Below are 72089 nucleotides of genomic sequence, written 5' to 3'. Positions count from 1 at the left end.
AGTTTGTGGCAAAGGGAAACAATTGTGCACAAGCGAACTAAAGCAAAGTATGAAAATTAGGACACCATTTGAGTCTTTTGCAATATCATAGATCAATGTACAGGCCCATTAACTCATTATGCAAACTATCAGTATAAATCTATGTACAGGCCCATTATGCAAACTATCGGTATAAATCTAACAATCAATTGATATATCTGATAGGTATTTCAAGTCATCGCCCCCGGGAGGTAATAACAATTAGGGATCGACGTGTTCCTCATCGAGTAATGCATTCGACATAGGAATATTATCGATAAGAAAATCAGCCATTAGCGAAACCAAAGTTTGTCTCTTGTTAACTGTATGAGTGTCAGAGACAATATTGTAAGTGCTACGATAACTTTTCCATTCTGCGACTCGATATCAATGTACATGATATCAATGTACAGGCCCATTAACTCATCGATAATTGCAAAGGAAAGCTAATTTGAGCCCTTGCTTGCGCTCATATGTGAATTTCAGTCATCCGCATATAAGCATATTTGAGTTTGACAGGTTTTTGAAGATAACTATAAATAATTGAATATAGGATATTACCTTCTTCGATGATACATCAATGCTGGAAGTATATCTATAGATTTTATACCCGTTCTAAGCTACAAATGGTCACGCCACAAAAAGGATATGCACGCCAAAGAGAGAGCCACAAAGGATGCACAAGTTTGTTTGGCATGCATCATAACAACTTCATTGAAGCAACAGAATCATGAACTGAGAACCGTCTTGGTTTCAAGTATAATTACTAAATTGGAGATTAGGGTAATCAAAATTATAAAATTGTTCACGATTTATGCATTGTGCAAAATCATTACAGGAGAAAACCAAAACATTGCAAATCTATCTAGTGCGAGTGCGCACAATAATCAACCAATGCACACAACGCGCATTTAGTCAGTGTTCAAAGGGGGGTTTAATGTTTAAGATTAAGAAATCTAATCTAAAAAATGTTGGACTGTGTAAGAACATAAAAAAGATGCACGGGCTGGAAAGACCCATGGGATAAGTTTTCTATTGCTAACCATTATTGAGACATATATATAAGTTATTGCACTGAGTCATCACTCGGTGGTTCGGTCCAAAGGACAGGGAAGAGGATGTTGCCATTTCTTTCATTATTATGAGTCGTGCGTGCAGTGTTTACCTGATCATTAAACGGTTGTGTTAAGTTGTTTTTGCTTGCAAGAATGTAGATTCTTTTTGGTCCTAGTCTTGACTCTTTAAAACAGTTACGTTGGAGTAGGAAAGCCGTAATAAGAGAAGGGTGATCTTGGACATACCCACCAAAACACTCTCGTACCCCAATTTTAAAATAAATTAATAAAATGATTTTAGACACATTTAGCTTTCTAAATTACCATTCTTTTTTATTAGGCGCACCCAAGATATTTATTGACTAAAACAAGTCATTTACTTTACGTGATTCAATTGTAGAAGAAAAAGACCGCGTTTTTTTTTTTTCTCCAATAACCTTTATTATTTTATCTCATCAATAAACATGCAAACACCTACTTTTGATTTGAATCAATCATACCAAAATAATGAAGATGAATACCAACCGAATGAGGATGAATACCAACCGAATGAGGATGAAGAAAAAAATTCAAAATCAAATTTTGACGAATGGGAGAACGCAGAAGACTATTATACTTTGGATTACTACAATGAACAGATACAAACACCAAACAAAAATGTGAATTTGTTTGCAATATTAAATAAATTGCTATTTTTTTTTGGTGCATAAGAAACCTAAACCTAAACCATTATTTTTTTTTTTGATAAAATTTTACTTTGAACAGCCTCATCCTATTAGTAGTGCATCTCCAAATGCATTGTCTTTGCTTCAACTAAATTATGAGTCAGAAAATGAAGAGCAAGAAAGCCCGACAGAAAACTCTAATTTTGTTTGTCCGGATACGACCGACGCATTTACAACTGCAATAGTAAGAACTTGAAGACACATTTATAAATTTAGTATATCTTTTTTTTTGAATGGTGATGTAATACAATCTATAACAAAATGATTACAGGTATTTGAAAATCGAAAATACCTTGTTGATTGGTACAGAGAGGTAGGGAGAGAAATTGGTTTTGTGGTTATCATTGCAATGTCGGATAGTGTTGAAAGTGGCCGAAGACCTAGGGCCAAGTGCTTTTAACTTGTGAGAGAGGTGGTGTTTTTAAACCTCAAAAACCAAAGAAGATAGATCGATACAAGTTATCCATGAAACTCCCTCGACAGACAAGAACGAAAAAGTGCAAGTGTTCATTTAAGTTGAAGGGTTATTAACGTAATCAAGGGGGATGGGAAGTAGTAATAGTTTGCGGAACTCATAATCACCGTCTTGCTGAAAATCTTATAGACCATTCTTTTGTGGGAAGGCTAACACGAGATGAAGAAATGATTGTGATCGAGATGTCTGAGGCTGGTGTTAAACCAAGAGACATTTGAATGCTTTGAAAAGGAAAGACAGCCTAGAGAATTTGTCAACCCTAAGTACCATAAACAATTTTCGAGCGAAACATGGTATTACAAAATTGCAAAGGAGATCACAGATGCAACAATTATTGAAGATGTTGGACGATCGCGATTAGTATGAGTCTCATAGAGAGAACTTGATTACAGGAGAAAACAAAGGATCTCGTGTTCTTCTTCTCTGATGGAGACACTGTGCATGGTAGCCCCACCTTTTGTTTTCTTTGCTCTCACCATCACAACAGTAAGAGTTTTTAGACTAAATCAATCATTTAAAAATAAATATTTACCTGCTTTCGTCCCCACAGACGTCGCCAAAAGATCTAGGGGAAATTCCGAGTATCTCTTGATCTTCCTTTGTGCCTTATGATCTAGAAGTCTTTGCTGAATAGAAAAGGGATGAGATGATGGTGAGTTCAGGGTTGAACCATCTGACGGCTGCTTACGTATCTCCTTTGTTAATTAGGAGAATCAAACCATACCTTATGAGAGGTAAGTTTAATTGTTGATCATAATGTCCCATCGTATATGGAAAGATTATATCTAAAAGGTAACTCCTAAGATATGTCATCACGATTCTTATCTTATCATCAAAGATCGCTATCTTTAGTTTCCTTCTATTCAGGAACTGTCTATATCAGTTCCTAACGACTGGGATAACTGTTATGTTTGAAGGTGATCACTCATGTGCCTGGCATATGTCCACTAAATACTTGTGCTAAGCACGAGATCACTTATTCATAGAACTGATCCGATGGTCCTCGTCTCATTTTGGACATCTATAATCTTAGGTTATTTCCCATACATGTGTCATCTGTTCAGTGACGAGAAATCCCCCCTACATATGCTCCTTCTCGTGCCACCTAGCACGTGGGCAATTGAAGCGACACTGCTTTTAGCACGAGAATCTTTTTTCCAAAATTGTTACTGTAACTGTTGATATATCCAACTAATTAAGGCTCTGAAAAGAAAGCTCGAACAGACACGTCGTTTCTCAAAAAAGGTAATGATGACAGTTCCATCCCGAAAAGACGCACCGCTTGGGCTCATCCTAACCGTCCATCTTATCTGTATATAAGGGATCTGGTGAGAGAACTTTCATTACCTCTTCTGCTACTTTTTTCTGCATACTGAACCTTTTGATCTCCCGTTAGGGTTTAACCAAAGCTTGAAACTTTTCCTCTTTCTCGATCATGAATCCCAATTGGTCACTTGTAAACTTTGGAGATCTTTCCTCCCTAGAACTGATCCTCGAAAAATTTCACATCCCTGAAGATATTGGCCTGGATGGGAGAGGTTATCTGATGAGTTGGCCTACAAGAAGGTGGCGCTCATCACCATTGGTCAGCTTAGGGCCAGACTCACTCTTCCCCTCCACCCATTGCTACGATAGTGTCTGATTCACTTCAATCTTGCTCTTGGTCAGGCAGCACCCATGTTTTACAGAACTGTTATGTATTCTGCCCTTCTTGCCAAGAGACATGGATTTGCTCTAAACCGTTGAGTGTTCGATTACTTTTGTGAGGTCCGGCGTATTTGAGACCAATCATACTATTACCTCATGACTAGAGACAAGAATTCTCCGATCGTCTTTTTTGAGAGGAAGCAAAGTGACGAAGGCTGGGCTGATCACCACTTTCGTGTGTTGGGTGATGCGTGGGACATTCGCCCCTTTGATGTTGATGGTGAGCCAATGGGAATTCCTGTTCCCAGAAAACATGCCCATGCTCCAACCAGTAAGTCTTCCTACTCAGGTACTTTATAACTTGATATAAGAGTCTTTCGCCTGAATATCTTTGCTATTTTTCCTTAGATGCCTCTTCCCCTTAGAATTAACTAACTGCAATTGATGCTACTATGGTGGACTTTATCAAGAAGATCCCCAAGGAACAAAGGATGTCTTGGGTGATAGTTCCTGATCTCACCCGTCTTTTTGAGTATTTCAACATGTCTACTAAAGAATTGGTGCAACTTGACCCCTGGTTTTTCCCTTTTTGGGATAAGTATTGTGAATTCTAGGCGCACAACTCTTCCTCCTCCTGTGGATCAGGATGCGGGACTTCTTCCTCCTCTAGTTCAGAACGAATCCTCCTTGATTACTAGAAGGAGAAGAAATCGTAAGGAGAAGAGTTCTGCAGCCGCCTCTAGCGATGTTACGACATCGAGCCTAGTTTTGGAGTCTGCTGTCAGTGATGATTGCGTGATCACTGGCGGGAGGGGCCCTAGACTGCCTCATGAACTACTGGTGGCAAGTAATTTTAAAAGGGAAGCACGCACGTCCAACCGTCATAAACTGAAGAGAACTGATCCTTCTTCTGCTTCTGATATTGCCCCCTCTGGTAAGAAAACGAAGTTTCGCCTTCTCTCTGTTAGTGAAGAAACACTTTTTAAGGTTCCTGTGACTATTCCCAGTTCTGGTTATGAGAAAGTAGTTGTACCCCTACTAGTTCCAGATCCTCACACAGGTTCTGAACGAACTGGTGATAATGTCCCTCTAGCTGTTGACCCTTCCCTCCCTGACAATCACAAAGGGAAGGGTATTGCTGAAACAACTGCTGTAATTGTCGCTTCCTCCCTCCTCGATTTAGTGATAGGAGAGGGGTGAGTGACGACATTCTCTTTTCGCCATGATCTCCAGATTCTCCTGAAAGGGAGATGATTGTGGAGATGAAGCGTTAGGGATGAACTAATGAATTACCTGTTACCAACAAGCATTCTGTTAATGATGTTGACATCGCATTTGGAGTTCTGGAAGTTGCACGACTTCCGCGCTGACAAAAGTGGAAGCCCGGCATGGCCGAGCTGGACTGGCCCTTTTATCGATCTGCTATTCATCTTGCTAAGGTAAAACTTTCCCTCTCTGTTCAACATTTTGTTTCTCTCATTGCGTCACTTACGCACTCTGTATCCATTTCCAGTTAGTGAATGACTTCTTAGCCATGAAAGAGCCTATCTTCGCAGCCTCAGCCGGTACAGCCACTGATGACATGGCTACTGGCGAGTTGATCTGGGCAAAAGTGGCTGCTGAGAAAAGAGCTGAAGAGCTGCAGATCTAGGTTGAACAGCTCTTGGCCAAAGAGAGGAAATCTGATACTAGTTTCAAAAACATGAGAGATATGATCTCCAACCTTCGGGGCTCTCTGGAAAAAGCCCAGAAAGGAGTTGTTGATGTTTCTTTACTGAAGGGTGAAATTCTTGAACTCAAGGCCCCCATTTCACCACCCTGCAAGCAAAACATGACCAGGTCCAAGGGGAGCTTCACCGTAGGAACACCGAGATGAAGACCCTTGGTCAAGTTATTGCCCATGCAAATCATGTCAGGCTACGAGAGAGCTCTGAAAGAGAAACGTCTTCGTTTTGATAAGAAGGCTAATGACCTTCTGGCTGAGACCTCCGAGTTCTATTCCTAGGTAGTGCAGTAGGTGAAGAAGAGATCAGCTAAAAATGCCCTTCATTTTGCTCTACGAGTACTGAATGTTTCTGAAGAGTCCTTCAACGTGGCCAGACAGGTTAAGTTCGAGGAGGCTATTGAGGCTACTGGGTACGTGTCTAAGTTGGATGATCAAAGGTGGGTAACCAACCTTTTTGTCTTGTTTCCTGACTTGGACACTAGTATCTCTGATATTCAAACTGAACTTATGTCTGATGCCTCTTCATCTTCTGAAGAAGACACCGATGATGACATGCCTCCCGTTCAACTTCCTTTTCTGCTAGTTCCAGTTTCAGGTGAGTGTTCTGTTCAGCCTTTAACCGTTCCAGCTAATCCAACCACACAGTCTATTCTTGAGAGTGAAACAAGAGTTCCTGGCGATGGTGCAGCATCTAGCACTGATGGTGAACCAAAGTTTGATTCTACCCCAGCTTCATAACTCTTTCAGTTGATGATTCACATAAACAATTATTTTTAAACAATTATTCTATGGGTCTGTAATATTGAGCTATGTAGCTCACATACAATTTACTTACTGAGCTCTGCAGCTCCTCTATTTCATGCATGCTATTTACTTACTGAGCTCTGTAGCTCTTCTAGTTTATGTATACATTAGAAGCATTTTATGTTATATGACATTTGTTACTATGCATACTCTACCCTTTATGCCCCCAAAGTTCATTTGGAACAACAATAGGTGACTCTAGTAGGTTGAACAGAATAAAATGAGGCATGACCAGACTCTGATTAGGATAGCATGGAAGCTATTCAAGTTAACTGTAAGTAGGAGTTCAATTGCAAAAGAGTCATGTCTCTGCGAAAGTAACTTGATGCCATGAGCACGACACTGTGCTTAATAACGATAGGTTCTATTTATTTAAGAAATAAATAGGGTATCGCCAGAACAGCAGTGGGGGAGTCTTCCTCAGCGCCATCATACCGATACAGTTCTAGGTCCCTGATTTGCGTGCTAGGATCTGGATCCAACCAAGATCTTCCTAGCAACTTTATGTTGCTGTTTCGAGAGTGCCAGGAATTGGCATTCAGTTCAGGCTCTCAAGAACACTATCTCTTGCCCCAAGTCAAACTGGCATACAGTTTACTGAACAGTTAGTGTGGTCTGTTTCCCTAAAAGCTTAACCCATCCAGGATAGTTGCAGTTTGAAAGAACTGGTGTACAGTTCCAGCTGCGTGGGAATGGGAAAGGATCTGGCATACAGTTCAACTTTCCCATACTCAGTATCACTGGTTCTAATACAAATTAGCATACAATATTCTTAAACAGATAGTGAGAAGATAATTCCCTAAAGGCTTAGTCCATTGTGATTCATGAATAAATAACTAATGCAAGTAATAAATTCGATGGCAATGTGGAGAACTGTATTGATGACTTGGAGAGGAGTAAACAATGCATAGAAAAACATAGAATAACAATTTATTGATAGTACTTGCGAAGGTGCTTCGCGTTCCATGGTTTGACAAGAATGTCCCTTTCAACAGTGCGTAGATAATAAAAACCAATTCGACCAACCTTGTCGATGATGTAAGGTCCTTCCTAGTTGGGCCCAAGCTTGTCGTTGGGCTCTGGAATCTTGCACAAAACTAGATCTCTAGATTTGAAAGATCGAATTCGACTCTCTTATTGTATTATCTCTTCAGAATCTGCTGATTATTAGCAGCTAAGCGAAGGGCGGCACCTTCTTGCTTTTCATCTAGGAGATCCGTTTCTCTATATAACAACTCCTCATTGTCCAGAGTGTGCACAACATCTGACTTCTAAGTGGGAGCTACCAGTTCTGGAGGTATGACAGCTTCAGTTCCGTAAGTCAATGAAAATGGGGACTCACCAGTTGACCGCTTGGGTGTAGTTTGGTATGCCCATAGGACCTTAGGTAGTTCCTCGACCCATAAACCTTTTGTGTCATCCAATTTATGCTTCATATTATCCAAGATGACCCTATTAGAGGTTTCAACCTGGCCATTGCCTTGTGGGTACCTTGGGGTTGAGAACAGATAGGTAATGTGAAACTCCTCACAGAGTTCCGCTACCAATCCTCCAGCGAACTGTAGCCCATTATCTGAGATGATAACTTTGGGTATGCCAAACCTGCAGATAATATTGTTCCAAATGAACTTTCTGACGTCCTATTCTCAAATGAAGACAAGGGGAACTGCTTCTATCCACTTGGTGAAGTAATCCATCGCAACCAATAAGAATCGGACATTGTCAGGAGCGGGTGGTAGAGGTCCTACGATGTCAGTTCCCCACTGTGCAAATGGCCATAGGCTGGCCAATGGGTGCAGTTCTGTTGCTGGAGCATGGATTAACATAGTATATTGTTGACATTTTTCATATTTGCAGGCAAAAACCTGTGTATCCTTTTGCATATAAGGCCAAAAGTACCCTTGCCTTGGGATCTTGAGAGCTAGTGTTCTGCCCCCAGCATGGTTGCCACAAATTCCTTCACGAACTTCTTGCATAACCTGTTCAACGAGGTGTGGGGAGAGATATCTGAGATGAGGTCCCAGAAAGGACTTCTTGTACATATCATCTCCAACGAGGGTGAATATTTGTATCTTTGCAAGCAGGTGTCTGGCTATATTCTTATCCTTAGGGAGTGTCCCGTCTCTGAGGTAGGACTTATATGGATCCATCCAACTTAGAGTAATGGCTGGAACAACACAAACTATTGTAACTGGGATCTGAATGCTAGATTTCTCTTGGAAATATATAGGGATATGATAGAACGTGACTCACTGTTGCCCACCATCAAGACAACATATGCCAAAGCATCTGCGTGTCGATTTTCATATCTAGGCAGCTGATAGAACTGAATGTTCTTAAACTTTCCTTGAAGACCCCTCACTAGTTCCAGGTATTTGACCATTCATTCGTCCCTGGACTCATACCCTCCATCAACTTGGAACACAACCAGCTGTGACTCACTAAAAATTGTGAGGTGTGTTAGGCCCAGATTGAGGGCCATTGTGAGGCCAGCAAATGTCACCTCATACTCAGCCTCATTGTTAGAGGCGTTCCAACCTAATCGGATGGATTTATCCAGCCGCATATTGTCAGGAGTAACTAACACAGCTCCAACTCCTGTGCCTCTGTCATTTGAAGATCCATCCACGAACAGTCGCCATCCGGAGCTCGGACTCCCATGGGTCTGGACGGGTGTTGGGAGATTCAGGCATGATGATGTCATCATCAGAACTGGGGGTGGTTAAGTCGTACCCCGTGTAAGTCATTGGAAAATCTCCTAAGAATTCTGCTAGTGCCTGACCCTTCTATGAGATTCTGGGGATGTAAATAATATCATATTCCAACAATTGCACAAACTATTTAGCTAGCCTTCCCGACCTATTCGATCGTTCTAGAACTGATCGCAATTGGTATTCTGTGATCACTCTAATGGTGTGGGACTGAAAGTACAGTCGTAATTTCTTTATGGCAAAAACAAGTGCTAAAGCGACTCTTTCGAGTTTAGGGTACCTTATTTCTATTGGTAGGAGTGTCAGGCTCAAGAAATAGATAGGTTTTTCAACCTTCTTTTCATCCACGCGTATCAGTATAGAACTGATGTTGTAGTCAGATGAACAAAGATAAAAACCCAGGACTTCTCTCTCAATAGGCTTTAACAGGATTGGTGGTGCCCCCAGGTATGTTTTGAGTTGATCGAACACCCTTTGGCATTCTTCTGTCCATGCGAAGGAAGTGTTCTTTCGTAGTAACTGAAAGAGGGGTTTGCACTTATCCGAACTCTTGGAGATGAACCTGTTCAGAGCTGCTAACCTGCCTATAACTTTTTAAACCTCTTTCATGTTTTTAGGTGAGGGCATTTCTATGAGCGCTCGGATCTGATTGGGGTTTGCCTCAATCCCTCTCTTAGTAACTAGGTACCCTAAAAACTTTCCTAATGATACAGCGAAAGCACATTTCACAAGGTTGAGCTTCTTGCGATATTCTCGAAGAATATCAAATGCACATTGCAAGTAGGAGAGATGATCTCCTCGTTTCAGGCTCTTGATTAAGAGATCGTCGACATACACCTCCACAATGTCACCTATCAATCCTCCAAAATTTTGTTCATCAAACGCTGGTACGTGGCCCCTGCATTTTTTAGTCCGAACGGCATGACCTGATAACAGTACAGGCCATCCTCGGTTATGAAACTTGCATGCTTGTGGTCTTTCTCATGCAATGGGATCTAGTTGTATTCAGATGATCCATTTATGAAAGATAACAGTTCATGTCCAGCAGTCGCATCCACCAACTTATCAACTCGTGGCAGAGGATAGCTGTCTTTTGGACATGCACGGTTCAGATCCGTGAAGTCGATACAGATTCTCCATGACCCATTCTTCTTTCGCACTGGGACAATATTAGAAATCCAGGTGGGGAAATTGATTTCCTTGACAAAATTAGCTGCCTTTAGTTTTTCAACTTCAGCTTTTACCGCTTTGGATCTGTCAGCACCTATCCTTCTCGGTTTCTACTTGACTACTATTGCATCACTATGGACATTGAGCTGGTGGCATGCCACGTGAGGGTTAATTCCTGGAATTTCTTCAAATGACCAAGCAAATACATCTCTATGCTCTCGAAGGAACTGTATCAGAGCCTAGCGCTCTTCAGAACTCAACAAGGTGCCGATGAAAGTGCTTTTTGGCGAGATACCTCCTACAATCTCCACTTCCTCTAACGGCTCTAGTGAGGAGGGATCCTCCCTCTCTCGTGGGACCAGGTTTGGGAAAGGTGGATCCAACTGTAATAGCTATTTGGCGGGTTGCCCCACCTCTACTGGTTCAAAAGGGAGTGGGGACTACTTCGTCGCCAGCGCATAGCATGCTTTGGCAGCCACCTGATCCCCTCTGATCGTCTTAATTGTCCTGTTATGCAAGAACTTTAGATATTGGTGATAGGTGCTAGGAACAGCTCTGAGTCTGTGCAGGCAGGTCCTGTCCAAAATCATATGATAGGGTGTGTTAGCTTTTACCACGTACTACAAAGTTTATGATGAGAGTTACCGGACCGGTAGCTACGGGTAGTTGGATCTCCCCGACTGTCAGAGCTTTCTCCCCACTAAATCCATTTAGGTTGGAGTTGGTGGCGACCATTTCAGAATCAGGAAGCTGCAGCTTCTTGAATGCGTCGTAGTATAGCACATCTGCTGAGCTGCCTGGATCAACCGATATGCGATGCAAATCATAATCTCCAAAAGGAAATGTCAGAACAAGCGCATCCTCATGGGGGCTCTAGATTCTACAATAGTCAACCTCAGTGAAGAGGATGAGCGGATCTTTGTGAGGTACCGCATTAACCTGAGCTCCTGTAGTCAGCTCGTTGTTCATGATCCTCATCTGCTTGGCGATGCGCATTTGATATCGCGATACCATTTTCAGTGATTTGTCCACTTCGTTTGCTTGCTTTACCGAAATCATATTTATTTGGAGTCGGCCATTGAGCGGTCCAAAGGTGCACGGGGATCTCCGAATCGACGCGGTCGATCTCCTCAGTTATCTGCGTTAAGCTATTCATGCACCAAAATTGTTTCAAATACCCCCTTTCAATCAGATCCTGTAGTTCATTTTTCAGGGTCCTGTAGGCTCTGGTGTTGTGACCCTTACTCTTATGGAACTTGCAGTAGGTCCTTTGGTCTCTGGTACCTAGGGAGCCTGGCTTGAGCGGAGTTGGCCATTTGAGGTAACTCTAATTTTTGATTGAGTCCATAACCTCATATGGCATTTTGTTCAGAGGGGAAAAGTTTTTGTCCATTAATGGAAGAGCTTCTTCAGTTCCCTCCACCCATGCCTTTTTATGTGATTTTCCATCTACACTACTGGCTACATTTTGGTATTGCCCTCTGGGCATTCGTCCCTTTGATGGGGATTCGGCCTTTTGGAGATTACAATTATGATCTCTCTTAGATTTTTTAGGGGAAGAATTTCCATTCCCTTCTCGAGGAACCCCAGGAACTATCCGACTAGTCTTCTTCACTTCCTGACGTCTATTCAGGACATCCTCTTCCCACCCCGCATGAGTTTCAACCCTGTCAAGGAGTTCCTCTAAATCGTGGGGTGGTTTCTTGGAGAGAGATCCGAATAAGGCGTTGTTTTCATCCAACTATTGTTTAAAAGCTATTATAGCAATCTGTTCTTCACAAGACTCTATTTGGATTGAGATTTCCATGAACCGTTGCATGTAGGATCTCAATGCCTCTCCATCCTTTTTCTTGATGTTGAATAATGTATCGATCTGTTTTGGCTGATGCTTGTTGCATGAGTACCTGTCTATGAAGATTCTAAATAATTCTTCTGAGGAACTGATCTGACACTCAGGTAATCTGTGGTACCACTGGAGCGTAGATCCCCACAGGGAGGCTTTGAACTCCTGACACATGACATGGTCATATCTCTCATAATGTCCCATAGTGGCACGATACCTGAATACGTGATCCACCGGATCTGACTTACCAATAAAGACACTGAATTTCGATTGTCTATAACCACGGGGATATGGCTTCCTCATCACCCGTGATGCAAAAGGAGATCTACCTGCCCCCATTATGGTGGATTGAACAAAGGAATCTTACATTTTTCTCCCCTTGCTTGTCATTCGATGCATCTGACGGATTAGGTCATTCTTCTCAGTTTCCCATGCACTCTCTTTAGGTAGAAAGTTTCTTGCTCTGAGCTCTTTTATGGTGTCGAGGGTCGACATCACGATCCTGATCAGTGGACTCTGGTTCTGAGGCTGTTCCTGAGTCCTCATCTGAGTTGTTGTATTCTGACTCAGATGGCTCGCATCGTACCAGATCCCCATGCCTTGGGTTCCTAGCACGACCACCTTTCGGATGGTCGTCATCATCGAGATCGATGAGTGTCTCCTTCCCTGTGTCAGACTGATATAAGTGCCTTAGCAGCTGTAATTCTCGCTCAAGGTTGCTTCTTTGCTGTTCCAGATCCTACACCGCCTGACTTGCCTGAACAGACTCTGGGTTGGTGAGGACAGTATTCTCACCATTTTAACGTTCCTCCTGAGCGTTATTTCTGGGACCTGCTCTGGGAACAACTGGTCCATCGGGGCTGGTCACAGGTCCTTGGGGGGGATCATTCGCACCTTGGTAACCGATGTTCTCACCCCCTTCAAGCATCTCGTGTTCTTCTTTTCTGATGGCAACGCTGCGCGTGGTAGTGCCACCCTTTGTTTTCTTTGCTCTCGCCATCACAACAGTAAGAGTTTTTAGACTAAATCAATCATTTAAAATGAATATTTACCTGCTTTCTTCCCCACAGACGACGCCAAAAGATGTAGGAGAAATTCCGAGTATCCCCTGATCTTCCTCTGTGCCTTGTGATCTAGAAGCCTTTGCTGAATAGAGAAGGGATGAGATGATGGTGAGTTTAGGGTTGAACCGTCTGACAACTGCCTACGTATCTCTTTTGTTAATTAGGAGAATCAAACCCTATTTTGCGTAGTTCCTAAGAGCGAATCCCTATGACTTATATAGGAAGGGCAACGAGAGTCCTAGGGTTAGGGCTGCCCTCACCGCTTGTGAGTTCCCTTCCATCTTTGGACTCTGTCTTCTTATTAGGATTCCTCTTCTTATGGAAGTCTGAATCTGGACCATATCTTATGAGAGGTAAGTTTCCTTGTTTATCATAATGTCCGATCGTGTATGGAAAGATTATATCTAAAAGGTAACTCCTAAGATATGTCATCACGATTCCTTTCTTATCATCTTTAGTTTCCTTCTATTCAGGAATTGTCTATATCAATTCCTAACGACTGGGATAACTGTTATGTTTGAAGGCGATCACTCATGTGCCTGGCACATGTCCACTAAATACTAGTGCTAAGTACGAGATCACTTATTCACAGAACTAATCCGATGGTCTTCGTCTCATTCTGGACATCTATAGTCTTAGGTTATTTCTCATATACGTGCCATCTGTTCATTGACGGGAGATCCCCCTACAATAGGCATGAGGAAAAAAAGGCCCAATTCTGTAAATATAATTCTAATTGCCTCAAGATAAATGACTCAACATGTTTGGCTCTTCTCATAGTCATCTGGTGAGGTATGTCAGAACTGCTGAAAATAAAAAAAGCTTATACACATCAGTTGGATTTAGTAATCAAGGAAACAAGAATAAAGTTAATGATAGATGCACAAGAGCTGGAACAAGGATCAGAAACACAACGATTCATAGACATCTAGAATGCGGGAGTACTATGTAAGGAAAAGAAACTGAAGCTATGCATATGGCAAAACTGCAAAAGGCAGAAGGCAGAAATGGGACTGCAAAATCTAAACACATACGACCAAGGACTGTTAGGGGGTTGGGCAGCTGACTTTCGAATGGACGAAGGAGAAGTAATAGCGGCAAGGAATGGGCAAACCAGCAAGAATTCCCTAGAATTAACGACTACTGGCCGGAGTTTGAGGGGCTATAACAACTATGTTATTGCAAGGATTAAACAGGAGCATGGCAGCTACTTGGTTATCGTGGCTGGAGGAGGGAAAGGACACCAGCAAGATGCAACACGTCTGATGTGGAATGGGGTTAACTTCAGGAGTGGGTAACTGCGGAATTTTTTCACTAAGGCACGGCAACAAAATATCAGTGCACAAACTGATTCCAGGACCGTGGTTTATTAACAAGGGGAGATCATCACCTGTGGCAAGCAGAAAGTTGATAGCATATGCAGGAGAATCTGGAAGCGAACTTGTACTTCAGGAATCAAATAAACTAGCTGATGCTTTAGATAGAAATATTTACACAGCTAGTTACATATCCATCGACTAAACTGCTTCTCCACAAAGTAACGGTAGATCCAATTCAAGATATAGAATGTGCGATAAGCCCTGCATGGAGAAAACAGAATAAAACTAATATAAATAACCAATACTTTTAAACAAAAACAATGTGTACTTTGGTAAAGGAAGAACCAAATTAGAAACTACACAATTATAATCTCATCCAAGAAGATAAAAGCTGTTTTTGCACTTTATCACACATCAAATAGGTGGGTTGCAACCCTTGTTGCTGAAACTCAATTATTCTATTCAATAAGATTTACTGAATTCAGCCCATTATGGATTTGATCGAAAAGACACGGGGGCAAGGTATAGCCAAGGGATTAAGGATGAAAATATAGTGTAGACCCAGTAAGTGTGATGTAATCAAACTGCAACAATTATAAGCAATATGCACCAACCATCCATGAAGTGGATGGTATATATAATCAAGTCGAGCCCACATTTGCAAGAAAGAAGGTATGTGACAAAGACCCTCAGCACAAATACCGTTGGCATCTGCGACAATTCTTAAACTACAGAATCCTTATGGGTTACATAAATATTGATAAACTATAACGTAATCACTAAATTACATACAAATATGCAAAATCAAAGAGAAAACAGTACCCGAGCAAGAATACATATTGCCCTGTTATATTATCCACATTTCCGCTTCTTCGTAGCAAAACTAATTGGGGAAGAATTGCAACTGCCTCGAGGTATATCGAAAATGCCCAAAAGATATGGATAAAAAACAAGTTATATCAAAACACCACAAAATGACATGCTGGGAAAAATTGGAAAGATGTTTACATAGCAATTACAAAGGAATATTTCTTCTACAAGATCAGCTACGAGTTCTTTTATAGTCTAGCTTCAGAAGAACTCTGGGTTTATGAAGAAGAAGAGTGGGAAAAGAAACTTTCACTCAAAACAGGCGGGTACCAAAAAGAGGTGGTCGTTATTTATTTTTATTTTAAAAAATTTTGCTCTTCTTGGAAATACCCCAAATTAATTTGGGAAGATATTATTAGATTTAAGCAGTTATTGGGGTATGACAAAACTTATGTTAGTTATAGAGTATGGGAGTGTTTTTAAGGGTATGCCCAAGATCCCCATTTAAGAGAAGTGAGATGTGGTTGTGTGTTAAGTTGTAGACTGTCGATTTTAGAGGGCCTCGATTTAGCACATTTTGGGCCACAATAAATTGACTGGACCATATCTTTTCCTGGGTATTTCTTTGAAACGAAATGCTGGTCAAAATATCAGATTCTCAACCATGGACCATGGTGCAAAACAGCAAAATGACATTTCGGAGTAAAAATAAATGAACACCAGAAACATTTTTTTCTTTGGTTTTTACACATTACTAGGCGATGCGCCTGCTTCTTTCACACTTATTTGGTGCTCATTGTATTGAGATTCCAAACTTATTGCTTATAGAAAATAAATAAATAAATAAACAAAAAAAAACATAGGGGCAGTTTTTGTAACTTACAATTACAATAAAGTATAGGGTCATTTCCATAATTCACTGTCAAGTATAGGAGCTGTTTTGCAATTTATCATGAAGTATAGGGGCAATTTCGTCAGTTTTAGCTTAAGCCCATAAAAAAAGCCCAGTGGCAATTTTGCAATTGTCTGTAAAGAAGAGGGACACTTTCATAATTTCAGGGGGAGTCGTTTGAAATTGCACTATTCATCATCTGTCCCTTTTTAAAGTAGTTAGATAGGGATCTATAATTTAATCAAACATAGGGGCAATTTAGCAATTTTTGGTAAAATATTAGGGCAGTTTGGTAATTTCAGGTAAGAGCAGTATGAATTTTACCTGTTCACTGAGATAAAGTGTCTCACCAGCCAAAGATCTCCTATCTATATAGAAATTATTTTAGTTTTATTTTGAATTGAGTTATATATGAACTACACCGTCTACACGTAGGGGTGGGCATGGGTATCCGATTACCCGAAATCGAATTGAAAAATTATATTCATTAAAAGTGGGTCTTCAAGAACCGAACCAAGCCGATAAAGAATCGGAACCGTTTGAACTGAATAGTTAAAAATCAGTGGGTACTCAAACCGCCGAGGGATGTGTTTGTGGGTGGTTGGAAGTTGGAACCAATCCTACCCTAGAGGCCACCACCCAAGCCCATTAGGGATAAATCCTACATAATTCCCACTTCACAAGACTCGAACACACCAACTCCCTCCTGGACCAGTTGGGCTATCATGTTGGGGGTGTTTGGGCTCTTCACTTAATAAACGAGCCAAACTCAAGCTTATTTTCAAACTCAAATAATAAACGAGCATGATGGTTTCGCCTCAATAAGCTCAAATATCTTCCCCACATTGTAACATAACCAAGCTATCAACTATATATATGAGCCAGACTTAAACTTATTTTAAAACTTGCTTAATAAACAAGTTATGTTTAAGCAAAATGAAACTCAACTCATAAGCTTGAATTCCACCATGCAATTACTACAATTACCAGAAAATCTAATTTTTTGTGAGATAATTACTGAAAAATAAAATTATAAGGCATATAAAAAAACCGGGGTCATAACAAGTAACAACCTAATAGTAACTAAGAGCATTTCCAATGCAAGCAACTTTTTTTCACCTCCACGTAGGAATATTTTCCCTCTTTGCTACCTTTCTGGTGAAAAACAAAAAAAATGTTGCCCAATGCAGAGGTGACTTTAAACCTCGGACGGAATGTGTGATTTCGTCTTAATGCAAAAGTCGAAAAAACGGCCGGATGGAATGAAACATCCCGTATGAAAGAAAGAAAGAAAAAAAAAAAAAAAATCGAAAATACACATGAGACGGAATCAAAAAATATAAAAAAACACACGAGACGGAATAAAACATTCCGTCTGAAGCTCACAACTCAATGAAAATCTCAGAGCATTCCCAATGCAAGCAACTTTTTTTCACCTCCACGTATGACTATTCCCCCTCTTTGCTACTTTGTGGTGAAAAACAAGAAAATGTTGCCCAATACAAAGGTGAATGAAGAGGTGAGTTTAAACCTCGGACGGAATGTTTGATTCCGTCTTAATGTAAAAATCGAAAAAACGACCTAGACGGAATGATAAATCCCGTCCGAAGTTAAAAAAAAATCGAAAAAACATGCGAGACGGAATGAACACACAAGATGGAATAAAACATTCCGTCCGAAGCTCACAACTCAGTGAAAATCTTGGTAGCAAGTGCTACTCTCATTGTGACTTAGTTAGAAGTCACTAACTTTGTCACCCTTGCATTGCGCAAGGGTTTTTTGCTCCAAAGGGGTGAAAACTCTCAATTTCCCATCATACTCACTTGCATTATATTGGGAATGCTCTTAGTAGCAAGTGCTACCCTCGTTGTGATTTAGTTACAAGTCACCGACTTTATCACACTTGCATTGGACAAGGGTTTTTTGGTATTCAAAGGTGAAAACTCGTAACAACCTAATAACAACTAAGAGCATTTCCAATGCAAATAACTTTTTTTCATCTCCACGTAGGAATATTTTCTCTCTTTGCTACCTTTCTGGTGAAAAACAAGAAAAGGTTGCCCAATACAGAGGTGACTTTAAACCTCAGACGGAATGTTTGATTCTGTCTGAATGTAAAAGTCGAAAAAACAATCGGACGGAATGAAACATCCCGTATGAAAGAAAGAAAAAAATTCGAAAAAACACGCGAGACGGAATCAAACATTCCATCCGAAAAAAAAAAAATATATATATATATATATATATATATATATATATATATATATATATATATATATATATATATATATATATATAACACACACACACACACACGAGACGGAATAAAACATTCCGTCCGAAGCTCACAACTTAGTGAAAATCTCAGAACATTAGCAAAGCAACTTTTTTTCACCTCCATGTAGGACTATTCCCCCTCTTTGCTACTTTGTGGTGAAAAACAAGAAAATGTTGCCCAATGCAGAGATGAATGAAGAGGTGAGTTTAAACCTCGGACGGAATGTTTGATTCCGTCTGAATGTAAAAATCGAAAAAATGACCTAGATGGAATGAAACATCCCATCCGAAGTTAAAAAAAAAATCGAAAAAAAAGTCAAAAAAACACACGGGACATAATGAAACATTCCGTCAGAAAAAAAATCGAAAAAATTAAAAAACACACGAGATGGAATAAAATATTCTGTCCGTAGCTCACAACTCAGTGAAAATCTTGGTAGCAAGTGCTACTCTCATTGTGACTTAGTTAGAAGTCCCTCCAAAGGGGTGAAAACTCTCAATTTCCCATCATACTCACTTGCATTATATTGGGAATGCTCTCAGTAGCAAGTGCTACCCTCGTTGTGATTTAGTTTTAAGTCACCGACTTTATCACACTTGCATTGGACAAGGGTTTTTTGGTATTCAAAGGTGAAAACTCTCAATTTCCCCTCATAGTGACTTGCATTGTGAATGCTCTAACAACTAGTGTGACTAGCTATTATGCCCGTCCTATGGCCGGGCTTGTTAATTTAAGGCTTGTAAATTTGACGTGCGATGCTTAATTTGGGTACTTCTAAGTTATTCAGCAATGTGGTATTGTGGTGTACTGCAAATGCTAAAATTAAAAAGCTTGAGAAAGGGGAGCAAAGGGGCCTATGTGCAGACAATTCAATGTAGAGATGAAGTACAAATGAGTTGTTAAGAGGGAAAACAAAAAAAAATGGCATTGATAAAACTAATAGAAACTTATAGCCAAATTATGCTCGAGCATACAAAATTTTACTCAGTGAAACTTTAATTCCATTTGATGACCCAGGAAATATCTTAAAAATAAATATATATAAGTAATATACTAATAAGTTGATTTCCAAATCACACGTAATTTGAGCCTTTCAATTATATATGTTTGTTAGACTCATTCTAGCAAGTGCACGTTGTAGTTGTAGATGAGAAAGAAAAAAGGTTAGTGCATCTCTGTAACAACGGAAAAACCTTGGGCATGGACTTGGATTAAATAGGTAAAACTGAAATAGAAAATAAATTCTCTTAAATTTCCAATAATAGTCAGTTGGTTGGTCAATCATTCATCGAAAAAAAGGAGTTACAATAGTATCTAAGGCATATTACCTAGTTACCATGTATTACAAAGGCTCATACTGAATCTACATAAGAGATTACATTAATAAGAATTAAAGTACACCCCTTAGTCACTATATGTAGTAGGTCACTTTGACTTGTCCTCATATACAGTAGCAATGACATTGTTATCTAGTTCTTCCTGGCTTGTTAGCTACTTAGCTCTTCCCTTCACATTAACTCTTAAAGATGATGGGTATGATATAAGTTGGATTAGCTCACAGAAACACGAAGATAGAAGTTAATAAGATATAAAACTAAATCAGAAAGAAAACCAAGCCTTACCTGCTAATGTCTTCACTACTGAGGTGGAATTCCAAAAGAATTGTTCTTGCATAAAACAAAAGGATAAAAGAATTGTTCATAATCATTAAGCTTATGTGCAACATATAAATATATATATACACACACGTTACATTGTTGATATCATATGCATCTAAAATAACATAATTAAGATACTCACCTTTGATGAAGCACTTAGAAAATTCCAGAAAACTAATTGAATAGTAGCTTTTGCATAATAAGAATTCACCAATAAACGAAACATGCAAAAGTTTAAGTTTGCCTTAGTCACTTGAGTTTTTTCATATTTTCTAAGATCCTTCTTGAGAGTGCCAAACCGACGGGCCAGTACTCAACTTTTTAGTTGAGATGAGAATAACCCAATTAGTAGCCAAAGCCGTGGCTATTAATCCACATCCCTTATCGTCATCTCTTGTGTGATACCCTCAGTAACAACGGAAAAATTAAACCAAATGTGACACTTATTTTTCGAGACTCATCCTTGGGGTCTTAATTTCAACTGACAACTTGCTAAAAATATAAGAATCTCCAATTTCATGCAAAACATATGTTTTTTGCAACATATTACCATTTCAATATTTAATCCACAACTTACAACAACGAATAATAACAAAGAGCATGTTAAAAAATAAAACATATGATAGATTTGAAGAATGACTCCATCAAATTTTCATGATACAATTGATCTATTTTTTTTTTTTTTTTCCAAAAAAAGTATTGTGCACCACATGTTACTTGCAACAACAACCATGTGGTAGGATACAAATTCAGTTTCTCATCGATCAACTCACCAAGTACAACCAATAGAACATATGACAATCCTAATTAGACGACTTTAGACTCTTTGATTGGATATCGAATTTCAACAGTCATATGGGTTAGCTAATAGAGCAATAAATATGTCCTGGCATTTCCTTTTTTTTTTCTCTACCAATCAATGACCCTAAACTTTTCAAGGTCTTAAAGATTGGGCTCAAGGCTAGAAGAAGCAGGTAGCTACTGGTTTGTTATCACCAAAGACACAAAAACAACAGCAATTAAAGGAAATAATAACTTTGCAATTAAAACTATAAAAAACAACGTACAATTTTCAAAGAGAATCCGAAAGCAACCACAAACCTCCTAGATGAGCAATAAGCTTAGGTAATGTGCAGGAAGTAAAGCTTTTGTTTGCTTTAACTCTCTAGCCGCTGTGTCTGTCAAGCACCAAGCCGCCTCAAGCAACTACACAATTTAATATATATATATATATATATATATATATATCAGAAATCTCTTTCAATGTATATGGACTTGATTAACATATATAGCGGGTAGCCTTTGGTGAAGAAGGTGGTAGCCTTATGGTTTTTGACGTGGGAATAGAGAAACAATATTGACTTCTCAAGACAGGGACAAAGATACAAACATGCTCAAGCTCAGCAGAAAACTCAAATTAAGAAAAACAAATCATGTCTGTTATAAGGGAACTATCAATTTTATCAATCTATATTTGAAATGAATCACTATTAAAAAAAGAAGATACAAATGGGAAAAGTTATGTGTCACAATATTGATTTATACCAATAGTGTAGAATTTAATGTAATGAAATAATAAGTAAGAGTATAAATGAACTGGACATGTCATGTAAACAAAATTATGATAGTAGTACAATCTACAAAGACGGAGACTGGGACATGGATAGTGTAGTAACTGTTGAAATGAAGATTTGAAAGGACTGCGTGAAACAACAAACTTTAACTATTTGGAGAATCACACTACATAGCCTTTTCAAATAAAATGATTGGGTAATCTCTAACCGTTTAACATTCAAAAGTAGTTTAAGAATGGGCAAGTTCCAGATTGTATTAGACACGCATGCAAAACTAAATTAGGTGCCCATGAAATTTGAATACGTTAGAACAACACTATCGATATTTAAATCACGAAAGACGTAAATTAGGTAGGTGGGGGACTTATAAAAACTCAATTTGTGATTTCAGGAAATAAAATGTACGATTGCAAAATAGGCAAATGAATAAGTGGGCAAATAAGGCATCACCATTGCCAACACGTCTGGATTCCCATCATTGTTCTCTCCCATCCTTGAGCAAAACCTGATGGTGTGCAACACAACAAAATTGATAAAAACATGATAGAAAAACTACACCTGTACTATAACCAAGGTTGGTTTCTAAATAGAAAATCAAATTTTCATCTACTCAAAAGCATATTAACTAATCGAAGAAAATAAAGACAAACCGTTTCCTATATGACAACAATATAATTCGTTCAGCAAGGCGAACGTGCAGCTCTTATAGATCATACCTCTTCAAGCTACTGCCTCCAAAGTTCAAACGATCCAACATAAGCAGCGAGCACAAATTCAACTCCCCCAAGGAACTTATAGTTAATAATAGTTTTTATTTGTTTCTACTAATGGAGCATGCAACAACTGTCAGGACACTCCTGTCGTCAGATAATGGAATTGTATTGTCCAATGCTCGGACGTAGCTCCTATCCAGGCTCACATCTCGAAAGTAGATCGACATGCTTCCTGAGACACCTGGTTTTTCGTTATTAGATTAATGCTCAAAACACTTGGGATCCTAAACTGAAACCTTGTGGGTAGCTTATGTTCAATGATACGGTACTAATCCATTATGATTTTATAAGGCTTAGTCTTATAGAATGATATGTTTATCACTTGGAACTGTCAAAATCATTGGTTAAGCGATGAAATTCGTTCTTAGGTTCTAATATTAAAATCAATATCTTCAAATTTTCCTTGCCACCTTCATATATATATATATATATATAAGAATTTTTATGACTTTACATTCATTTACAACACACTTAAGAGTTTAATCAATTAGCAAGAGATCCGAAAATGTATTAATCATTGAAAACAACTAACTATACCATAATACATTTTTTGAAAAAACCAACAAATATCGAAGAGACAAAAAAAATTATAAATGATAAAATTCATATGAAACGGCGAGCCCACCAAGAAGCTTGAGCAATATCATAAAGTCCTATATTAACTATTATCTTCCTTAGCATAAAGTTACACAAAAGTTAGTTCCTTAATCCTTATTTCCTTCTCACAAAAGCAACCATCACAACACAAACAATACTCATCAGCAATACTTCAATGAAAAAGGACTCACTCTCCAGTCTCAATATAACTCAGACAGAATACCCGGGAAGCACAAAGAAAAATCCATCTTTTGTATATGAAGAAATGTTCTTCCCTTCTTCTATTATTTTTTACCCATAAAAACCACCAATGGTAAATTTGGTTTTAGAACGATTTCTTCAATTGGAGAAAAAAAAAAAGTGAAAATGAGTTACCCAATTGAAGGATTCATCGATCTTGTCTTCTTCTTCAGAGAGATATATTTGAGAGATTTTGTCACTATGGGTTTTTTGTGAGAGAGTTTGGAGTATTTCACATTTTCACGAATCAATTGGGTTTTGTTTCTATTTTCCATAGTTAATTATTTAATTATCCCTGGCGTATAATTAAAAAAAATGTGTATTTGATTTTTTTAATTCCTAAACATTTGAAAAGACCAAAACGTTTTTTCCAAAATTATAAAATATACCAATAATAAAGTTAAATTGGTAATCAATCAATTAATTATTTATCAAATAGGGACTTTTTTAATAAATATGCTGACATGGCTCTCTATAAGCATCTTGGCAGAACGGATATTAATCTCTACTACTTATAAGTGGCCTGGGCGAGTCAGCTGTTTAAGCTGTAACTCTGTTCTCTGTTTTATGGACACGTGTCTCATGTAGCCATCTAAGTCGGTCAAGCCAAAAAATCAGTTCTAATTTTTTTTTTTTTTTTTTTTTTTTATTTGTTTTCTGGGATAAAATTGTTTGTTCAGTTTGTCTCTGAATTCTGTCTGTTTTTCACTGTTTGCTTTTTGTTGGCCCTACCACAAAACAGTAAATAGAAAAAAAATAAAAAAATAAAAAATAAAATTAAACAAATGTAATTCACGTGCTAATTGCTAGTGTAGGTAGGATGTGCATACTGCATACTGCATACCTACAAGTCGGTGTGTATAGCGTTTGGGCCTCCACGTACTATTCGTTATTGGGCCTTACAGATAAATCTGACAAATCGAAGCCCAATGACAAACAATATAAAGGAAAAAACCCTACAACAGCCGAAGTACTAAACCACCAAAGTGAAGTGAAGAGAGAAGAGATCTAATCCATCTCCTCAAGGGAAAATGGTAAAACTCATCTTATTCTTTGTATCATTTCAATAATATTTCTTATTATTTTTTTTTATTTGTAGACGTTCAAGCGTAGGAATGGGGGCCGTAACAAGCACGGCCGTGGTCATGTTAAGTTCATTCGTTGCTCCAACTGTGGCAAATGTTGCCCCAAGGTAAATAATAATAATAATAATAATAATAATAATAAAAACAAACAGATCTTATAATTTTATATTTATATAGGATAAGGCAATCAAGAGGTTTCTGGTTAGGAATATTGTTGAGCAAGCTGCTGTTAGAGATGTTCAAGAAGCTTGTGTCAATGAAGGTAACTTTTATTTATTTCATTTTTATTTGTTTTGTGTTTTTGTGTAATGAGAAAATGATTGGTGTGTTTTTTTTGTTTGTTTGTTTGTTTGTTTGTGTAAAGGATATACTCTGCCAAAGTTGTATGCGAAGATGCAATATTGTGTTTCGTGTGCAATTCATTCTCATGTTGTGAGGGTTCGGTCTCGTACTAACCGAAGGAACCGTGAGCCACCACAGCGTTTCAGACGCAGGGTATGTTTGTTTAAGCAATAATTATTATTTTTAGTTGCTCGTGTGAAATGTTGTTAGCTGGTTTAGTTTGCAATTTATATTTGCATAGTTTCTTATGTTGGACTTGGGTTTTACATGGAGACATTAATAGTTCTGTTATGAAACGTAGGATTAGTTTTGAATTTACGGTGTGAAAAGAAAAGAAAGTTCTACAACATAAAATTTGATAATGTTTGTATACTAGCTAATTTCTTTAAACATGATAAAACACTTACGTCTATTGAATTTGTATTGAGATACTCAAGTGCTGTATTTGAATGAAAATCAAAGAGTAACCAGTTCGGGAGTTTGAACAGGGAGTTGAGGAAATGTAACAAGAAGAAACTCTTGTATACATGCATGGAATTAACTTGTACATTAGAGTGGAAAAGTTGAGAATCAGTTTTGAATTCTGTCAGTTTTGTAACACGGATGCAAGTGTTGTTCTAAATTAGTTTATGGGTCTTTATGAGGAGTAAAACGATTATAATTCGCTAGATACTTCAGGAACACGTTCGCTATGCCCACTTACGTGTGTTCATCCACTAGACTTATTAGAAGCTAAAGACTAATAGTCCGGACCGCTGCTACAACCGAAGGGAGCATTCAGTTTTTTTGGTTGAGCTTATTAGGCGTACTGCTCAAACCTGTACCCTCCTAGAGGCATTGTGAATTATTTTACCCTTTCTGTCGGAGTACTGCAGCAGTTGTCAAAGGAGTCTAGGAAATAATTTAATTATTTAGTCCTTTGAGTTCTCAGCCATGAAATTGTGATTTTATTATGAGGGATCTTATGAGTGAATATGCCAATAGTCTTCTAAATATGTTACATAAGCTGCCACTTTTTTGCTATCTAATGCATCTTATTTGTGAGTATAAGAATTTTCAACGTGACTGTATTCTCTCTTGGACAGGATGACATGCCAAAGCCTGGACAAGCCCCACGCCCAGCTGGAGCTCCTGCCCCAGTTCGCACTTGAGTTTTTTTCAAGTTAATTCTTACATGCTCAGCGTTATGTAGTGTTTACCATCAGCAATCAACTTTCAGAGCTTCAAGCTCATGTTTTTTTGTTTATTTTCAACCTGTTTATGACCCATTAGTGTTCATCACTGAATGCTGTGAAGATATCATTTATGGATGTAGAACTGTCGGCAAACCTATGGTCATGTTTTTTGATGTCATGGTTTTTTATTCTTCTACGTGTGGTTTGTGTCCCCATATCGTTCTTAACTTCTTATGCACCTGTGTCATCATTTCATGGTGCGTATGCGGTTCCTACTTTGTACTGATGGTGCCAGCAGTGATATTAATCATGCAGTTCCTTGATTATAAATTATGTGATCATGGTTGAGCCTCTTCCCCACCAGAGGATGTTTCGAATAAATTAAATTGACATGGGATGTTCCATTGTCTGAGATCAACGGATTGTTGATAGAAAAATCAGGTGTTGCTTATTCTTTATGCATACGACCCCAGTTGTGGCAGAACCTTCAAGAAAAAATTGCCCAAAATCTGTTATCTCTTGCATCTATTCCACCTGAGTCGCGGTTGTGGACGATATTTTATATTGGTGTTTCAGGGTTGCATGTGCTCGGTTTAGCTAAATGTATAATTTGGAGGGTTCCTATGAGTTTTATGAAGTTCGTTCAGGAGTTTGGTTGTCTGTTGTCACGCTTTGCAACTGACTCGCGCCAATATATCTGTTAAGAGTTACAGGTTCAGATTCACGACTCGGTTTATTTTGACGAATAATTTGCTCAAAAAGTATAGTTTAATGCATTGGCTGGTGTCCTATACTCCTAATCTAACATATGCTGTTACACAATTATTTTCCCTTAGATAAGGTTGATTATTCCAAAATCAATAATTCTCATCCATTTTTAACTTGTACGTAGTTACACAATTTTCAGCAAAGTGCATTATGCTACAAAAAAAAAAAAAAACGCAGAATACATTTTTGTTCGTAATTGGGTTAGTTGAGCACAGACTACTACTACACATCTTCCTTCAATCTCAAAGCTTCCAAATGGCATGTCAGACCTGCAATAGCCCAAAATGGTTAGATGCATCGATATCTTAGTGTGCAGCTCCTAGAGCTTCACAATTAAAGAGGAAAGTTCATACCTTTGCCCATGGTTCAACACACTCACAAACAAGTTACTTTGTTGCCTGTTGCAGAAATCCGAGAGTGAGTAGCATTGGGCCTGTAAATGTTAATCATGGAGCACAAAGGTAGTTGACAATCGCGTTAGGCCAAAATTAGAGCTGTTGGAGCTCCCTTGCTATTTTAATACACCTAGTCATAGGGCAATTTGTCTTGATCGCGTTAGAGGCAATGTGTGACCTGGTAGCAGCATATCCCTCCTGAAGCCCACCAACATGAAAGTAATTAATGCGGGTTAAAGAATCCATGGGAAAGTAAGTGAAGGAGAGATCAGTGCTGATTGTTGAGAATTTTTGAAGTTAAAATTGTTCACTGCAAGTTCAGCGCATCCTCAACCCCCAATCTAGCTCAAGTATACTATCCATATAAACTATTGATAGTGTAAATCGTTTCTGTAAGGTTTTGAATCTGAGTCCTCAACTCCTCAAGTGCCAAATTTGATAAAGCCAAACAAATGAACAGATGATGAAAGTAGCATCAGTGAGAAAATTAGACTTGAGTGGAAATCTTTCAAACCAGGAGCTAAATATTTTGGAGGTCGGTACTGATTCTTAGAAGAGTTCGAAAGATTCCCCTATTCAATGTGCTGAACTAACAAAGAATTAAACATAATAAAATCAGGTCGGTGCAAGGACATGACCAAACTATATACATACAAAGAAGATATTGGAGAAATACCTTTATCAGGGATGTTATCATAACTCCGAGGGGAGGAGAATTTATCTTTGCACGTTTAGCCACCTAAAATTTTAAAGACAATTTAGCACTTCAAAATCATTTACAATAGAAAATATACTCTCTAGTTGAATTGGCATACTAACCTGATCAAGTTTAATGTAACCAAACGGTAATTTGGGATCACTTTCACCAATCATCTTTTCTAAAAGCTTCTCCAAATCCAGGCCGGTAACAGTTCCAGCTCCAGCCCATCTCCATTGTTTAGCTAAATTTAGCATTTCAGTAACATAGTTAGTGTCATGAAGAGGTCCTGTCCAGAGAGGACCTGACACAACCAATGAACGAGAAACCTGAAGAAGTTATGTGGAAGTTAGAGCAACAAAAGAAGCAAAAGAAAACTCTTGGGAGTAGATCCATGAAATCGCAAGGCCATGTTATCAAACCATTTGATATGCTTTCTAAATTGCAAAATGTAAGGCCGAAATAAGTTAAATGCTGATCTTTGATGAAGATCTTAAACACAAAGATCATCCCAGCATTACATTCAACAGATTTAATGTGGGTTAAAAAATACATTTCATGACCATTTTTTGATATGGCAATGATCATGATGCTGAGGATTATGACAATCAGCTCTAAAATCAGTTTGCGGATATGTGTTTATACTTTATAATAGTAAGTTGAAGGAATCATAACCTCTCCATTACTGCATGGACAACAAATCTTTCCCAGGTCACCCCATGAAATTGTTTGAGAATTCCCACACTGATTACAATAGCTGATGAAACCATAGTGCCTGCGAGAAACATGGATAAGAAGATATGTTACGTACACATGTTTATGCGTGAGCAAGTGTTGATTGAACTTAATAACTTAATTATTTGGAAAATGTATCATAACTTCATGATTACCTGTTTTCAGGAAGCTTCCCCCGATTAACTAGGAGCATGACTCTGAACACAGGTCCATGGTATGAATAGTATGAAAAAAGAGGTGAGACATGGTAGCCCAACACAGAAGCATCTCGTACAGCCCCACCTATAAGCATTCGCAAACCAACCTCATTCGAATATGGCATAGGGCGAACATAAGCTCCATATGAAGCTAAAGAACTAGAGAAAGAAAAAAATTCTTATAAACTTCATAGATGAAACTGTATTAGCATCTCATACACATCAATGAATATTTCTGAGGAAAAGCTGTCAAACAGTCATATATGAGCCATTGTAACCGTTGTTAATAAATTATTATCCAATGATTCAATCCACTTCAATGTGTAACTTAAGAATTTTTTTTGAAGGCTTTGCATGCAGAACTTCTAAAGTGTTTATATCTACAATAGTGTGGGAGTGGACATTGATAGATAAGTCCCAACCAATAAGTATGATTTCGAATGGGTGACTATAAAGGGTTCCTGTTTTTTCTTCCAACCAACTTTCTTTGTTATATAAGATACTTAGATGGAAGTTTTATCACAAGCCTATGTCCTCACTGATCTTCTCGTCCTTATGAATAGTCAATTGAAGGTATTTCTATTTTCTAGTCAATTAACATTTGTAAAGACATAATACTTAGGTTCTTTCCTACTATAAATCACTCTGCAGTCTTATATATTTTGGACACATCTACTCTAAAGCAGCCCTCAAAGAATCTGATTATGCATTGATCTGTTCCTTATTCTTATGAACTATACTACTCCCAAGTGACCCCTTCTTAAATTATAGTCCAAAATTCAATACACATGAACTTGAACTGTCAAGAAGTGTATCCTTTATGTTCATGGTAAGTTGGTAACACTAGTCACACCTCCATGACTCCATCACGCATTTCAACCTATCAACTAGGAGCTTAATTCTTTCCAATAACACAACAAATCTCGCTAGGGGTGGGAATTGGCCTCAATTTGGGTGAAGCAGCCACAGAGAACACTTTCAAAGCTAGATACGATTTCAGGGTACCAATTATACAAAGAGGTCTCTTATACAACAGTTACATACGACTTTAATTAAGCAGAAGAACAAAATAGCTCAATGTTTGGAAGTAGTTCAAATGTAAATAATTCTTCAAAACTTACTGGTGAGGCCTATGTCCACCAGAAGAAAACCCATCCGTCGACGTTACATACAACAATCCATCAAGCTTCAAAGAATCATAAGCAGACCTAAAGAAAGAAGAATTGCTCCCAAAAGAATCAATATCAATAAGATCAAAAAAATCCCTTTTTAAATAACACTCTGCCATAATCCGATTCGCATCCGAATGTGTCACCACCCATCTCCCCTCACTTTCCAAAACTCCACCCCCATTTTCAAAATTCGACAAAATAGTCCCTTTACATTCCTCATTAGCATCATTAGCCCAAACAAAATCAGCTTCAGCTTGTACTAAATATCGAAGAGACCGAACTCCACAGCCACACATTGCATCGAGAACACGGAGAGTCCCATTAGATTTCTTGTATAGAGAAGCTGCGAGAACTCCGAGGTCGCGACCGACCGCGCTTTCGTGGCGGAAAAATGAGTCTCCGGCATCGAATTGGAGGTCTCTTTCGGTTTGTTTATTGGATTGTAGTGTTGGGATTTGGATAGAATCTTGAAAGGAGCATTGGCATTGGTTGGTTTTTTTAGGGTTTAGGGTTTTGTGAGGGAGAAATGAGGAAAGGGCTAAGGTTTTTGTAATTAGAACGGTCATGGCGGGAGAAAATAGGTTTAATTGATTTCACGGTTTTATTGCATTGTTTAGTATATAATAAGGCCCAAGCTATTTGCAGCCACATATGCCCGCATCAACTCTTGTGATGACGAACCATTTATTTTTGCTAATTGGTGAGGTTGCCACTTCTCTAAACATAAACACCCTATTTTTTTACTCATATTTTTCATTATATAATAATACCCCGCACAATAGTACATTCCTGGGTTATGGGCCAAGGAGAGTTAGAAGAGTAGTGGCGGGGAAGAGATTCGCTGGGGAGAAACCTACCAAATAGAATTTTAGGCCACACTCCCCCTCAGCTTAGATGTCCGCTCACTTGACTAGTATATTGCGTGGCAGTGGGGAGTGAGCAGAGCTGCGGGGGGAGAGAAAGAGTTGGGTGAAGGAGAAAGGGTATCGGGGCGAAGAAAAAAATAAGAGAGAAGTTGAGGACAGACAGAAACCAAAACCAATTTGATTTTTGTCTGCATACTCTCCCTTTCTACCTAGATCGTCCGCTCGGCTCACTCAATTATAAAAATATCATAAAAATTTGATTGTTGATCGTTACTGATGAAGGCATGCAGCAGCTTGACATGGATTTAAAAGGGTACAGCAGAACACAACTTAAAGATAAAAATTGTTCATATGTACATTCAATATATCTGTCACTGGATGTATCCTGTATATGCCCCTCGGCTTACAAGTATCTTGAAGCCAAAAGAACTCGCTCAAAATATGTTGCAATATTTTACTAATAAAAGAAAGAGAACAAGTACAACACCCCTCTACACAGCTTGATTTCGCACAAATTCTACTAATTCTACTAGACAACTACAAGAAAGTGCTCAAACTCTTGAATGGTGCATGACAGAATAATAGGCCCCTCTTTTGCTCTCTTATCTAAATCGAAGTCGAAAGCATCTTCCTTCCCTTTCTTGAGTACTAATGTTTGAAACAATGGCGAATACATATACTGAACAGGCATTCGGTATTCTTTATTCTCTTTTCCAACGCAAACAAGTGCAAAAGCTTTCGATTCTGAGTCACCATTCGAAACTGAGTCTGTATCAATGTTGTTGGTACATCCGGTTAGCTTCTTGAATGGTGAAAGAAGGAATTTCTTAAACTTTGCCATAGGTGACATGAATGGTATATGATGTTGCCTGAGAATATTTATAGAAGAGGAACAAAGCTTAGTTTTGAAGAAGTAATAGAACTTTCCGAGTCTTGGTATAGTTTGTTTTCACAACGGAGTCGTATTTAGAAATATGAATCACCAAGGAGTTTGAGTTTAACTACAATAGTAACATCAACAAACACTAATTTAGACGACTAACCCAAATCCAGGGTCCTGTTGTTATTGACAGACCCATTTGTGTTGGGCAGACCCCGGTCCAATTTGGGGTATGTATTTATGTTGGGCGAGAGTTTTGGGCAGACCCTGTAACCCAAACCCAAACATAAAAAAAAAAAAAAACCCAGTTACCACCCTTCGTAGAATTCACCAAAAACCTACCACCAAAAAAGCAAAATTTGCGCCAAATTAAATTCATCTCCTACTCTCCTTTAGCCACCATTTCTTCAGTTCGCTATTTCTTCAGTTTGTCTCAGTTGAACCTGAAACCAAGTATTTCTGGTGCTGCTTCAGAGGTAGGGAAGGGAGATTGTCATCTGATATAGAATTACCAAGTTCCGTCTTTTGCTCAAAATGTTTACTCCTTGCTGACCGATCTGCATAATGTGTTTGATAATCTTCCATATATTGGGAAGGCATTGGCTCATGCACAAAAGATGCTTCACAATGTTGATAACGGAGAAAAGGTAGATACCCAACGCCTATTTGAGGTTTGGTTAGTTTCTATGCTACATTTGTTGCTGGTAGTTCATTAGTTATGGATTTTCCACTTGAATATCAGAAGTTATGTCAGATCGACACCAGGAAACTGCTTTTCTTGATGGGAGTGATCGCCTCTGTGGTTTTGTTTCTTCAGTTCTTATCAATTCCATATGGAAATGTTCTGCTATCTCTCTTTCCTTCTAGCATGGTTCCGTCAATTGGAAAAAACCTCCCATTCAGCTGAAGAGTCTTCTCAGGACTCCTATATGATTGGTAATATTTCCTCGATCTACTCTTTCTATCCACTCTTATCTGTGAAATTCCTACAACCTATGTTTGGTTCAGTTAAAAATATAAGTATAAATTTTAGGCTATGCTAAGCTTTCTTTGATGGTTGATCAGCATTGCTGAATTTCTTCAAGTTTACAATATTACTTTTCATAATAACCAATTACAATCATTATATACGAATATGTACTGCACTAGACGTATCATGGCTATGTGGTCATAAAAGGAACTTGAACCTGTCTACTCTTCCGGCATGGGGCGAATAAGCATATTATTCTATTCCATGTTAGTGATTCTAAACTTAATTAGTCAACTCGCCCAAACCTCTGTAAAGGAAAATTGATAATCAGTCATGAGGAAAATTTTGTCACCTTCCCACTTAACATAAACTTTCTATGGCATATTATAAAAGTGTATTGTGAAAATATATTATTCCTAATATAGATATGAATCTCTAGAAATTTTGGCGTGTGTGGGATCTGTCAGTTGCGCATTGGCATCCTTAGTATATTAGTACTCATAAAAAGTAGCATTCAGTGAAAGTTACATAACCATGGGATGGCCTAGGTTGGGTAGTGTTGAGAAGGTTAGACTTTCAAGATTTGCTTTGCATGGCTATATTATTATTGAATTCATTATTATTTATATTATTTATTGAATTGGTGACATACTTGAGTTTTATTGGCTATGGACATGGACATCGTTGTAGTTTAACATAGTTCACTTGAAATGATCATATTTGTTGTAAGCTTGCATAGATAAGAGAGGATGGATATTTAGTCCAAGTCATGACATTACCAGAAACTGACTTAAATGTCTTAATACCATCTATTCTTACTGAGTAGTCATTTCTGGAGGTTGTGTTCCTTACAATATATCATCAAAAAAGAAGATTCTCAGCCTCATATCATGGGGCCCTCACAGTGGGAGGTTTGAGCATGAGTGGTGGTTGAATTAAATAATCATTTGCAAAAGTATAAACTGTTGTCATGTTTCGTGTGAGAATATTACGTCTTGCATCAATTTAAATTATTATCTTACATAATCACAGTCATTCATACAGTATACACAGTTTGAGGTTAGGATTGCTGAGGGTCTTGGGGCTGTTTTGATTGCGTATCTATAGTCACTTCGTAATGGTGTTTATGGTGCTTATTTCACGGGTAATTCTCGGTTAGGTATTGGATCTATTATGAATCTGTACTTAAGTCATTTTGATTGCTATATCTAAAGCCATTTTTCAGTTTTGACCCATTAATGTGTAGATAACAATGTGATAATGTTGATTTATCCCATTAAACATCCAAGCCCTTCGCCAAAAAAGACACATGACAGCAAGAAAATATATAAATATTTGGCACGGGAGAAAGTTTGCATTAGTTGTTGAGCAAGAGGTAGTATGTTCGAGTATTTCCTGAAGTTTATTGAGCTGGAATATAGTGGCAACCCAGAATATAGTAGAAATTTTATCTCAGGATCTTTGGTTCTTTTTTCATGAGCTGCAACTTTTGAATCTTTTGTTTCTATGTTTTGATTTTTGGTAATATAAAAATTAGAAGCTTATTGTGTAACTTTACTTTACTGCATTATGGTTATCTTGAGAGCTGTTATTTGCTTTCCTGCACAGCAAGCACTCACAGGCCTTAAGAAACTTCACTGCAAAATTGATTTGTTTTGCCATATCCTGATGCTTTGGACCTCAAATGTGTGGTCTACATTCAAAACTAAAACAGAAGATTCTTCTCATTTTATGTTGTATGCCTTCCGCTAATAAAATAATTGCTTATTGTGGTTATCTCAAAGAAAAAGAAGATTTGGATGCGTGATGAGTTATGGGACACTGCACCTCACTATGGTGGCCGAAAAGGTACTTCCCTGGCAATGCAAGTTATCCATTCTCTGTGATGGGCACACATGGTATGTACTATTAAAGAAATTCAATGGAAAAATGTCCTTAAGGTTGTCCCTTAAGTGAACAAGACTGTTTAGCCTAAAAATTTGTTTATGCTTAGATTAGACCATCATTATCTGATGGTAGGCAAATGGGAAGACAAAGAGAAATTGTTATGCTAATTATGAAAAGGGAAAGTATACCCTAAAGGAGAAATAGTCAATAATTGTTTTACTTTAAGCATTAAGTTGTTTCTGTTACGTAGTTCCAGTAATTTTCACATATATGGTATTGTAATGTTTATACATGTATTTAACAGGTATTGCTTCTTCATAAACATAGATTTTCTTTGTCACGAGAATGATATTTTTTTTTTTTTAATATAGAATTGTTTTGACCTCACTATAGTTTCAAGTTCTTTTTTTTGTCACTCGGCATTTTGAAAAAAATGCTTCACCTAAGCTGACCCTCAACTTTTGGGACTATAGGTTTACCTTGATCTTACAACTCAAAATATCCCCCAACACCTAACCTAATCTATTTGTGTGATAAACTGGAACTGAATGGGCTGAATTTATATGGTTGGATTAGTATAGTTTCGTTGTTGTATCTGTTTCCGGTGGATGTGTTTGTTAAGGGGTCTCAATGGGTTGAAGGATATCACAGAGCAATCCAAGCTTCTGGAAATTCGTTGACATTGTATCTGTGGGTGATTTTGTCTGGGGTGTTTTACCTCCTCTACAATTAGTCGTCTTACCAGGAGCTGCTAATGCTTACTGTCTTTATTTTGTTACTGTTAAGATCGAAGGTCACACATGGCTATCAATAGATCCTTTGCTATTATTCGATTAATGCTTTTAGTGAACTAAGTCTGTCTACGAATAATGCTTTTGTCAAATATTAATATTTGACTGAACTCAATGATACTGCTTAGTCTGATTTCTCTGCATCTATCAATCCGCCAAAGTATGCTCTACTAAGAATAATTATTACATTATTTCTTACCCTTCTCTAGCTAATTTATTAGACTTTTGGTTTCTTTTTATTAGGAATTGGTTCCCCAAAACTTTTGGCTTCTTTCGATGAGGAGTTTGGATTATTTCGTTTTTGTCTATGTAGTGATTTAAAGGGTAGAGGTTAAATTCATGATTCGGTATGATTTTTTTTCATATGATGCATGTATTCGGCTTTATGTTCATGTTATAGTTGTACACGGAAAGAGTGACCATTTACCATTTTTGGCCAACGGAAAATTGTAAGTACTGGTGTGTGTGTATATATAGTTGAATGTAAAGCAAACTTCGAAACGTTGTCTTATATAAGGTGAGTTTTGACGAGGGGTTTATATATAGTTGTTTAATTAGTGGATGTTTCTTTTGCTTCTTTTGCTGTTACATTAGTTATTTGCCAGGTACACAATCTTGATACCCATAGACATTGCGTTGAGTTTGATCGACTCCCTAATAATTGTCGAAACATGAGATAAGAGTGCTTAATATATGTGAATGCTCAACAGTATGCCTGTTTTAAGGTATACCGTCATAAAGTTTTATAAGGCCAGTAATCTGTCATTATAGCTTGTTGATGGATCATTATAAATATACGCAGGGACTCTCTTCTTTATTATCAAATCTGATAATGCAATGCTACAAGATCTTTCTTGGCTTGGCCTTGAATGGGATGAAGGTCTACTTTGAAGGTCAGCTTTTCCACATTAACTGTTTTTCTAATCTATAACTGATTTTTATATTAGAAACAAATGGGAGCTCTTTGCTTCATTTATTGTCAAGTGTGGTAGATGATTATATCACATTGGCTGTGCAGGTCTTGGTATTGGTGTGATCACATTTGTATATACTTCATTATACTTCAGTTTTGTTCCTTGGTGGAACGAATTATCTGATGTGGCCTTTTTGTTAAGCCAAAGATGAGAGATGCTTTGCTGTTCTAGAGCAATTGGCCTGATTCTACTCTAGATACATCAAGTTTGCATTGGTAAGTTTTTTTGTTCAATTGTGAATAAAAGATTTAAGAATTTTCTCTTATGACCGCTTCTTTGAAGTGGAAGCTCATCATCCATCGTAGTTTATGTCCTTCAAGTATAATTTAGAATAACTGTTTCCCTACATTTATGGTATGTGCAGTCTTCAAGTTTTCAATCATGTTGTGAAATGAGTTTCCTCTCTTCTAATTATGTACTATGTACCTACATTTCTGTTATGATAATACTACAGGTGGATGCCCTGTGATCAAGGGCAACCAGTGGTCCGTCTACAACGTGGATTCGTGTCAATGAGTAGAAGGTTTAATGGTCTAAACTTAAGGTACTTAACTTTAGAAAATTTGTAGTATACGTCTTATTAACGGTCACGGTATTAATTGTTATTTTCTAACAAAAATGCAAGTCTGAATTTCTTCTGACATTTTGTGAATGAACTGTGTTATTCACGAAGATCGAGTCCATCAGAAAGAATTCTTTGTGAATTTTTGAAGTTTGTGAGGAAACTTTGTTCTTAAAGTTTGCATTAGAAACTGGCTCTGTTCACATTTACACATGCAGATACACTTATACACCTAAAAGAGGTATGTAGTGCGTTGTGCGCAAGTAGAACTAACCCAGATTCACCAAAGATACATCCATTACATAAAAAAATAAACTAAGAGGTTATCGGTATTACTATACTCCATAACTTCATGGGTCCACTTCATTATTCAAATTGATGACTGAATAAGAATGATGAGAACATAGATTTGTTGTGTTTGAAGGCTTAAGAAGAGGCCGTTAGGGAATTTATAGGAGCAACTTTGTAATGTAGTTTAGGTATTTCTTAATTGTGGACTTTGAATGAACCATATCATTATATTATTATTATTATTTGTAGGATGAACCATTCAATTGTTGAAAAAATGAAAAAGAAACTATTCCACAGGGTTGGGACAGAGGGAAATGTGTATAAACAAGGTGTGGCAAGCTTTGGGCCAGAATGCACCATAGGCTAGGATGTGAACAAATGCATAAACTGATATACAAGGTGTGGTAAAAATAGTTATTATCTATAATTTTTATGTTACCTTACCCTTTCAGTCGTCTATAATTGCAACATAGAATGAATTGACTCGACCTATAAGATTTTCTTCTAAATTTACATCCCTTGCATTGAGTGCTTAGGGATGTAATTTCAAGTTTATTAGTCTACACTTTTTTTTTTTTTGAAGTAAGGGAGTTGATGTATTTAATCTCTTCTGATCTTCACATCTCTCTTCTATTTAATGTGGATATCAAAGTCTTTGCTACTTAATCATAGTCAAATTTTTAGCATTTAGAAAAATTGGTTAGGGGTCTCCATTAAGTAATCTAGGAGATGTCAAACCTGAAATGAGATTTAGAATAACATTTTGCTCGAGGTTTCACAACCCAATTGTTTCCCAGTTGAGTTTTTTCGGACCAGTAGACAACATTACTAATAATGAAGAATAGGGGGATAACAGGAATTTATTCAATTTAAAAGAAAGTTTCAAGAACTGAGTTTTATATTTCAAAAATATGTCGATGAGCCTAAATGTAGAAAAATGTTTAGCTTAGTTCACATGTTAGTTGTGTTGCACAATTGCATTGTCGAGGATGCAACAACAGCCAAAGGAGGCTTCTACTTTTTGTAGCGTGGCTAGAGTATACTAGCTACGAACCTGTAGACATGCATGATGTTTTTATCATCACTTAGACCTTAGAATGGTAATTGTTATCCTTTGTTCTCCTAAAGGACCTTGCTTGGCAGGCATTTATATCATTGAGAATCAATAGAAATTTTAACTTGCATTGATGTTGGTTCTCCGACTCTTAACCTTGCCTAAGCTACCATTAATTGGGCACTCTATTTATTTTTTAACTAAAGAGAGGATTTTATAATTGTGGGAAGAGGTGAAAGTGACTGAACCGCGCGGCTTTGGAGCTGTATATATAGAAGTAGCACGCGGCTTTGAGAACACCGCGCGGTTTTGCCAAAACCGCGTGGGCTTGGGCCTGTCAGTTGGGCTTTAGTGGCGCGGTTTTGGCAAAACCGCGTAGTTGCTTGGTGTTTTTTTTATGTTGCTCCTAAAGTTGCTTGGTGTTTTTTTGGTTTGGTGTTTGGTTTGGTTCAAAATTTTGGTGTTTTTTTGGTTGCTCTGCTAAAGATGCTCTTAGTCTTCAACTCTTCATTTTCTTTTCCTAAATTTTTCATTTGTTTTTTTTTCATTTTATTATTCTCTCCTTTTTTTAATGTGGGGTCAAAGCATGAGAGAGGACTATGGGACACGTGGACCAATACAGGCGAGTGTCAACAAACACACGGTCAAGCCTTTGTGCAACAAATTGGGACTCCATAAACAAGCCCTTGTGCAAGAGATATTGTATTACTTAACTATGATTAGGTGATACAAGTCATGAGATGAACTACTTGTGTGTTTGCCTCTTATCCTGTCACATGTTTTACTTCGCTACTGTTTGGTTGACCATTTACATCTATATACTCATTTTTGATATCATACAAAAAAAGAAAAAAAATTCAATAAGCAAAATTTGTAAATAAAAACTTAAAAACAAATAAAAATTCATAAACAAATAAAAGGAACAAAAATTCTAATTAAATATTGAATACATAAGTACTCAATTGATTTATACAAAAAACATCCTCAAAAAAAGGATAATCCCAATTTGATAAATAATGTGAAGATTTAAACACCATTTTTTGGAGAAAAAAAAATTTAATGAGAGAAAATAAATAAGGTGGAGAGAGAGAGAAAATGCATAAGGTTTATGGTTCTATTATTAGGATTTCCATGAAAGAGAGAGAGATAAAGAGAGGAGGGGGAGAAAGAGAGAGTGAGAGAGCATTCTTTAAGTGTTTTTCTTCTTATTATTATTTTTCTCTCTCATGGATAGAAAACACGATTTAGCAAATTTGGGATTTTCCTTTGGATTTGCTTATCCACACTTTTGTGTTCCCGCAATTCAAGGGGCTTACTAGAGTATCCACGTTTTAGACACCAAACACCTATATAAGGTAAACATGACTGCCACATCACCAATTCCTGAATATATACTCTCTGTTCGCAGTTTCACACTGCCAAATAGAGCAAGAGTGACCCCTGTCTCCCCTTTGTACTATATGGGGTTCCTCTTTTCTCTATTTCTCATCCTAAAATTCAAAACGAGGTTGCAAATTCGTGTGTGAAGAATAGTGGAGAGATTGAAGAGAAACAAAAAGAAAGTCATGTGGAGAAAGAAAGAAGATTATTTCAGAATTTATCTACTGGTTTTTGGTTGCTGTCAACGATTACTACAGATTCATATAATTTAGCAATGGAGTTTGGTGTTTGTTATTTTGGTTGGAACTATGAAATCTGTGAGATGATGAGTGGTTCTATTCTGTTGTCGTTGTTCGCTAATGTAATTTGGAATGCTTAGATTGATGAATTTAGAAAAGAAGTGTTAGTTTCTAATACCTTTATTCTAGAAAAATGTTCTTTTGATTGTTGCTTTATTCTTGATGTGTTTTGGGGTTTACAAGGCCATACATATAAGAAAACAATTGGAGTAGATTATCTGAGAAAGAGAACACCTAAACTTCGGCACCACTTGCATTTGCTGTTTCTGAGTGGTTATTCTAGAAACAATGTTACTAGTTTTATTCTAGAAAATTGCTCCTTTTTCTTCTTGTAATTTATCTCAACCCATTTTATTTGGTCCTTTTCCTTTTGGTCTTCAATGTTACTAGTACTTCTCTCAGTTTTTGTTTTCTTTGGTTTTAAGTTCATCAATGTGTGCTTCATCTTTAATGATCTGGTCAGTGGGTTTTTTTTACCGGCCTGTACTTGTTTCACAGTTCATTTTCAATTAATATTTTTCATGTGGTTTTGTTGTTCTCATTTTTGGAAACTTTTTATGGGTTTTTGGATTTAATATATACTTATGTTTGACTAATTAAAAATGGGGTTTCTTGTTTTGTCATGATTAGATTTGGGTTTGCTCTTTTTTCTTGCTTTTTAACTGTTTTATATGCTTATCAAACAGATTTGTTCTTATTATGGTCAGATCTTTCCATGAGGTTTTTGGATTCACTATGTGCCTGTGGTTATCTATGTTTAATAAAATGGCATTTTTTTGTTGTTCTCATTCTGTTCAAATCTTTCCATGGGGTTGTTAGATTCATTATCTGGTTGCATTTCTTTGATAAATTTGCTTTGGTTTCTTCTGCCTTAATCTGATTTGGGTTTGTTTTGTTTGTTTGGTTTAGTGGCTAGGGGTTCTTGTTACAATTTGATTTGGGTTTGTTTAACGATAGCAGGAACTTCAGTAGCGGTGGGGCTCTTAATCTGATGACTGATGATTGGGAAGGGAGAAAGGATACTAGTCCCCAAGCAACAACACTTTCATCACCTTTTGGTGTCTTGCGCAAGACAGTTACTTCACCATCAGACAGCAGCAGTGGCAACAGTCCCACATACAAGGCTGCAGCTAGAACAGAGATTGCTCTTCAATGGATGAACCACAACAAATGAGTATCTTGAGAAAGCCAGGAGGGTCTCTCTAGTGTCTAGGGTCCTCTTAGAGCAATTTTGTGGGTTCTTGTTACTTATTTGAACTTCACAGCTTTTCTTCCCCCTCCACTTTTGTGATTCAGAACATATCTACTGAATTGTCCAACTCTAAAAGTGCTCACCTTTGCTACGTAGCAATTCCAACAGGAAAAGATGATGGTGGATCTGCTCCTTTAAATAGAAGCACCGAGCTACATTGTAAAAGACAAATTTCCAGGAAGCAAAGTTTTTGTATTCATTTGCCTAGGGTCCCCTTTCAAAGTCGTCCATCTTGTATTGAAAGTGCTTGTATTTGCATTTGCTAGTAACATCAATGGGTTGCATTTGCTGTTTTATATAAAACTTTCTTAACAGGAGCAAGTTCCTGTCAACAAACAGTATCCCGTCACTCAATAGTGAGTCCCAAACTCCCAATGCACCATTTGAGTGCCAAGCTCCCAATGCACCATTATGTCTTTAGAGTAAAGCATATATTTAGTAGTAAGGGACTACTGAACCGTACTAAATATACATCTAGGAAAAATAACTGAGTTGTCCTGGTAATTTTCCAAAGTGATGCCCTCTGTTGCGTCCACCTCTGGAGGGACAATAACTGCTACTAGGAAGTGCAATGTTGGCCCTGATGTCAGCAGCAGTTTCGTTAAGTCGAACTGGGAGAAAGCCATGCTCATCTTTTAGACATACTTGGCCACAGACTTCGCACACATTTTCAAGCTCACTGCATGAATGACATAACTCTGTCTTTCTAATATCACCGCATACAACTATCCACTTAACAACACAAAACGGCCGTTTACAGATCATACAATCCCTGTCCCAATTCCCTTTTTTCAGTCGAGCCTTCATGTCGGGGGAGATGCACGACCGGCAAATATTTGATCTGAAATTGAAATTGAAATCGAAATTGGCAGGTATTGTGCTCATCTTCCAAGTTTAACTTTTTTAGTTTGCTCTCGTTCTTCCAATTAGATTTTAGCCTTAAGACTGCCAAGAAAAAAAATAGTTAGAGCCATCATCAACACCATTGCTAAATTATATGAATTTGCAGTAATTGTTGATAGCAACCAAAAACCAGGAGATAAATTATGAAACAATTTTCTGTTCTTGCTCTTTCTTCACATGACTTTCTTTTTGTTTCTCTTCAATCTCTCCACCATTCTTCACACGCGAATTTGCAATTTCGTTTTTAATCGGAATTTTAAGATGAGAAATAGAGAAAAGAGAAACCCATGAGAGTAAGAGAGTCAGAGGGAGAGACAGGTCTATGTTTGGAGAGAAAATAGGAGAGAGGGAGGAGTGAAAGAGTTTTGAGAAAACCCTTCGCGAGATTATATTTTGAAATTTTGGTTTTTTTTTTCTTTTTTTCGATAAACAAATTTTGGTTTTTAAGTATAGGAGCGGGACTATATATATATATATATATATATATATATATATATTTTTTTTAGAGCATTTTTTTTGTTGAGAGCAAAGCATACAACGAAGCAATGCCCATGGTCTACATCAAACCTCAAGAACTTTTACTAACCGTGTGCGTAAATAATGTACAAAGGAAAAGCGGATCACATTAGACTTTAACCGGAAAGATTAATTATCAATTTTGACAAAAACATTTCCAAATCCTCAAAACTCATAAAAGAGGCGTTGATTTCAATGTGGTGTACACTTATATATGAGAATATGAGATAATGAGCATCATCTAAGAACAAATATTAAACGTCTTCATAGAATCTTACACAGTTGCAGAAAGGCTTCTTTGAATCAGAAAACTGTCATGTCCTATTATAAAGACATGCGAGTAATTACTTTAGTTATATAAGGGTAGGATAGTATTTCTAATAGAGTGAGATGCAATAGTAGTTAGACAAGTGTAAGGCTAGTAAGAAAAGAAATCTCTTGTATTAAGGGAAGAGGAATGTATGAAAAAGAAAAGAAGAAAGAAAGAGAATAGAAGCAGCTCTAGTTTTCCAGGAAAACAGAGATAATTTTTAAGTGTTTTGTTTCTGTTTAAGTTTTGTTTCTGTTTACTTATCAGAATAGAACAATTGGTATTCAGAGCTTATGTTTCTAGTGACCATGACACTAAGTGAAGTGGAAAAACTAGCTAAAGGAACACAACACCAAGTTGATGAGATGCAAGGGTTAATGACTCAAGTCAACGACAGATTAATCAAAGAGATCCAAGCAAGAGAAGTAGCAGAAAGGAAAATGGAGGCGAGACTCGAACTTTCAGATAAGAAGTTAGACGCTAGATTTGACCAGCTGTTGAAAATAATGAATGACAAAGGGAAGAACACCACCGTAGCAGCTGAGTTGCCCGAACTCCTCTAGAAACCACCACTGAAGCTGAACAATCGGCAACTTACTCAAGACAAAAGATTCCAAATGACTGGAATGACTATGGTAATCTTCTTAAAAACCCTAAGTTAGAATTTCCACGTTTTGACAGCACTAATCCTCGTGTGTGGGCTAGGAAGTGTAATAAGTTTTTTCACTTGCATCCCATGGATGATAAAAAAAGATTAGTATAGCATCACTATACTTTGAAGGAAGAGCAGATTCATGGTTCCTGACTTACCAAGATGGGAAGGAATTAGTAGATTGGAATACTTTAGTTGAAGTCATTTGTGATCGATTCGAATTGGTAGGCCAAGAGAACTATGTCGGCAGTTTTAATAAACTGATTCAAGTGGGTACGGTGGATGAATACTTTGAGCAGTTTGAAGAACTTCAAGCTCTTAGGGTGAGTAAAAATAAACAGTTCAGTGAAGAGTACTTTGTTCTTAGTTTTCTTAGTGGGTTGAAAGATGAATTGAAAGCTTCCGTTCAAATGTTTAAACCTACCAATCTGAGTAATGCATTGTACCTCGCAAGGATGCAGGAAGTGGCATTGGATGCCCAGGTTAGGAAAGCAACAAAACCTATACAAAAAAACTACACCAACACCATATCATATTTTTCCACTCCATCTTACCAGACTAAACAACCCACAACCTCCAATCCCCTTCCAAAAGTCCCAAACACCATCAAACCATTGAATACCACCCCAAGTAACTCCAATAGTGCAAACACCACCTTACCACCCATTAAATGACTCACGCCAGCACAAATGAGAATCAGAAGAGAAAAGGGACTTTGTTATAATTGTGAGGAAACTTACAAACCTGGACACAAGTGTACAACTCAACACTTGTATATGTTGGTAGGGACAGAAGAAGATCATGAACCTATGGAAGACGACTGCGAGGAAGAACAGATATTACAGCAAGTAGAAACGGATATGGAGATTTCACTCCATGCATTAACAGGGAATGTGGGGTAGAATACCATACTGAATCCCGTGTTTAATAAAAAGAGACCCATTATTGTGTTAATAGACACCGCAAAGACACACGGTTTCTAGACTTCGGAAGTGGCTAGACAGGCTGGATGCAAGATTGAACCAATAGCTCACATGTTAGTTACAGTTGCTAATGGTGAGAAGACTATTAGTAAAGCTATATGTCATAAATTGAAATGGGAGATGCAAGGACATTCATTCGAAGATGACATTAACATACTACCATTGGGTGGGTGTGACATTGGTCTTAGGTGGTGACTGGCTGAAGCAGTGTGGAGATGTGATACTTAACCTTCAGAAGCTCCAACTAACTTTTAAAAGGGGAAGCCAGAAGATAGTACTACGAGGAGGCCCAGAGGTTGCTTCTCTAAAAATGATTACCGCAAAGGCCTTATCAAAATTTCTGAAAAAGAACATTCATGCTCTTGTGGGTCAAATATTTTCCATCACGATTCGCCATCAAGCCCCGAAATCCAAATGAGGTAGTTCCTTTACTCCAAGAATTTGCTGATGTATTTCAAGAACCTCAAGGTCTTCCTCCTTCCAGAACATTAGACCACCATATCCTACTAAAAAATGATGATGAACCCACCAACCAAAGACCGTACAAGCATCCTTACATTCATAAGGCGGTTCTCGAATCATTAATGAAAGAAATGCTACAATCTAGATTGATTCAACCCAGTCATAGCCCATTTGCTTCGCCTGTGTTATTAGTTAAGAAAAAGGATGGGACATGGCATTTCTGTGTGGATTATAGGAAGTTGAATGATATGACAGTGAAGGATAAGTTTCCCATGCCAGTTATAGATGAATTACTAGATGAGTTACATGGGGCTTGCATTTTTTTCCAAATTAGACCTTCGATCAGGTTATCACCAGATTTTGGTACATCAAGAAGACATCTACAAGACAGCATTCAGAACTCATCAAGGCCACTACGAATTTAAGGTGATGCCCTTTGGACTAACTAATGCTCCAGCTACATTCCAAGCCCTAATGAATGAGATTTTCAGTCCTTTTCTAAGGAAGCAGGTATTAGTGTTCTTTGATGACATACTAGTATATAGTACCAGTTTGGACGAGCATTTACTCCATTTGAGACAGGTTTTAGATACACTGAGGCAACATACACTCTATACAAAGGCTTCTAAATGCACTTTCTCACAATCTCAATTAGAGTATTTGGGTCACTTAATCACACCTGAAGGAGTAGCAGCTGATCCAGCCAAGATCGATGCCATGATCAATTGGCCAAAACCTAAAACAATCAAAGGGCTAAGAGGCTTCCTAGGTTTAACAGGCTACTACAGGAGGTATGTCCAAGGATATGGCAACATCAGTCGACCTCTCACTGATATGCTAAAGAAGAATAATTTTAAATGGTCCTCCGCAGCAGAAAAGGCATTTGATGAACCCAAAAAAAGAGCAATGACTTCAACACTGTTCTAGCACTCCCCGATTTCAAGCAAACCTTCATAGTGGAGATGCATGTGCACGAGGAATCAGGGCTGTTTTAATGCAAGGAGGCCGATCCTATCGCTTTTTTAGTAAGGCATTAGGTCCTAAAAGCACTAGGTTTTTACCTACCTATGAGAAAAGAACTCCTTGCAATTGTCATGGCAGTAACAAGATGGAGATCCTATCTACAAGGGCACCACTTTATAGTTCACACAGACCAGCAGAGTATCAAATTCTTTATGGAGCAAAGAATTACAACTCTCTTACAACAGAGGCGGCTTACCAAACTATTGGGCTTTGATTATGAAATAAGGTACAAAAAGGGGAAGGAAAACACCGCAGCTGACACACTTTCAAGAGTAGTGGAAGAACAAGGAGAATGTCATCTTATGACTGTGGTACAACCACAATGGATAACAGAAGTGTCCCTTAGTTATGCTCAAGACGCGACCCTCCAACAACTCATCTCTCAAATCATGGTTGGACCAACAAGTTTCCCACTGTACTCTTATGATGCAGGTGTCCTCCGATACAAGGGTAAACTTTATATTGGTAGTAACACTGCCTTACGGTCCAAGTTGTTAGCAACAATCCATTCTTCTGCTATAGGTGGTCATTCTGGTATTCAAGGAACTTATCTCAGAGCCAAGACCTACTTCTACTGGCCAGGTATGAAGAAAGATGTACTTCAATTTGTAACTACTTGTGATGTCTGTCAGAGGTGCAAGGGAGAACATAACTTTCCTGCCGGACTGCTTCAGCCATTGCCTATTCCAAAAGATGCTTGGCGTGACATTAGTATGGACTTCATTGAAGGTTTACCCAAATCGGCAGGCAAAGATGTTATTTTAGTTGTAGTGGACAGATTCACCAAATATAGCCATTTCTTGGCTCTTAGTCATCCTTATACTGCTTCTTCATTGGCTACATTCTTCATGGATCATATCTACAAACTCCATGGCCTTCCCCAAACCATTATTTCTGACAGAGACAAGGTTTTCATCAGCTCTTTTTGGTAACATTTGTTCAAGGCATTGGGAACTGAACTACATCTCAGCACAGCTTACCACCCTCAAACTAATGGACAAATTGAACGCACGAATGCCTGCTTGGAAGCTTATTTGAGATGCATGATCGGACACACACCACAACATTGGGTATGGTGGCTCTCTTTGGCGGAATGGTGGTTCAACACTAACTTTCACACCAGCCTCAAGATGTCACCTTTCACAGCTTTATATGGATACACTCCACCTCACCTCGCCATCCCCTGCACAATCACCACTTCGTGGCGGTAGAAAAGACTACCTCAAACAGAGGCAAACCATGGTGGACATGATTAAAGATGGTTTAACTAAAGCTCAAGAACGTTATGAAGCATTTTGCGGACAAAAAGAAGCGAGAGATCGTTTTTGGTTGGTGATTGGGTCTATTTGAAGCTCCAACCCTACGGGCAAACTTCCATCTCAATTAAGGGAATTTGAAGCTTTCGACCAAGTTTTATGGTCCATTTCGTGTCGGCAAGAGTTGGTGCGGATTGCTTACAAACTCCAATTACCACCGAGTTAAGAATCCATCCAGTTTTCCATGTATCTCAACTTCAAAGAAGCTAGGTTCCATTGTAGTGCCATCTCCTCGGCTCCCTCTCAATCGACCCGGACAGGACAATTCAAAATGGAACCCATAGCCATCCTATCTCATGAGACTCATCCCAAGGAACAACCAAGGTGTAGCTCGAGGTTCTTATCCAATGGTCTCATACCTCTCCGTGATGATGCTACCCGGAAGATTGGGCGAACATCACCACACACTATCCTCACTTTAATCCTTGAGGACAAGGATTCTTAAGGAGATGGCATTGTCATGTCCTATTATAAGGACATGCGAGTAATTACTTTAGTTATATAAGGGTAGGATAGTATTTCAAATAGAGTGAGATGTAGTAGTAGTTGGACAAGTGTAAGGCTAGTAAGAAAAGAAATCTCTTGTATTAAGGGAAGAGGAATGTATGAAAAAGAAAATAATAAAAAAAAAGAATAGAAGTGGCTCTAGTTTTTTAGGAAAACAGAGATAATTTTAAGTGTTTTGTTTCTGTTTACTTATCAGAATAGAACAAAAACACAAATTATACAATCACCGAACATAAAAGTCAGAAGAGCTATACAAAAAATAGCAGCAACACAACTCCATTGATCTGAAAATGCTCCTAACTCATTGTGCTAGAAAGCTTCACCGTTTTAAAGGGTCGAGAAATCCCATGAATCACAAACTCCTTCGGATATCTGGTGCAGTAATCTCAACGCCATTGATACCAAGTACCCCCTTGGCATTATAATCCTCTGTTACTTCCAGGTCATCCCCATTAAATAATGTCCTTAAAGAAGCTTTCGCAGGCATAGAAACAAGTTCTCTGCACTCATATCTTTCAGGCAATATATGGAACCTCACTAGTCTCTCCAACATCGGCAAAGGCGAAGCAATGTAAGCGAAATCCGAAGGGGCAAAAATTGTAACAGAACTCAAATCGGTGTAATCAATAAGAATCCTATCAAGAACTGACCGCAACCCAATCGCAAACGAAACATACCCATTCGAGCTCAACTGCCTTATAGCACGATTCCACATGTTTCTTGCTTGGGTTACATTGGCATTTACACTCATATTTTGTCCACAAACATGCGATTTAATGAAACCCCAATCTTGTTTTTGCTCCAATGTATGATTAATCGAAAAGAACGGCGCGACAACCCCATGAATCTAATATAGCCCATGACTGAAAATATCAGGATGAGAAATCAAAACTCCATTGATTTCAACCAATCTTTCTTGATTGACAATCTTTGTGATAGAAAGATTCTTTCCATTAAGCAATGTAGGAACACAACTACCTTGGGGTTGTTTCAAAAGATCATCTAAAGAAAGCTTAACAGAAGAGGTATGATACCAAAGAAGATCTCTCATTAACAATGGAGGAAGAGAGATGTTAGAAATAGCTGTATCTTGAATAGCAAAAATGGTCGATGAAGAAGCTGGAAGGAAAAGTTTTGGTGAGATTTGTAGAAGTGTAGACATGAAATGAAAACCAGAGTTACGGAGTGGTCGAGAAGCGTTTGTGGAGATTTGATGGGTTATTAAAGAATCTTGGTTTGAAGAGAAAGGTGTTTGAGGTTTGGTGTTCGAGTGAGTTGTTGTGGTGATTGCTACAATGGCAAGTACGATTGAAACTGTTATGTAGATTGGTGCATGCCACCAGTGTGAACATGATGACGCCATTGTTGCTGGTTCTTGGGAACAAGAGGAAGAAGCAGAATGAGAGGAGAAGTAAAATTTTCAAGTTATTGTTTCTTGGGAGGGAAAGAAACGAGGTGTATTAGAGAATGAACAGCGGGAGATGAAGGTTTTTACGCTCTGCTTGGGATGCACGTGTCAGAGCAAGTGCTATGATGTGACCATTTTTCTTGTCATTAATTCAATACCAAATCTACAGTGCGCCCAACTTTATATGCAACTCATTGCGCAGTGACTTGGGTATCACGGTCTGGCTCAATTCAATGGAAGACAAAGTCTATGTAAGAGCTCCAAAATTTTAATATAGGTTGGGGTCACCTTATTGGTTAAGCTCCAAAAGACAAGGGTGCAAAGTGTGAAGTCCAATCATTGGTTAAGCTGAATTTAAAATTGCTTAGTAAGGATAAACGGCTAGGTATGTGCTATTTGTTTTGATGGATTCTTTATTTTTTGCTATATCCCTACATGTTTACCTTTTAATTGTAGTTAGTTATGTTGCACTTGCATTGTCACTGAAATTTACTCCTTTGGTTTAGGTAAAGTCTATCTAACAACGACATGAACACGTGTGTCAGTGTCCAACACACTGACTTACATTAACATGACAAAATGACGAGAAATTTCTAAAGTTAAGACGGGCTTCTGTGCATTAGAAGGGCTGAAGGGGACTTAATTGTCCCCAAACTGTAAGGAATAGATTCGTGAACCATGTAGATATTGTTTTACCATCTAATTCATCTTCACGCCCCTCGTCATTATGCCATTGATTGACCTTTTAAAATTACTTTGTGTTTTGTCATTATGTGTGTGTGTTGCCTGTTTTAGTTGGGGATGGACTTGATTTTTCATAATTGAATCTAACATTTTCATCATAAAATGTATTGCATCTGTAGGTGTTGATGGATTCAAGGAAGTTGCAAGGCTTGCAACTCATACTGTTCTGGCAGCATGTGGATTAGAACATAAGAAATCCATTGTCCGCCCCTTTCCTGACTCAGTATGCAGACATAATAATCAGACCAAGCAGCTTCATATGTCGAATCTAATGCCAAGTTCCCGTAGAGAATGCTTTTATGCCTTTGTAAAGGATACAGTCAAAGCTGTCTTGTCCGAACAAAAGTTCTAGTCTAGCAAGGTGTTAGAAGATGAGAGGTGGTGGCCCTAGGCAGAGTAAATTGCCTTTCTTACTGCTAAATATGAACTGAGACGAAACTTTATAGAGATTCAGTAGTGGCTTCTTGTCATGCCCCAAAACACTCTTGATTTTACCGATTAGAGGCACACTTTGCAGTCCCTTTCTTGTTTTGGCACCTTTTGAATGAGCGCCTTCAGTGTGGGTTACCAATGTGATGCCCAACTGAGAGCCCGTGCTTGTTGCAGTGAGGAGTTATTATGGTGAAATACATGTACATCCTCATCTTTGTTTGATAGGCTGTTATTATTTCTCACAGAAGGGACTTACTCTTCAGTCCATCCAGAAGGCATTTGTGTTTTTGATGCTGGAGGGTTTACCTGGGTGCTGGTGTTTGATTCTAAATATGCTGAAGCAAATTGGAACTCAAGTTGTGATGATTGTTAATTAGAGCTGGTCGTGGGCAGAATGAAGTTAAAGAATGTTGGCAAGCAGAAAGTGTTAGGTAGATGTTTGAAGTGTAATGGTGTATTACTGTTTTGTTTTAGTTTTAAACTATTTTGATTCTTGACCTTATAGTTGCTTTAGGGGTATCCATTTTTGCTGTATGTAAATAGAATTTTGGAGCAAGGAATTTATCCGATTCTTGTGCAAATAGAATTGTATTAGTTAAAATTCATTCACTCGGGGAGAGACTCATTTTGAAATGAATATCTACTAATCTTTTGACTAATTAGTATTCGACGTTGAGAATATATATTTTTCTCTGATCAGGAAGTTATATTTTGATTTGTAAACTTTTCTAGTCAGACTGTCACTTTTTTCCATGATTCAAATTCATTTAGCTTACAAGAGAGGTATTGTCCAGTTGTTCATAATAGATGATGCTCCTAAACAAATTAGCCTGCTGCAGTTTACTACATTGACATAATCATTTTTGCGCCAGCTTCTTGATATTGAATGGGGTCATGGGGAGCATATATATGATCCACTATAGCAAGTCTTCGCGATGATTGAAAGTAACCAATAAACTGATACTGTTTTACAGAGTAATCAATATTTTCCAGTGATATCTGCAACTGTTTTGCCGTTGGGAATGATTTCTACAGATTCAAGGTCCCAGACTCCCAGTCCCCATATAGTACTACAGCATCCTAGCATCGCTCTTCCTGTAGTCGGTACAATACACAATTCCTAGTATCTACAACAAATTTTGGTGAACTATCGTGACACAATTCATGTTAGAATAGTTGTATGAACACAGCAACTAAAGTAGAAACCGAAGGAACATGAGAGGCCAAAGAGCAATAAAGAAACAAGGACGCCAGGCATCGGAATAACCAAGGCGCCGGATTAGTCGTCCCTAAGAAAAGATTCGCCCACTTCCAATGGTGCGTAAAAGGCAACAAAGGCGCCTTCCCCACGGATTCAATGGTTAATGGCGATCGACTTTGCACTAGAATCGCACTACCCTCTAGAAACGAATATAACTCTCTCCGGTACCGATTGGAAAGAAGAAAAAAGAAAAGGATCGGTTTGAGTTTTCTTTTTTCCTCGAAGTTGAGTTTCGATCAAGTCTATTTTCTCTATGGACTCCGCAAATCCTATTTATAGAGGTTAGGAGAAAGAGAGACCAACTCCTAATAGAACACCGAAACTTGTTCGCCAAGAAAAAGGCAAAACAAGTTTAGGCTATTGGTCAAACCACTACCCACAACAATAAGCCCAAGCCCGGGCCCAACCCCACCTACCCATGTGGTGGATAACCAATGTGGGACTATCTACTATGCACTAAAGTGGCGAGAATACCATTTGTTCATCTCCTCCACTTTGCACACACACATTAGTATTTAGAAATACACAAGAGATTCCAACAATCCCCACTATTTCAAAATACTAATAGTCCCCCACTATTTTGGAATAGGATATTACAAAAGAAATGGGTTAACGAAATGCCGAGAATCGAAAAACAATGCATAAGATCTCGGTGCTTTACGGGCTTGAACCAACCATAGGGTAACATGTCTAATAATACGGAAAGTGGTGGATTAAAAAATCTTTGAACCAACATTCCCTTGTAGTAAAATAGAGGACATGCACCCACATTGCTCTTTCATTATATGCCCGTTTCGGTGTTGTGTTTTTTTTTGCCCTCATACGCCTGTGTTATGTGAATGCTCTGTGAGTACTTGCCCTCAATACTCATAAGAACCCAATCCAATTCTACATTCACGTAGTGGATATCCATCAAAGTGTACATAGCGTTAGAATACACTATCTCATAAAAAATAATGGACTATGGATTCCATTAAGAGTAAAATAACTCAGCCTTTTCTCATTGCTATTCAAGTTATACAAAGTATACAATAATGCTATCTAGTCATAGGGTGGGCCGTCAAAGAAAGACAATAGCATATCAAAGCGACGAGGTGACTTGTTTTTCCTTTGAACCTAATTCATGGGATCTCCAATCACATAGGTGGGGTTACCGCCGCTGTCACCCCTATCTAAGGCAAAAGTCCTATCCCCTCGACGATAACCACTTGCCTCCAAATAAGAACCGAATCCAATACATTCACGTAGGTGGATATCCATCAAGTGTACATAGCGCGATTAGAATACACTATCTCATAAAAAATAATGGACTATGGATTCCATTAAGAGTAAAATAACTCATCCTTTTCTCATTTGCTATTCAAGTTATACAAAGTATACAATAATGCTATCTAGTCATAGGGTGGACGCCTCAAAGAAAGACAATAGCATATCGTGAGCGACAGGTGACTTGTTTTCCCTTTGAACCTAATTCATGGGATCTCCAATCACATAGGTGGGTTGCCGGTGATTAATAAGCCTCTCTATCTAAAGGCAAAAGTCCCATCCCCTCGACGATAACCACTTGCCTCCAAAGAAGTGGTGTTAGACATGTGGCCAAACTAAGTCCAACCTAACATAATTTTCTAAAGCAACGATTATTAAGTTATATCTCAACTTACATGTATTCTTTTCCCATTGCACATAAGATAACATGTCTTAGCTATTGAATGGTGAGAGGCAAAGCATATACACATCGAGAGGTCAGTTTAGAGCCGATAGGAAGATTTGCCAAGAGGTTGCTAACCCACTCAAGATCATCACATGCCTTTTCTAAGGCGATTAAACTGGATGATATCCAAGACACTCAATTTCCACCAAAGGTAAACACATAACCCATTTCTGGATCCGGTTTATAAAATATTACCCTTCTAACAATGATGGAAATCTACTAAAATATCAAATCCATAATCAATGGCTCTGCTATAGTACTTGGATAATCGACAATATACATCAAAGTTCCTTATAAGGACACAATGGGTTATCAGCTCGGTAATGCCATTAATGTAGGCAATGTCATGTCTCACATACATTATCTATCAAGTACAATTGGCTACCATTGATATCGACATATTTAGTATGAGAAAAACACAAAGGAGATTATTTTTCATAAGATGGATATTTGCCACAAAAGGTGTTAACACATGCTTACTATCATAATACCCATACTTTTCAATGAAAAATATTTCTACTAAGTGCTATAACAATATAATGAGGACCAACATGAGTTTTAATTCCTATATTCACGGTCATTCAATTACAGAGCTGGAAATTCCCGCCATACCACCATCCGGCGGTGCGGTTTAAGGTATGTTTGTGGCCTTCAACCATATTCAAACGTCAACATCTTGACAACCAAATATAGTAGTTACAGAAATGAGTTTAACAACATAATAAACTATCATTTTCAACGACGGTTTATGATGTGTTTCAAAAAGGAATTTCTCTGTCTCCCATACACATTCTCAATGCTAGCACTCATTATATTAAATCATCTAAACAAAGAGAGATTAACACATATGTCTTGCTTTGCTCTAAAGAAAGTACACATTTTTTTATCAACAACTGTGCTTTTGACATCCATATGATACTAATATGTTGTTGAATTGCTCATGACATGAAAAAAGAAAATAAAAGATACAATAATCAAATAAATAGAGCTGAAATGTTTCATTTATGGGCTTTTCTTTTCTTTGAAGGCTTGTGAGCAATCGGATCCCCTCACAATCTTCCGTCCATACATTGATTGTTCATGCGTCATTCACATCCGAGATTCCATATCCGAAATACTTCATGCGAATGTTGTCTCCAATACCATCATCAATGAAGTCATCATCTTCATTCTCATTATCATGATCATAATATCTCGAGGAGTTGCTAGGCAAAGTGACCATTTAGGATCGATCGATCCGGTACACAAAAACTTGCTTCACTTGAGAGGCAAAGACGAAAGAATCGATTTGTACCCAATTCTACCAAGATCAACCATTATAAAACCCAAGTCATCTACCTTGATGCCATTCCGATTCTCAACCCAATCACACTTGAATGGGAGTTTGAACTTAGTGTAATCAAGCAACCATATTTGGTAATAACACCATAGTAGCAACTTTCTAAAAAGAGTGGATCTTTATCTCTTGCACTTGTTATCGCATTCCAGCGGCAACTAAACTCACTCCACTATTCTGATTGACTCCGTGGCATCATCACGATCCTTTGTGGAGAAAGCGACAACCATTAATCACATAATTGTGATATTTCAATACATGTATATGAGGACCTTGAGCTATCAACGTAAAGGTTTTGAGACATTGTTACCGGGGATGCTCCTTTCATCCGAAACACGTGTTCTTTATAAAATTAGTTAAACTTATTAGAGTAGTAAATAAAAAATTCAAGTTGTTTAGTAACTCACCTTTTTCTTAACCAATCACTAAAAGTGCTAATATGTGCATCATGTAACCACTTTTTGGCTTTTTTGATTAAGCGGGGATGGTTTTGCCTTAAGTAGTTCATATGCTCCTACAAATTATGAACACCAACTCTGGTTAGATATGACAGAAAAATTAGAAAAAATTGAACTCCTCAAATGTATTTGAAATGTCATTACTTTCGATATAAGGTTCAACAACATTTGTATCAGGCAACACGTAACCATGTGCTTCCTCTAAGGACTTCCGATTCGACAACTACCAAATCACCACCTGATGGAGGCTTTTCCAGAAATAATCTCCTTGGCTGTATTTGCTTTCAACATGTGGAGTACCAACAGCACCCAAATCAGATAAAAACTCACTACAAAACTCAAGCTGCTTCTTACGCAATATAACATTCAAACAATGCAACCTATCCGGGCGATTTCGATTTCTTACATAGCCTTTTAAAACCTTCATGTACCTTAACAAAAGAAAAGGAATATTGATGGAATTTCCTATATTTAACTTGGTATAATTTGAACTATAAATGATATTCAACAAACTTACCTCTCAAATGGGTACATCCATCGAAAGAAAAATGGACCACAAAGTTGGACTTCTCTCACAAGATGTACGGTTAAATAAACCATAATGTCAAGAAAGATGGTGGAAAGTATTTCTCCGAGAAGACATAATGTGATTACCAATTTTTTCGAGTTTCAATGCAATTTCTGCAAAATCGACTACTTTCGACAAATGGCATTGAAGAAGAAGCGAGAATCTAATAATTACATATCTCACATGCTTTGGCAACACGGATCTTATTGCCACTGGAAGCAATTGTTGCATCAGCACATGACAATCATGGGATTTCATACCACCTAATTTTAAATCTTCCATTGAAACAAGTGGCCTGAAATTAGATGAGTAACCTTCAGGAACTTTTAGCTCATGCAAGGTTTTGCAAACTCGTAATTTCTCCGCTTTTGATAATGTGTAACAAGTCTGGTAAGGTATGTTCTCAATCCTTTTCTTTTACGGTGCCAATTCCTTTCTCAAACCCATCTCCTTAAGATCAATTTTAATTTAGAAGCAACCCCATCCTTTGTTTTCCCCTTAATGTTAAGCAAGGTCCCAATAATGCTATCACAAACATTTTTCTCAATATGCATGACATCCAAGTTGTGTCGGGAGAATAAATGTCTCCAATACACAAGCCCGGAAAAAATCGACCTCTTCCTCCAACAACGTGTAACATCATCATGAACAATATTTGCTCTTAACCTTTTTGACTCGTCACTTTTGCCCCAAAAAGTTACAAGTGTTTTAACCTTCTTCCGATATCACGCACCGGTGAGTGGTGTTGGTCTTGGATCGAAACTCACATTTACCATTAAACGCCTTTTTTGCTTTTCGTCACGGATGCTCTTAGGAAGATATCTTCTGTGAGCCATGTACACATTCTTCATGCAATGCTTCAATCTGCAAGAATCTGTGTGTTCACCACATATCGGACAAAGCGTAATAGCCTTTAACACGCTAACTTAGGACAAATTACTAAATGCAAGAAAATCGTTAATTGTCCATAAGAGAATAGCCTTTAGTGTAAATTTTTTGTGGATTTGGAAAGCATCATAAATCTGAACCCCTTTCTTCCACAATTTTTTCAAGTCCTCGATCAAAGGTGCTAAGTATATGTCAATGTCATTTCCAGGTTGATGTGGACCCGAAATCAACATTGTCAACATCATAAACTTCCTTTTCATGCACAACCGGAGGAAGATTATAAGTGACCAATACAACAGGCCAACAACTATATTTACTACTAAAGAGAGCTATGTGGGTTGATTCCATCTACCGAAAGTGCTAAGTTTAAGGTTTCTTGGTTCTGCTCGAACTTTGGCCACTTATCATCCACTAGCTTCCATGCGCGGGTGAGTCTGTTTGGGTGGCGTAGTTGCCCATCAACTTCTCCATTGGCATGCCATGTTAAATTTTTTCATCTGTCGCTGATTGGAACATCTTTTCAATCTAGGGATCGGGTGGAAAATACCACAAAACTTTTGCAGGCGAACCATTACTTTGCTCAATCATATTATCCTTCAACTTATATCTTGAAAGTCCACACGTGGGGCATGTCTTTTCGCCACTAAACCCCTTCCGATACGGTATGCAATCATTGGGACACACATCTATCTTCTCATATTTCATTCCATACACCGCCAATGTCTTTTTAACCTCACGATATTTTAAGTATATTCTCTTTTGCTTGGTTGCATGTCTCTCATCATTTGTAACATCTTTGTGAAGCTTTTGTCGGACCACCCACTCTTCGCTTTCAGATTGAACAAGTTAACAGTGGCGAGATAACTTCGTGATACTTCCGAACATCCTCTATACAAAAGGTTCCTCAGCATCTTCAAGCAACTTCTTAATCATTTGGGGTTACCCAAGATATCGATCTCGTAGCGCGGCTGAACCAATTTTTTGTTTGGTTGCATCCTCTACAGGCTCCCACTCAAAATGATGATGGGAAGGCTCATCCAGTATCCATATACGAGGGAGCTGCACTTGTTGTTCTTTTCCCATGCCATGTCCATGTAGTATAACTTTGGCACATGCCATTGAAATACAAATGATTTTTAACGTCGAAGTTCCATCAATTTCTTGACATTCCCATAGTTTGCATGGACATGACATTATAGGATTTCCCTCACCAAGATGGCCCGTTGCGCGTAAAAGCTGAGAAAATTCTGAACCCCTACTTGGAATTCAATAGATAACTTATCCTTGGACATCCAACCCTTATCCATTTTGAATGTGTCAAAGAGTAATCTGAATGTAAAACGGTATTGTTGGGTTAACAAAGTAATCAAAAGGCATTTTTAATCCCCACCTAATATGCGGATATGAAATCTAACAAGAACACTACATGACCGGTCTTTATTTCTAATAAAACATTAATAATGCTACGTATTATATGGTCAGGGGTTGCTCGATACTAGCTATTTAATACATACAGACAAATAACGAGGTGAACAAACTAGAATTCATGCGTAACCATGTTACTTCTTCATTTTATAGCTTAACTAGACGTACAAAAAATAGGTTTTCCTCTTTTTAAGGTAAAACTATATATCAACATCATTGAAAGTAAAACCTATGCTATGAGAATCAAAGTTAACTTACTGAATTAATAGATATTCATGCATATACACAGTAAAGTAACAATACTTGAATTCAATAGTGCAACATTTTAAGCGTTACAACTAAAACTATAAATGTATGGACTATTGACCAATAAAAAAATGGTTGTACTATCCAAAAACAAAGGTGCATAACAGAAAACATGTTTCCTCACACTCATGTACACAAAACAAAATTGATAAAGTCATATACACATGAACAAAGGTTAACCGAAAAAGATTAAACTTAATCAGATAAAGAAGATAGAAGTGTACCAACTCTAAAAGCAACCCAAGTTGGAGCAAAGCAATCAGGACCTTCTCTTGTCCAATTCGATTCTAACAAGGACTGGGAAGTGATAAAAGATCTGCAAATAAATAAATAAAATGTTTTAGCTAATTCACTACTTAGGATATAACAATGGCAATAAACAAGCTGAAAAAACAAGAGTGAACCTATTTACAATTGAGAAAGCATATCAAATGGTTCTACTACCCAAATACAAAATTTCATGACGAAAACCTTGCATTCTCAACTTACGTAAAACCAAGTTGCAAGGGCAAAAGTTTACCCTGAAAGCTAAACTTATGAGGGTTGCAATTTTAACAGATTGCAATAAAGTAACATAGATTGCAAAGCTATGAATTACCAAGCAAAATGAGGTAAACTACTGATATTCCAATGAGAAGATTAATGAAAGCAAACATATTACTGAGAAAAGGGTAATCTTCTTTGCTCCCAAATAAGATGTAGGAAACATAAGGACTAGCAAAGTATGAACCACTTTGGAATTATGCTTAAGATTTACCATTGGGGATGATCTCATAAGTCCAATTTCCATCTCAAATATAAGTTTTCAATTTCTGATTCAAACATTAATTTCTTGGAAGTACTTAAACTGATTACTACCATATAATGAAGATTTTTATGTTTTGAAATCCATCATTGATGCTACAATAAAACTATTCAAAAAAAATCAAATGTAAAACTCTGTTATCTCAAATGACAAGTCCTACAAGTAGTTTAGAGTCAAGTTCCGTGGATCTGCTTCCCCACTTTGTCCGAGCCTATATATAAAAGTATAATCGAGAGACATTAGAGTTGTAATGAATATCAAATGAAGGGTCCGATACTTGCCAAAAAGAACCATAGCCTCATTGTGTGGTCTGAAATCCAAGACCACATAAGAAGACTAGGGGGTTGTGCAAAAGGTAGCTTTCGACATTTAAAAGTAGTATTTGACTTTGGGTGGCCAGAACTCTAAATTCTCAGGTGACCGACCATTTGTACATCAATGCCTCATTGCTTCCACTAGCAGCCAATGTTTCTGTTAATCATGTTATTAGACACAAAGTTCGTTTCGTCTTATGGAGGGCAACTCGTTAACAAGCTTATCGATAGCACTATTTGTTCTAATACTACAGGCCTGGATCTATTCTTAACTCCAGTGGGTGTTACAGAAACTGCGAGTTCAAATACCAAGGAAAAGGCACGTGATTTTGGAAATAGAATGAATGATTCTTATTTTAAATAATGAAGACAATCCACCCGGTGGAATAAGTTCAATTCTCAGTTAATCGGAAGAATCACGTTTTGGTCTCATACTCTCATCACTATTTGTGTGTAATCCGTTACCTTAAATAATAACACTAGCTTGATATAGTCATAGATACAAGAAAAAAGCTCGCTATGTACAATAAGGCCTTATCCGAAAAAAAGATAAGAGTAATACCCGCTAAAAAGCAAATCAAGTTGAGGCGGCAGGACGACGAGAACCTCCTCTCGGATCAATTTGTTTTAACAAGGAATGAATAGCCGATGGAAAAAGCGCAAATCAGTTTATAAAGGTTAGGCACTAACTTATTTATACATGAATTTTCAAAAATCTGACTAGTTTTGAACACTATATAATCTCTAGCTTAATCTAAGATAATTTTAGTACACGAAAACCCGTAAGAGTTGTTAAACTGGCGAGTTGAAATGGGTAGTGGAACTTGAATTATTTCGAGTCGTATGCGAGAGGTGAAGAGGGCAAAATACACCGGATAGTGAGAGCCTTGAGATATTTGGATTAAAAAAATACACGAATTGAAGAGATATATAGTGGAGATCGAGCCGAGATAGTTGGGATTAAAAATAAACGAACATATAGCAAAAGCGAGATACTTGGGATTAGAATGGCAAAGTTGCCATTATCGTGAGTTCGTGAATGATATCGATATTCGATCGAGATAAAGATAAAATCTTGTAGAAGCGGGAGTTCAATTTTTTTGGACTTCTATTTTTTTAGGATTTCTGTTTTCTTTAATTTATTCCGAGATATTTGGTATAATAGCTATTATATCATTTTAGTGCGAGATATTTGGTATAATAGCTATTATATCATTTGAGTGCCGAGATATTTTTGGTTTAATATCAATTATATCAGTTCAATGTGAGATAAATTAAATTTCCTATTATATCAGGTTTTTAGAATGGAGATAAATGAAATTTCCTATTATATCTGTTCCACAATGGTGAGATAAATGAAATTTCCTATTATATCGGGTTCCTATCCACCGATTGGTAAAATCCATATATTTTATCTCGGTTAAGTAAGAGGTGAGATAACAGATTTATACTCATAGTTAGTACCTAAATTACGAGGACATATTATCTCATTTACGAGGGACATATTATCTCTTATCGGTGAACCCGAGATAAGGCTAATTTTAGAACCGAGATAAAAACCCTTTTTTTTAGTAGTGTGAGTAGAATGAGCCACAGTTGATGTAGTGAATTCCTCTACTGGATGATTTTGAGTACGCATTCTTTTGTAAAGCCTCATTGCAGCCACACAATCCTCATAGGGGTCATGCATCCCTAACTGAATTTACTGGTGTGGAAGTTAATAAATGGAGTTTTTGGAATATGTTTGTATCTTTTTTTTTTCTATCGATGGAATATGTTTGTATCTACCAGCATATTTGATAACATAAACCTCATAACAAAGGTCGTTTGTTCATTGTGTTTTTTAGATATTCTTGAAATTTAATCTTAACAAGCAGTTTTTAGCTTTATTGGGGACATGAGGGCGTTTGAGAACATCACATAACATATAAATGATTTAAAGACCCCATGTGATTGTGTGGAACAAAATTAATCCCACGTTGTCCAAGTTGGAGAACATAATAAATAAGTGATTAATCACAACGAAATATATAGTCAAACAAATTAAAGTGCAACCTGAAGAGGAGCCAAATGTGGTGTAGGTGCCCTAATCCGTTTGTCTTGCATTGCCTTCCGACAGATCTCATAGAAAGTAAAGTCATCCAATATTGATGTTTTCAATAGATGATTCTTGAATATATTCAACATGTTCATGCCTTGAGGAAATCTTATCTGTAAAAAAGGACAAGTGAAACTTTTAGGAAAAAATACAGAACAAGAATTAGTTATCACTATTGACAAGAACATTAGTTGCACAAACCGTGCGGTATCTCTCGCTATTGGTCACAGGATTGTTGTCATTGTTTTCAAGTATTATATGGCAAACATGTGGATTTGGTACATCCTTTACAAAGTGCTACTTAACAGGGGAAAACCCCATTCCATTTGTCCTGTTGCCAAAAAGTCCATGTTCTTATTGAAATCTACTTGCCTAATCATCTCAGCTACACCACGAATTGGCCACTTGCATTTACCTTAAGAAGAGAAAACCAAAGGAACATAATATCGATCGGTGTTCTCTGAATAGGAACATGAATATAAACCATCAAATTTCACACTCGCTTTATTGTGCATGAGGATGGGTACATTACCACAAAGTCAAATGAAGCGAGACAAATGAGCAACATGAAGATGAACACAAAACAAAAGACTTTGCACAAGGAATAATCAAAAGGAATTTTAAAAATAGTAGAATTTAGAAATATAAGAATTTGCTTTTATTGTTAGTGGATATTTAATTAATTGGTAGATTTACTTGCAATATTGATACTCACTCGCATTACAACTTTTATGGTAGTTTCAGTATAAATATTTCAATGAATCTTATAATATATTGATAGCTACTTTTCATTCCCTCACACCACTAATTAATTGATGTTATGCCATATAGCAAATTATTTAATGAACTTCATGATGAATGCAAATTATTTCAAGTATCCATTATTTTACGTTGATGTCCAGAGATACTAATGTTTCCTCCACTCTGGGGCCATAACTCCATAAGGGTCATTGTGTTTCCTCCGCTCCCAAGCCATAAAGGTTATTGTGCTCACAAGCGAAGTAGGGGATTCGAGGTGGGTATGGTGGGAATATAAGGAGTATCTAATAGTGATTCGTGTTCTTTTTAAGTTTAGATTTTTGTAGTGGTTGGACATCGAGAGTGAATGCAAATGGAGTGGGCATTTTTACAAGGACACGTAGGGAAGAGGAAAACAAGTTATAATAATATGAGATGATTGCCATCATCATTTGTTGGTGGAAAATTGTGTTCATTGTTTAATCAATGTCCTTACTATAGATACAAAGGCTCCAACTAACTCCCCATGGTTGAAGTAATCGACACTTTGCCTCCTTTTGTGTATGAGATGTGGTATATGGATGATGTAGATAGATGATGGTCGTTGAACAAAAAAAGTATCAAAACCTAATTACCCTCAATAAGTAAAGGATGAGTAGTGGTATCGTTCCACTTTTAAGTGTATGTTTATATGAAGGACAGATTTGGAAAGGGGTTTGAGGGATTAAAACTATAATTGTAGAGATTTTAGATTCTAATGCTAAACTAAACTAAACTAACTAAACTTATACTAAAGCTAAGAATTGGAAATAGGAGAGAATATGAGAGAGATAGATTCAAGAGATTCAAATCCACCAATGCTTTTGATTCAATGACTTTTTGCTTCATGTTGTTCTCCAAGTAGACTCTAATCCAGGCAATCGAAATGAAAGTGCCGATGCCTTTTGGGTGAAACATCGTTAAATAATTAACTCTACTTAAGGTTGTTCCTATGTTCATGTTACTAGTATCTTCTTTCCTTTTATGTGAGCTTGGGCAGCTATTCAATGAATCACCATCTAAGGCAAACACAAGGAATACTTCTCTTACTCTAAAACACTACACAATTAGAAGAAAAGTAGAGAATAATAGTATAATATTCAATTATAATAAATAAAACTCTATTCTAGCATTATATTCAATTGCAATAAATAAAAGGATGTTACTAGCAAATATTCAATTGCAATAAATAAAACCCTAAACTAGCATGATATTCAATTGTAATAAATAAAAACCTTAATCTATACTTCCATCCCCTGGTGTGGGCAATGGAACTAATAACTAAAAACATAAAGAACTAACCTGATTGAAGAACACCATAAACCAGAAGAATCATTAAACCTTAAGCACTGGCTTCATCTCCTCCCTTGAAGGAGAAGATTAGCCTTCCATAAAAAGGAAGAACACGAAGAAAAAGAAGAAGAAGAGTTGAAGAACATAAGACTAGAAAGACTAATTTATTAAGACTCTCTGCCTCAAGTTCTGGAGACAAGAATATAAGTGAATTGGCCCATTACATGAGGCACTTAGGTCCTCTATTTATAGGGGTTACAATGAGCTCTAGAAGCATTCCAAACCGTCATTTGTTTCCTAATACAAATAGACTTCTTCCGAGAGTCCGACTTTATGCTTCAAAACCGGAGAAGAATTGGCTACTGATGTCAATTCATGCGTCTGGGACGATTATTTATGCGTCCCAGACTTAATAAATGTGTCTGGACGCTCGATCTATGCATCCCAGACTTGATCAATGCGTCTGGATGCTCGATCCATGCGGCCCCGCAGCGATAAGCCGATTTTCTCTTCGCTTCTATCCTTCTATCCTCTTTTGCGGGCTTTGGTCCAAGCAACAAATCCTTTGGCCTTGGGCTTCCAAATAGACTTTAAAATAGGTCCAAGTCGCATCTTTAATAGCTCCAATTCCTTGGCCTTCTCCATGATTGTCCACGGGCCTCCCATGTGATCCTTAATGCTCGGATTTGCTCCGTTTTACCCCATTTTCTCTAATATTCTACAAAACTCTCTTTTTCACCTGTAGAATCTTAAAACACAACTTATAAACACTATTAGTCCACTAAGATGGCTAAACAAGAGGCATAATCGAGGGTTAAATAACACTTTTTGAGCACTTATCACAACTCCCAACTAGCCTTTTGCTAGTCTCTTAGCAAATAAGATAAAAAAAAAGATAAGTGATCAAAATCACATCCTAATAACAAAAATAAAATCCTAACTCATTTTCACAGGCATCGCGATTGCATTTACCATATGCAACAAGGCTTTAAACCTTTAAGTTCCCTAAAAAGGACGAGTTATAGTAGTCCATTGAGGGTTTTCGGTGATATACCCACAAAAATCAATCAATAGCATGTTCAAGAATGATAGTATTTTTTAGAGAGAGAAATTCCTTACCCACTTAGTGCTTACTCCAATAGACAATCTTCATTGCTAACTACATTGCTGCAAAGACTCATAGATTATGATGAGAGATAGTAAAAATTGACAAAAATTCTCAATCAAGGCTTATGTGTGTACTTAGTCAATTTTCTATACTCTCCTATCCAAGAAACAGAATCCCTAGTTTACCTTTAGACAGATAATCTCAACTTTCAATCCTCACCAGTCATACTCTCAACAAAGAATCTCTCAGAAGATGGTCTACTATTTTACCTCATATATGTGGGGAAAAGAATAATGCATACGAACATCCCACATACTACCTTGAAAAACAGACTTCTGAATAAAAGTAGTCTCATGGAAAGAATGTCAATCACATATGAAGTGTCGGGTCATTCACTTTAGCATCCTCTCACCTATTCTAGACTTCGTACCATACTGTAGTGATAAGTCATGGGTTGTAACTTGGCTTGGGTATTGGTTTATAAAGAAAAGGTAAAAAGGATTCTAAGGTTGTTTCTGAAAAACACTAAGGGTTTTGCTTCTTTCTTTGGAAGATTTCTTTAAATTCGTATTTGCAGAGAAAATTCTTCCTTTGTCTTAGCTTTTCCATCCATTACGATTTCAATTTTTTTTTTTTTTTTTTTTTTTTTTTTTTTTTTTCGGTGGTATATCCTTGATTAGTCTTGGATATGCTTGTTTTTTCCACTAGCTTCTTTCACTTAGAACAGAATGATGGTCTTTATTATATCTCTCTGGTATTTCCTTGTAATCTTCCTTTTGTGCTCTTTCTTCCTCTTTGTGTCCCTCATATTCTCAGAAACATATGGGTATGGCTGATAAAGATTTTGGCTATACTCCTTGTCTGGAGTTGGGTAAAGGGTAGGGGGTTTTATGAAAGAAAATGGCTTATTGTAAGGCGCAAAAGGGTTTAACATGATGGTCCTACTAGGTGGGATAAAGGCTGAATGAGTTTACTACTTGACTTATCAGTATGATACTCTGTTTCGAATAGACTACAAGACCTAATGGCTATCTCCCCAGTTGATGTCACTTCGTGATTAATCAAATCAACGAATAATGAGACTATATTACAACGACATAAAGAACTGAAAGATGTTGAGTCACTAAGACTCGGATTTTTTAGTAAGAACTCTCCAAAGAATGGGTATAAAGCTCAAGTCTCACGGGCTAAGTCTAAAAATTCTACTTCTAGTTTACTAGGGGTTTAAATCTCTCTTCTAGCAAAAGTACACAAAACTGACCAAGTACTATGGTGGTGCCTTGATAAAGAATTCTATCAATAAGAACTATGTCCGAGCATAATAAATAGTCTAAGCGGTAATGAAATCAATAATATCAACTATCTATCAAACTCAACACTAAGCAGTATAGAATATATATCCCAGACTCATAATTAAAATTCATTTTTCTCATGCTGCTGATATAGAAACAAAAATATTTTTGTTTGTGAAAACTAATTTTCGAAATTCATTTCTCAAGTACACCCTCCCCCAACTTAACATATGCATTGTCCTTAATGTATAGAAATTAAGTAAATGAAATGAATGAGAAAAAGGGAAGATGTTACCATTGATGCCGAATTTTTAGGTCTTTTTACGTCAGATCCCTAAGACGTAATGTGAGTCTTTTAAAGTCAGATTCTCAAGACTTTATATCATGCATTATCAATTTGGAGTGAGGAGATCAGATTTTCTCACCCAAATCTGATGAATGTTTGGAGGACGAGGAGGTCTCACCTTGTGGGTCATCAAAAATACTCCTTGATATGTCGGAAAGATTGATGGTGAAGTTGCTTTTCTACCTTGAACTATTTCAGGTCTGATGATTTTGTGATAGGCCTTGTGGTTCCTCTGTGTAGAAGATTGACGAAAATCTTTCTTTCTAACAGGACAATAATATCTGATGTGCCCTTTACCACCACAATAATGATAATGGATGTCTTGCTGACTGCGCTCAAGGTGGGCGGTAGACTGTTTCACATACTTCTCTCGTTTAGACAATGATGGTGTAGAAGAAGCTTCAATAGTGCAATTCTCCTTATCAATATGGTTCACTTTCTGCTTTAGAAGACTCATTTCAGTTTCTAGATTCTGTTGTTTTTCCAAAATTTCTTTAAGCTGATTTTCTAGTAATTGATTTTTCTGGGCAGAAGTTTGTTGTTCATCCTGAAATGTAGAGTTCATCTTCTCAAGAAATGATACTCTCTCTGTCAATTTTCCATTATGCTCACTTAAATCCTGAATTTTCTGCATAGATTCCAAGAACATGGCTAGCAACGCCTCTATGGTGTGGTTCTCAGGTTCATCATAGTTTTTTGTAGATTGAGCACTTTCAATTGTATCTTCGAATGGGACGAATTCTTGTATCATGCTATCAAGGAAGTACACCTCTCCACCTTCGGCTTCATCACAATCCTTATGCAACAGGTGAAAGATATTTATGTCCATGGACATCTTACCAAAGTTGATCTTCATTTCACCGTTGTGACAATTTATCAAAGCTTTTGCGGTAGCGAGGAAAGGTCGTCCTAGAATAATTGGAATTTTATCAAAGGCTTCCTGGGTGTCTATCACAATGAAATCCACTGGATAGTAGAAATCGGCTACTTGAACAAGAACATCCTCAACTATGCCTCTGGAAATCTTGGTAGAACGGTCAGCTAACTTCAATTTGACTTTTGTAGGCTTTAGGTTCTCCAGGCCCAACGCTTGGTACACATGATAGGCAAGAGATTAACACTAGCACCAAGGTCTAAAAGAGCATTACCTGTGAATTTTTCTCCTATCTTGCATGATATTGTAGGACTTCCTGGATCTTTGAGTTTGATTGGAGCTTGCTGATGGATAACAGATGTTGTTTGTCCACTAGCTTAGCTTCGCTTTGGAACATGAGTACTTCTCTTTATGTTGCATGCATCCTTCAAGAATTTGGCATATGATGGCAACTGCTTGATTGCTTTGAGAAAGGGGATATATATTGATGTTATCTTTCTCAAATGCCTCCTTCATCTCTAAAAATTGCTTGTCCTTTTTGCTTTGAGTAAAAAACATAGGAAAAGGTGCCTTTGGTACAAACACATGTAATGCGCTCTTCTTTCTCTTTGGCATTCTTGCATATCTTGTCTTGGTTGTCTTGACAAATGGGAGTTGAAAGGATTTCTCCCACTTCCTTTCGAACTTCATTTGAAATCTTGACCGATTGCTCTGTAGCAATGTCATCATGAGAGGTAAGTCAACCTTGTTGTCAATCTTCAATCCTCGATCCGAGAGTAGTAATCGAAATGACATGATCATGGAGGATCAGTACTAGAAGTTGTCCTAATGTGGCATACATCTTCACCTTAATATTGGTTCCAATAAGCTAGGTTGAGTGGCTTGTGTCTTTCTGCACAAAGCAAGAGAGTGAGTTTGTCGACCTTAGCCTCTAGAGACTCCATTCTAGAACATTGACTTGCCCGAGATTGCCGGAGATTGAATGGAGATCGTGCAATAAGCTCGGAACACTTTCAAACTTCTGATTTTTCTGTGATAGCAAAGTAATTGCATTCTCTAGGTTGGCAGGTGTGGCATAATTTCTCCTAGGATCAGGCACTAACTCTCCACTTGTATTGGAATTATGCTGAGAGTATAACTGTTGTTGAGGAACCAACTGTGAAGCTTGACTTGTCTGTGGAATATAACTTTGATCTTGTGAACCTGGGGGTCCATCGTTCTGTCTCCAATAATTGCCTTAAAAGTTATTACCACCTTGGTTGGGCCTCTGAAATGAGTTAATATTGTACTCTCCAACTGATGCATGTTGATAGTAAACAAGACATTCTAGAGTTGCATGAGAAGTGTCCGAACAGACTTCGCAGCATTGGCTAGCTTGCATGATTGGGAAAGATTTAGCTTGAGACTTGTTGATCTTGGAGGGATTCATGGAGAACTGATTGAATTTCTTACTCAAAATTTCAATGTTGGTGGCCAGGCTGGCCAATGTAGACTTCAGTTCTTGATCTGCTTGTTCATGTGCTTGGTAGCCAAATTGCTTTGGCTCCCCCTCCATGCTAGCGACATCCTTGTTGCTAGTAGTCCATTGTTGTTTCTTGACTAAATTTCGAGAAAGTTGTAAGCTTCCTCTCCATCCATTGATGTAAACTTGCCTTTGTGCATTGACTGTATCATCTGCTTGTTCATCATCGAGAGTCCTCGATAGAAAAAATGAGCCAGTGTGCTCTTGTCGTATCCATGATGTGGACATGAGACTAGCAGATTATTGAATTTCTCCCAGCTTTGATGATATTCTTCAGTCACCTTCCCTTTGAAATTGTTGATGGCATCTGTCTTCTGGGGTGGGTAGAACTTGTTCATAAACTTTGTTCTCAACTTCTCCCAGTTGTCTATTGAATTGATCGGCTGTGCAGTTAACCATTCAGATGCTTTACCTTCTAGTGAGAGCGGAAAAAGAATCAACTTGATACTCTCATCTTTGATATTCTATTTCTTGAAAGTTTTGAGGACTGATAGAAATTTGTTCATGTGAACATATGGCTGAACATTGTCTGAACCATTGAACTTTGGAAGCATAGAGATTACTGATACTCTAAGTTCAAACTGGTTAGCTTCTGTATCTGGAAAAACAATACTGCTGGGTGGGTCTCCAATGATTAGCGAATAGAAATCGCTCAACTTCTTCCTCTGTTGTGCTTGCATGGGTGGGATAGCTTCAGGATTATTGGTGTCTATAACACCTCCATCATTGCGTGCGGCCATTGTATCAATCAATGTCTAGTATTCTTGCTATGCGAAGATGATGAAAACTATCCTACTATGCTTGAATGCAATTAAACTAATATGCAACTATTCTAAATTATATTAATATGCAAAACTACTTTCCTTCAACTGGGTTGGGCTTTGCAGCTAGTATCTCGCCCGTTGTCTAAAGCTGTCTCTTCTAGGGTTATGGTGAATCACTTGGATTGCTTAAGTACCATGTCCCACAGACGATAGTCCGTTTGTCAAGATTCAGACAAGAAACACTAGAGTTTGATATTTCGCTGTGTTGGCTTACAACTTCAATTGTTGAAAAGATCTTAAATGCAATTATACTAGAAAGCAATAAAACTAAACTATGATGCAACTATGCTAATAATGAAATAAAAAGAATGAAGATTCAACTAACCTGGATGGTAGATCTTGTCTTCGAGATGTCCTTCAAGCTTCTCTCTTTCTCAAAAGGTTGGATGATGCAACTAAAATTGCCTCAAGATCCAAAGTTCTAATCTTGAAAGAAAACGTTAAACATAAACAACTTAAAACGGTAGCGGCGCCATTTGACACTGCCTCCTTTTGTGTATGAGATGTGGTATATGGATGATGTAGATAGATGATGGTCATTGAACAAAAAGAAGCGTATCAAAACCTAATTATCCCTCAATAAGTAAAGGATGAGTAAGGGTATCGTTTCACTTTTAAGTGTATGTTTATATGAAAGGACGGATTTGGAAAGGGGTTTGAGGGATTAAAACTATAATTGTAGAGATATTTTAGATTCTAATGCTAAACTAAACTAAACTAACTAAACTTATACTAAAGCTAAGAATTGGAAATAGGGAGAGAATATGAGAGAGATAGATTCAAGAGATTCAAATCCACCAATGCTTTTGATTCAATGACTTTTGCTTCATGTTGTTCTCCAAGTAGACTCCAATCAATCGATCGGCGAGTGTCGATGCCTTTTGGGTGAAACATCGTTAAACAATTAACTCTACTTAAGTTTGTTCCTATGTTCATGTTACTAGTATCTTCTTTCCTTTTATGTGAGCTTGGGCAGCTATTCAATGAATCACCATCTAAGGCAAACACAAGGAATACTTCTCTTACTCTAAAACACTACACAATTAGAAGAAAAGTAGAGAATAATAGTATAATATTCAATTACAATAAATAAAACTCTATTCTAGCATTATATTTAATTGCAATAAATAAAAGCATGTTACTAGCAAATATTCAATTGCAATAAATAAAACCCTAAACTAGCATGATATTCAATTGTAATAAATAAAAACCTTAATCTATACTTCCATCCCCGGTGTGGGCAATGGAACTAATAACTAAAAACATAAAGAACTAACCTGATTGAAGAACACCATAAACCGAAGAATCATTAAACCTTAAGCGGGCTTCATCTCCTCCCTTGAAGGAGAAGATTAGCCTTCCATAAAGAAGGAAGAACACGAAGAAGAAGAAGAAGAAGAAGTTGAAGAACATAAGACTAGAAAGACTAATTTATTAAGACTCTGCGCTCAAGTTAAGGAGACAAGAATATAAGTGAATTGGCCCATTACATGAGGCACTTAGGTCCTCTATTTATAGGGGTTACAATGAGCTCTAGAAGCATTCCAAACCGTCATTTGTTTCCTAATACAAATAGACTTCTTCCAGAGTCCGACCGTCTTCAAAACCGAGAAGGAATTGGCTCAAGATGTCAATTCATGCGTCCGGACGCATTATTTATCGCCCCAGACTTAATAAATGTGTAATGCGGACCTTTCGATCTATCGTCCCGGACTTGATCAATCGTCTGGGCCTTTCGATCCATCGCCCTAGACGATAAGCGATTTTTCTCTTTCGCTTTTTATCCTTTTATCCTCTTTTTGCGGGCTTTGGTCCAAGCAAAGAATCTTTTGGCCTTGGGCTTCCAAATAGACTTTAAAATAGGTCCAAGTCGCATCTTTAACAACTCCAATTCCTTGGCCTTCTCCATGATTGTCCACGGGCCTCCCATGTGATCCTTAATGCTCTGAATTGCTTCGTTTTACTCCATTTTCTCTAATATTCTACAAAACTCTCTTTTTCACCTGTAGAATCTTAAAACACAACTTATAAACACTATTAGTCCACTAAGATGGCTAAACAAGAGGCATAATCGAGGGTTAAATAACACTTTTTGAGCACTTATCAAGTACCAAACTCATTTTGAAGAAACTTGCATACTACATTTCCAAGGGTAAAAAATGGTTTGCCTTGATAGTCATTCAACCAGACTTAATCAAGATTCAGTTACCCCAAATGACAGTAGTAAGGTCCCCTCCCATTCTTCAACACTGATGATTTTTCCCTTTCTGTTTATTTTTCCCATTCGGTAAGGAGCCAACGCAGGCGGTATGAAATACACTTGAACTTTTCAGCACAATGAATCTTCAATAATGAATTTCATACTATAACAAGAAGCTCCTCCTGCAAACAAAACTCCACCCATTGAGAAAACCAGAAAAAATACCCGAAATAGTGGTAACAAAGGGCGGTTCATTTTGTTGCAGGGATGTGTGGC

General features: G+C 37.6%; 2 protein-coding genes and 2 long non-coding RNA genes across 7 annotated transcripts; 2 read left to right on the top strand and 2 right to left on the bottom strand.

Moving 5' to 3' along the window:
- The first annotated feature begins 24290 nt into the window (after positions 1 to 24290).
- On the top strand, positions 24291 to 26177 carry LOC147490190 (small ribosomal subunit protein eS26x-like). The gene is made up of 5 exons (XM_086571213.1): positions 24291 to 24413; positions 24479 to 24571; positions 24642 to 24726; positions 24829 to 24959; positions 25892 to 26177. The coding sequence occupies exons 1-5, from the start codon at positions 24411 to 24413 to the stop codon at positions 25955 to 25957; spliced, it is 378 nt and encodes a 125-aa protein (XP_086427339.1). The 5' UTR covers positions 24291 to 24410; the 3' UTR covers positions 25958 to 26177.
- Positions 26178 to 26798: 621 nt separating this feature from the next.
- On the bottom strand, positions 26799 to 30546 carry LOC147490189 (N2,N2-dimethylguanosine tRNA methyltransferase). 2 transcript variants are annotated; one of them, XM_086571211.1, is made up of 7 exons: positions 29895 to 30546; positions 28732 to 28932; positions 28517 to 28616; positions 27964 to 28170; positions 27821 to 27883; positions 27103 to 27342; positions 26799 to 27018 (listed from the first exon to the last, which is right to left on the bottom strand). In XM_086571211.1, exons 1-6 carry the CDS (start codon positions 30509 to 30511, stop codon positions 27238 to 27240), a joined length of 1293 nt encoding a protein of 430 aa, XP_086427337.1. In that variant the 5' UTR covers positions 30512 to 30546; the 3' UTR covers positions 26799 to 27018; positions 27103 to 27237. The 2 variants fall into 2 exon arrangements, with proteins under 2 accessions (XP_086427337.1, XP_086427338.1); XM_086571212.1 differs by having other exon boundaries at positions 28732 to 28858; positions 29895 to 30106.
- A 739-nt stretch (positions 30547 to 31285) lies between these two features.
- On the top strand, positions 31286 to 51012 carry LOC147490187 (uncharacterized). 3 transcript variants are annotated; one of them, XR_015201518.1, is made up of 8 exons: positions 31289 to 32338; positions 32434 to 32627; positions 34446 to 34559; positions 36142 to 36232; positions 36358 to 36528; positions 36768 to 36857; positions 40860 to 42023; positions 50095 to 51012. It is a non-coding gene; the product is annotated as an uncharacterized LOC147490187 (long non-coding RNA). The 3 variants fall into 3 exon arrangements; XR_015201520.1 differs by having other exon boundaries at positions 31291 to 32627; positions 34446 to 34509; XR_015201519.1 differs by lacking the exons at positions 40860 to 42023; positions 50095 to 51012 and adding an exon at positions 37464 to 37568 and having other exon boundaries at positions 31286 to 32627.
- Positions 41568 to 42391, bottom strand: LOC147490188 (uncharacterized). The gene is made up of 2 exons (XR_015201521.1): positions 42178 to 42391; positions 41568 to 42096 (listed from the first exon to the last, which is right to left on the bottom strand). It is a non-coding gene; the product is annotated as an uncharacterized LOC147490188 (long non-coding RNA).
- Positions 51013 to 72089: the final 21077 nt, after the last annotated feature.

Source organism: Coptis chinensis, chromosome 7, assembly GCF_015680905.1.
Source record: "Coptis chinensis isolate HL-2020 chromosome 7, ASM1568090v1, whole genome shotgun sequence".
Lineage (NCBI taxonomy): Eukaryota > Viridiplantae > Streptophyta > Magnoliopsida > Ranunculales > Ranunculaceae > Coptis > Coptis chinensis.
The sequence above is the reverse complement of the archived record's forward strand: the minus strand, read 5'-3'. Positions and strand labels throughout refer to the sequence as shown.

Bases quoted from the DNA above. Each gene is read 5' to 3' on its own strand.
- LOC147490189 (XM_086571211.1), bottom strand. From the start codon at position 30,511: ATGACCGTTCTAATTACAAAAACCTTAGCCCTTTCCTCATTTCTCCCT. The intron at 28,933-29,894 runs GTAAGTTTTGAA...TTCTTTCTCTAG, and splicing joins GGTGGACATAGGCCTCACCA to TTCTTTAGCTTCATATGGAG. The intron at 28,171-28,516 runs GTTATGATTCCT...TAACTTCTTCAG, and splicing joins GTCCATGCAGTAATGGAGAG to GTTTCTCGTTCATTGGTTGT.
- LOC147490190 (XM_086571213.1), top strand. The intron at 24,572-24,641 runs GTAAATAATAAT...ATATTTATATAG, and splicing joins GTGGCAAATGTTGCCCCAAG to GATAAGGCAATCAAGAGGTT. The intron at 24,960-25,891 runs GTATGTTTGTTT...TCTCTTGGACAG, and splicing joins CACAGCGTTTCAGACGCAGG to GATGACATGCCAAAGCCTGG.